The 72089-nt window shown below is 36.5% G+C and overlaps 3 protein-coding genes across 8 annotated transcripts; 2 read left to right on the forward strand and 1 right to left on the reverse strand.

Moving 5' to 3' along the window:
- Positions 1-14088: 14088 nt before the first annotated feature.
- LOC132315630 (sodium/calcium exchanger NCL1-like) lies at positions 14089-18221 on the reverse strand. Of its 2 annotated transcripts, XM_059813981.1 has the most exons (10): positions 18089-18221; positions 17538-17976; positions 17024-17242; positions 16727-16908; positions 16462-16607; positions 15973-16231; positions 15367-15518; positions 15017-15275; positions 14507-14833; positions 14089-14418 (listed from the first exon to the last, which is right to left on the reverse strand). In XM_059813981.1, the coding sequence occupies exons 2-10, from the start codon at positions 17923-17925 to the stop codon at positions 14170-14172; spliced, it is 2181 nt and encodes a 726-aa protein (XP_059669964.1). In that variant the 5' UTR covers positions 17926-17976; positions 18089-18221; the 3' UTR covers positions 14089-14169. The 2 variants fall into 2 exon arrangements, with proteins under 2 accessions (XP_059669964.1, XP_059669955.1); XM_059813972.1 differs by having other exon boundaries at positions 14519-14833; positions 17538-18149.
- An 862-nt stretch (positions 18222-19083) lies between these two features.
- Positions 19084-44766, forward strand: LOC132315647 (probable pre-mRNA-splicing factor ATP-dependent RNA helicase DEAH9). 5 transcript variants are annotated; one of them, XM_059813997.1, is made up of 23 exons: positions 19089-19440; positions 19555-19699; positions 20460-20534; positions 21771-21860; positions 22067-22146; positions 23438-23507; positions 23619-23704; positions 25223-25292; positions 25443-25538; positions 26439-26544; positions 27486-27505; positions 27607-27690; positions 27800-27853; positions 28859-28959; positions 31253-31343; positions 32109-32273; positions 33410-33499; positions 34180-34251; positions 34859-34957; positions 35141-35227; positions 38018-38071; positions 38235-38314; positions 44249-44766. In XM_059813997.1, exons 1-23 carry the CDS (start codon positions 19340-19342, stop codon positions 44394-44396), a joined length of 2064 nt encoding a protein of 687 aa, XP_059669980.1. In that variant the 5' UTR covers positions 19089-19339; the 3' UTR covers positions 44397-44766. The 5 variants fall into 5 exon arrangements, with proteins under 5 accessions (XP_059670002.1, XP_059669980.1, XP_059669973.1 ...); XM_059813990.1 differs by having other exon boundaries at positions 19090-19440; positions 27459-27505; XM_059814003.1 differs by lacking the exons at positions 19089-19440; positions 19555-19699 and having other exon boundaries at positions 20469-20534; positions 21775-21860; positions 27459-27505.
- A 4183-nt stretch (positions 44767-48949) lies between these two features.
- LOC132281229 (glutamate receptor 2.9-like) lies at positions 48950-52377 on the forward strand. The gene is made up of 4 exons (XM_059782954.1): positions 48950-49249; positions 49650-50968; positions 51147-51449; positions 51856-52377. The coding sequence occupies exons 1-4, from the start codon at positions 48955-48957 to the stop codon at positions 52363-52365; spliced, it is 2427 nt and encodes an 808-aa protein (XP_059638937.1). The 5' UTR covers positions 48950-48954; the 3' UTR covers positions 52366-52377.
- The last annotated feature ends 19712 nt before the right edge of the window (positions 52378-72089 follow it).

Genomic DNA, 72089 nt, shown 5'->3' on the forward strand with positions numbered 1-72089 from the left:
AAGCCATTTCATGCATTGCATTATTTTAAAAGGTTGATAGTGGATTGGTTGTAAATATTTGATGATGTGTGATCCCGACATGATCCCTATTCTCCTACTCTATTCATTGACATGTCTAAGCATGTGTTTCGTCTACTTAATTTTTGGAGATGCCCTTTAGATAATCTCTACTGGGCCTTGTGTTCATTTCTCTACATTTTTCAGGACACGGAAAGGAAGTGGCGGACGACAATCCACCACAAGCTTAGTCGGGTTGAAAGGGACTTAGACTTCTTTTGTGCTTGAAGTGTATATTACCCCCCCCCCCCCCTTTTTGTTGTTAATAGTATTAGGAGTCATTTTGTATTTATTACAATAAAAATGGTTTTTGAGACCTTAGCACCATCTTTTAGGGTCTCATTAGGATTTCATTCTTCTTTTGGGGTTTATAGATTTTCAAAGATATAATTTAAACTCATTTTGTTTATGTACATTGTTGCCGGACAAATATGATGAATGTACGATAAAATTAAAGTTTCTTTATGTCGCCATGTTGTAGAATTCCTTGAATTAGTTTGTCAAGTTGTTATTTTATCATTTATCTATGTTGGGGTTGAGAAGATTGAATTTACAACATAGAAATGCATTTGGGGTAGTAGATTTGAGACCTCCCAGGTTGGGAGCCAGCTCTTTTTAGTCATTTTGTCAAAAAAATTAGAGTGGAGCCTGTTTCTTTGGGGTGGATCGTGCTCCTTTGGAATGGAGCATGCTCTTTTGGTGTGAATGGAGCTGGCTCCTTTTGCAGAAGGAGGCGGCTCCATCAAAATGGGAGCCGGCTCCCTTCTTTTTTTTTTTTTTTTTTTTAATTCAGACTTTGGAAGGCTATAACTTTCTCGTTTTAAATCCAAATGGGTACATTCTTAAGTCAAATTTCAAGTATTTTCAGTCAGTTTTCCAATGAAATTAATCTCACTTAAAAATTCAAATTGTAGAGAGAGTTATGACCTTTTTTAGTGTGGACTGCTCTGGAATTCCTTGAAAACGAAATGCGCAATTGTGTGAAATCCTCATTCTTATGTCCGAGACTTTGTGTTATGGGTTCAAATGACCTTTATGACTTATGTTGACCTATTTAGACTCATTTAGAGTTATATAATTAATTTACACACCCTAGTTGATTGGTTTGCCCTTGGTTGTTTTCGGGTTCGGGTAAGAACCCGACTAGCTATTCGGACTCACGGGTTCGGGTCGTTACATGACAGGTAATGACAATGAAGAATTGGAGAGACTGAAAAGAGACTTACAGCTGACTTTGAGATCAAGGATTTAGGTGCATTAAAGTACTTTCTTAGAATGGAGTTTGCTAGATCCAAAGAAGGTATATTTGTGAATCAGCATAAATATGTTCTTGATTTACTTAGTGTGTAACGACCCTAAAATGATACTAATTATAAAAAAAAAAAATTCGACATGATCTTTGCTAAAAAGGGGCCTACAACAACCTGCTTAGATACATAAAAAAATATGTAATAGCCTCGCTCTGGCCTTCTAGACTTATCCAACCTGTCCCAACACACAATGCAAAATATTATATTCCAGCATCCCTTTCCTCCATTCATTATACCTTAACTTAGTTCATCCCATGGTGGAACAACCACATACCATTTCATCCAAATATCATAATTACAGTCCCAAAATACAAGGTTAAGATCAAATATCCATACTTTATAACATTTAGACAACTTATATAAAAGTTACAGCCCATAGATATAATTACAGTAATAAGAGTCCATAAGTCTTCGTACAAAACACATTATGTTAAGTTTTACAAAAAAATAGTGAGACTTAGATACAAAAATCACAAAACGATCATCTAATCCATGCTAGGCCTGTGGTGGAACGTCATCTGCCACTTCTTTTCTGTGTTCTGAAAAATATTAAATAATAGGGTGAGCAATTTGCTCAGTAGGCAGTGCCTAAGTCACACCTCTTGTAGCCCCGTGAATCCAAATATTGAATAGGGATAAAGAATAGGAATTATTCTAAACCGGGGAAAACACGACATAAATTTCTCAAGTTCAAAACTAACAAATTTCCATGCCATGAATGCAATGTTATGCATGTCACTCCTCATTTTCAAATTCACTTCAAAAACTTCACTTTTCAAACCATCAATGTAACCCGTCTCTTGGTACCCCTTTGGCAACACGAGAAAACGATTGGCCACTGTCCCTAACCCTTGGTAACCCCGCGGCGTCATTTGAGGCCCAGTTGGCTCAACCACGCTAGGGCGATCTCCCTAATTCTCTTGAGATTACATTAATGTCACGAACCCTCGATACTCCCTTGGCGTTCGGGTTTTTCACCAAAATCCTTTTCTCAAATAGGTTCGTAAAACCCCTTTTAATTATTCAATTCAAAACATTTTCCTTCCTTCATTGCCCAATGACATACATGTATGTCTCATGCTTACAACGTTATGGAATAAATATTTTCATATAATACAATAAAACATTCTTTATCATAATTTCAAGGATGATCATACATATTTGCATACATCACTTCTAGCAATTTAACAACACAATAAATGTAGGAATCAATACTTAGACATGTTTTTCATACAAATCAACATTCACACATAATCATGAACTTTATATACCACCATAAAATCATTCTAGGGTAATTAACATCAATTAATCATTCTAATAACATCAATTATGTAATGTTCCTGAATTTTGTCATTTTCTAATTTCTGAAATTTTCTGATTTTCGGGGGTATATTTGTTTTTTTCTCGTTTTGCGTGCCGGACATCGTGGGGTGTGTCGACTGTGTCCGAGAGTTGGGTGGGACATTTCCTTGAATTCAAAACTCTTGGAAATGCACCGGTTGTCATTTCAACTTTTCTCCGTTTGTCGAGCCGGATAGTCCTGGGTGGAATATGCTACCGAAATCGTTGTGTACGAGGATTTTATTTTGGGTTCATTGCATACCATACATGATTATTTTGTGCATATTTAATGTAATTGTGTGCCATTTTGTATAGTTGTATGCATATATGTGTGTGTGGTGGGAAATAAGGGAAAAAGAAAAGTCAAAAAGAAAATTGTGTGGTAAGACCCACCACTATTGATCTATGTGACTAAGAGGCCACATTTTGACCTCCACTTTCTCTCTCCACATAAAACTATCTTCCCCTCATTCTCTTTTTCTTTTTCTTTTCCCATTTTGCTTCAAGGTACAAACCTTGATTTCTCTCTCATCCCTTGAAAATTTTGGGTGCCGTTTGCGGCAAATCGAAGAGTTCGGCTTTGATTTGGAGTTTTGGGGATTTTCATCTCCACTGAGGTAAGGGTGTTCTAATGCACTATTTCTTGTACTTTTGTGAGTTTATAACTTGAATTGATGTCTAGTATGTTCAATTAGTATAAATTCTTGTAAAAATTGCTTAAATGATAGGTATGCAATATATGTGACTAATTGTTAGTTGTTTTATTGTATTTAAATATGCTTACATGAAGTTGAATCCATGTCTTATATGCTTGTTATGCAAAGTTGATCTTAAATGAGAATTTTAGTTATGTAGTTTAGAAATTTGCTTTATATAGCATGTGTGAGAGTTTTATGGTGAAATTGATGAGTTTAAGTATGAAACATTCCATGCATTCATTAAGATAGAAAAAGGGGAAAAATATCTTTAAAACAAGTGAAAATTGTTATGGGAAAGGTTTTCTAAAAGTGTTTGCGAAAAACCCGGATGCCTAGGAGGCGCCTAGTGGTCCGTGGTGTTAGTGTAGTCTAGAGGGGAGTTTAGTTGAGCTAACTAGGGCAGATGCGACGCCTTGGAGGTGCCTTGTGGTCATGGATGGTTAGCCAATCCTCCTTTCGTGACGCCTTGGAGGTGCCTTGGGTCAAATTACACTAACAGTTTAAAAGTTGAAACGGAAATGTTTCGGATATGGGGAGTGACATTTGTATGGCATTACACTTCATTAGAATATTTGGTATGTATGTGTTTGGGTAACAATTGTTATATACTTGTCGCTGTAGCTGTTGCCATATACCTCTATGCTATGATCCCGTTTTCTTTTACCTATTTTTTACGTGGATTCATTAGGTCACAAGAAGTGTGTCTTAGACACTTCCAACTGAGCGTTTAGCTCACCCCATATTTTTTAACATTTTTAGGTTCGGGAAAAGAAGTGGCGGGCGACAATCCACCACAGTCTTAGTTTGGATTAGAAAAATGTATCTTTTTGCTACCTTTTGTATTAGGCCTCATTTTGTAAAGTGTTGACCCAAAGTGTATCATTTTGCAGCATGTGAAGTATTTAGTTTCATTTTGTACATGGCCATTGGGGGAAATGTAATTATGCTTATTTACACTAAATCATTTAGTGTATTTTATGTAACGTGTTGTAAATTATGTTAACATTGTTGTTGTTAATGTATTAGATGTTAAAATGTATTTAAATGTGTACGTGAACGTAGTGGCGTGGGTGATTGGTTATTAATGTTGGTGTATCTCGGATAGTGAAAAATTTCGAGTTTGGATAACCCAGAACCGGTCGACGTAAAATTCCCACACGTCAACCGGATGACCTGAACCAGTCGACGTGAAATTCCCACACATCGACCGGTATCTTGGCTGTAGCTTTTTCACTGTACATGTCTTTAACCAGTCGACGTATAACCTCCCACACGTTGACGGCAGTGAGTTTTCCACTGTGCACGTCCCAAACCAATTGACATGTGACTCCCTATACATCAAGTGGTTCCTGTGTAGTAAACATTTGTGACTTATTTTCCCATTTTGCCCTTGACCACTCACCCAAGTGTATTCTTACACATTATAAGGTCCAGTAAAATACAATAATTATATTTTAGCCATGGGAATGACTGTATTGCCCCGGACTTTATCTCATTTATTATGTGATTCAAGTAAATGACTATTTTGCCCTTTGAATCTCAGACCATTAGAATTGTGATAAATAACCATCTTGTCCTTATTTGACTTTAATATACAAATTTAACGTGAAAGGACCATATTACCCTTGGATAATTTTGGGTCAGGTAAAGACCCGTTTAATGATCCAGACCCAGTGGATTTGGGTCGTTACAAATTAATCATACTAATAACAATTAACAGAAATTGACTCACAAAAGAATAAAAAAATGCGAATTAGAGACCCCTACCTCAATCTAAGCCAAAAGCCCTAATTTTCACCTTAAACCCTAGGATTTAGAGATCCTTCAAATGATGGCCAAATGGAGATTGGCCCTAATCAACTCGTAGATCTCGTCGCGGGCTTCAATTTGCTGCAAACGGCACTTAAAAATACTAAGTAGTGAAGGAGAGATCTAACTTTGAAGATTTGGAGTAAAAAGAAAAAGAAAAAAAATGAGAAACTGAGAGGGAGAGAGAACTTGTAGGAGTGAAGAGAGAATAGAGACTAAACATGGTCTCTAAGCCTCAAAACCAATGATGGTGGGTCCCACCAAAAATATTTTATTTTCCCTTTTTCTTTTTCCTTTCATTTTACACCACATATGCATATACACATAAAATAATGCACAACCTTATACAACACATTAAATAAAATAAATATGATGCAAATGGACCTAACTAAAATCCCCAGATGCAACAATTCCGATAGCGGGTCCCACACGGGACTGTCCGGCCTAAAAAAAAATGAAAAATGCCGAAAATTGGAAACATCACATAGTGTGACAGGTTTGCTAGGATGTAAACCAGCCGAGATACCCATTGAGCCTAACCTTAAGTTGCAGCTTTTTAAAGATGAAGAAGTTCTTAATAGAGAGCAGCATCAAAGACTTGTTGGAAGACTAATTTACTTGTCACATACACGTCTAAATATAACTTTTGTAGTCAGCATGGTTAGCTAGTTCATGCATTCACCTGGACGAGAACACTTTGATGCAATCTATAGAATTTTTAGATACCTAAAGGGGACCCCTGGAAGAGGTCTACTGTTAAAAAACCATAGGCATTTGCAAATTGAAGCCTATATGAATGCAGATTGGGTTAGGAGTGCTATTGATAAACAGTCAACTTCTGACTACTGCACCTTTGTTGGAAGTAACCTTGTCACCTGGTGGAGTAAAAAATAGAATGTGGTAGCAGGAAACAACGCAGAGGCCGAGTTTAGATCAGTTGCTCATGGAATTTGTGAGGTGTTATGGATTAAAAGACTATTAGAAGAATAAAAGGCCTTTAATTCGTTGCCTATGAAATTATACTGTGACAATAAAGTTATTATTTCGATCGCTCACAATCCAGTGCTTCATAAAAAAACAAAGCACGTGAAGGTAGATAAACACTTCATCAAGGAAAAAGCTCGAAAACAGATTGATCTGTGTGCCGTACATTTCTACTACCAAGCAAGTTGCAGATGTGCTTACAAAGGGACTTCCTATAAGACAATTCGACAGACTAATTAACAAGCTAACTATGGAGGATATCTTCAAACCAGCTTAAGGGGGAGTGTTGAAAATGAAAGATTTGGTAGTAATACTACCAAATATTATTAGCTGAAAATATAATATTCGGAGGAAATAGAATATTGGTCAAATGTTATAAACTAAGAAATTATTAATTAGGCCAGCTAGTTATTGTAATCAGTTTTCTGATTTTGTGCGTGTATTTTCTCTTATAAAGAGAACCCATGTAACCTTGTAAATTATGAACTAATATAGAGAAAATGTTTAGTTCATATTTCTTTTCTTTCAAGTTCATAAAACATATATAGGTTGAATCCCCTCCAGTTTCATGCATTAAATAATTTAAAAATCGACAGTCCCATTTTGGAAGTCATTTAGTACTACAGCATTTGTAACGCCCCAAAATGATACCAAAATAATAATAATAAATATATAAAATTTTGACATGACCTACGCAGAAAAAGTCCTTCTACAACCTGTTGAAATACAAAAAATAATGCAATGGCCTCACTGGGCCTTAAAACTAACCTATCATGTCCCAACGCACAATACAATAATATACATCCCCAAAATCAACATATACATATAAAATGTCCCATTCCTCCATCTCATCCAAACAAGGAATCACTTTAATTAAGTTACAATCCATGAAATATTTTTATTTACACAATTTCTACCATTACAATACTATATGAGTTACACTTAATTTTTATAAAAGGTACATGATCATTGTTTCTATACAAAAGACAACAAAATAAGAGTTCTAGTCCAGTCTTAATTTACGGTGGGTCGTCGCCCGCCCTTTCTTTTCCCAAATCTGAAAAATGTTAAAATAATAGGGTGAGCATAAAGCTCAGTAGAAAGTGTCTAAGACACACCTCTTTCTGTGAAAAAAAAAAAAAAAAAAAAAAAAAAAAAAAAAAAAAAAAGACAGTGAGTTGAGAGAGAAACAAAGGAGTCGAGAGTCTGCAGAGGTGGTCTTGGAGCTTGAAGCTTTAATGATCAGTGGGGAATAATTCTTTTTCAGTGTAAGGTCTCTATACCTTGAATGGCATGGGGTGGTTTTGATTAAATGTTTTTATTAAATGTTTTGATTAAATTCATATTTATTTTGTTTATATACTCACATGAATATGCATGTTTTGTGAAGCTGTTTTGTTAAACTTCTATGAAATTCTTGTTATGGTTTTTCCTACTAGGACTTTTTGTCTCACCACCCTCCAGTTTCAGGTATCGAAGATGAACGGGGATGACTAGAGACGGGCTTAGGATGAAGTCGGCGTGGAGGATTTATTTTTTTATTTGGAGAATTTTTTTTTGTATATTTGAGGAAATTGACTTTGTATAAAATGAGGTATATTTTGATGTATTTAGACTTGTATAAATCGAGAATTTTATTGGAATTGTCGGGGCGTGACACTTATGACCCCGTGAATCCACGCAAAACATAGGGTAAAAGTAAACGGGATCATATTAATAAAAAAAAAAAAATTCAACAATGACAGCAATATCATCAAATCCACAAAACAGGTCATCTAACCATATGTATACAATACATGCCAACGTCACCCCCCCCCCCCCCCCAATTTCCGAAACAATTCCGTTTCAACTTCTAAACCGTTAATGTAATCCGACCCAAGGCATCACGAAAGGAGGATTGGTTAATTATCCACGACCACAAGGCACCTCCAAGACGTCACGAAAGGAGGATTGGTTAATTATCCACGACCACAAGGCACCTCCAAGGCGTCGCATCCGCCCTAGTTAACTCAAACACACTCCCTTCTAAATAACACTAACATCGCAGACCACTAGGCGCCCAGTTTTCGCAAACATTTTTAGAAAAAAAATTTTCCAAAACAATTTCACTTGTTTTAAAACGTTTTTTTCCCCCCTTTTCCTTTCCTAATGAATACATGAATGCCTCGTGCTTTATAATTATTACGCCAACAATGAAATTACACATAATTTACCAAGTAAGAACCACATACTTATACATCATGCTTTCAAATAAACAATTCATCATATAGAATATTCCATGGCATAAATTTAATATACTTTTCATCATATCATCACAAGAAACATGTAATTGAACCAATATTCATATAATCCACATAATCACATAGAATCTTAAATACATGAATTAAATAAGCAGATTAAAAATGCTTAGGGGCAAATCAAGAGGGAAATTTCACTAAAGCCAAATAAAATATGAATTAGAATACCCTACCTCAAATTTGTAGAAAAACCCTCAAAATGGGTCTCAAATTCGAAATCCCCAGGATGCACAAATGCTGAAATTGCTTACACCCACTTGTAGATCTCGCCGCGCTCTCCGTTTTGTCACAAACGGCACCCAAAAATTATCAAAATTGGGGAAGAATTCAAGGATCGAATATGAGAAGAAAAGAAAAAAAGAAAAATGAGAAAGAGAAGAAGAAAGGGAGAGCTCACGGGAAAGAGCAAAAAAAAATGAGACCAAATGTGGTCTTTTAGCCACCAAATGTAGTGGTGGGTCCCACCACTTCTAATAATTTCACCTTTTTCCTTTTATTTGCACCACAAATATATACACAATTTATAAACATTACAGCATTGTTCTAGTTAATTAGTAACACGCTCATGTCATAAGGTGACATCAACTTTGTTTGTCATCATGAATTTATTAACAATCTGTGCATCTGAGAATGGTACGAGAAGTTAATACATTAGGCAATCACATTATCAACAACAATTAATGCATAATTGATGGTCATTCACTTGCGGTAGGTATTATACGTGAAGATGATATGTACGTGCACATGCACAAGCAAACTACTTTTAATTGAGGTTGGGTGTCTACCATAGGATGTGAAACTGAATAAATTAAATTGAATGACGAACAAGTAATTTAGGGTGGATTGCACAAAATTTAATTAAGAAACGGGTACTTAATTCAGGGAAAAAAAATATATATGAGTACTTGGTCAATGAGTCAGTAATCTAGCGGTATCAAGTTTTTAAAAGGAAGTTAGGGATTTAAAGACCTCAATGAAAGCATTTGTGTGTCAATACTAAAAAAAAAAAAAAATAGAAAAAAAAATAGAAAAAAAAATGTACCTAGCCAAGATATAGTTACTTGGAAACATGGTGCTGCTAACTTCAAGGCCTTTTGGCAGACATACAAACAAACTCATGGCACGCAAGAACAAATGATTCAAGGTGGTTCGGAATATAAGGGAAGACCAGCTGCCGATTTCACTTCAATATGGTGGTACCTACACCGACTAATCTTCACATAAAAGAGGCTTGTGTGTAACCTCTGTCTGCCTTAACTGTAGCTTGTAGGGTTATATATAGACATAAAACCCTAAGTAGTTAGTACAACTGTACAAGGTAGAATGGGCATGGTTCCACGAGTACTATATATGATCTAACAACCACCTTCAAGCTAAAGCTAGAAGGTATCAACAGCTGCCGTGGCTGGGCGTATCTAGGGGGTGGGCTTAAGCCCATCCCAAATTTTTTTTTACAATAGTCAAATTTAGCTCAGTCAAAAAAAAAAAAAATTTATTACTAGTATTAGCCCATTAAAAAAATATTGGTCCACTCCATTGACAATTCTTTGATCCGCCCGTAATACCCAACTTCTGTACGTACTAAACCACCGAAAAATCACAGTTTGCTTCTTGCCGAGAGACAAGTTAATACCAAGAAAGAAACAAAATCCTATAGCAGAACGAAGATTAGTCCGCATCAGTATAAGAGCACGAAGTACAAGCGGTGAGTTGGAAGAGATATGAAGTTCCATAAAACATGGTACCCTTGAGATAGCGGAGGTTGCGAAAAACAAACAATAACAAATGAGTTGACTAACTACATGGACAGCCTGAAAGATGTTTGGACGAGTGATAATGAGGTATACCAGACTACCAGCCAATTGTTAACCGTGTGGAATTTCGTAGACCAACGTCCCAAATTGGATTCTGGGTTCCCATTCCCAGGTATTTTTTAGGCAAGTTTGATCCAATTCGGCGTCTCTCTTCTCTGCCTACAAAGCAAACACTTTCAGTACCCATCTTCAAATAATTTGTCTGCACCTTTTCTTTTTTTATAATTGATGTTAAATGTGAGTCATCAAACTTTATGCCATTTGCAGATGAATGTTTCTTCGTCCTCCACTATATCATCCTTCTCCCCACCATCCTCTGAACTGAACAATCATGATTAGATTCTTTCAAATCAAAGGGGCTTCATACTCAGCTCACTATGCATTGAGTGGGTGGATAAAATTGAAACTGGCAATGCAAATTGAATATCAGCTCAATGGGAAAGAAAGAATCGATAGCTCTTCAAAAGTCTTATATTTTCACTAAACCAAACAGAGCCCAACTCGTTATGATATGTATGCAGATATCTATTGCTTTGTAATTTTAACCAACACCATTTTAAAATTTTCTTGTGGACAGTTGTGGAGAAATGGGGGTGAGGAAACCACAAGATAGCATTAGAAACTGTTGGGAGACATGCAAGTTTTTAAAACTTTTGAGGGATTTGCAATCATAGATCTTGATTCATCACACAGAGACAAGTTTTATGCAAAGATAAATAAAAGATGATGCATAATTCAATAAACAGATTGAATACTTACATTAAAGGTCTGAGTAAACCTTTTGAACTTTCCTCTAAAGTGAATGTTCTCACTTATTATAGATCCCTTTGGCAAGATCCTTTCTCCTTCCGTTTGATTATTATCTTCCCTTTAGGAATCACCAATATGCCTTGATGAATGATCTTGGAATCTAGACTGGTGGTAGCCTCATTTAGAAGAGAAAACAAAACCCTAAAATCTGGAGAGATAAAGTGTATTCCTTTTTCTTGTTCTCCAAGTCACACCTAAAATATACATGAACTCATGTATATATAGGCAAAATAAAAATAAGAATAAGGAAACAATAAATCATTCCCCATCTCTAATTCAACTTTTTCAATCCTAACATGATTCCAATATCAACTTGGGCTATTGGTGAGAATCCTTTTGGGCTTACTATTTTCTTGACTCCTATAAATTAATAATTGGTCCGGTCCATTAAACCATGGACCCAATTCAATTAATTCATAAATTAATTTCTACTCCACTAAAAGAAATTAATTGCACTCCAATTAAATAGTAAATAACCTCTAAGTCAATGTTGCACTTTGACCCCCTCTATGCTTAATTATTTATCGGATAATTAAAGCCATCAATCCGACAACATAATTAATATAATTATTTTGTTACCTTTGATTATTTCCGGCTCGATCACAATAAAATATTTATTTGACAAAAAAAAATAATAATTTATTAAATATATATATATAGAAAATATTTGTCTAAAACATACGAAAGCCTTCGAATTTAATTTGTGATCAACCATAATCAAAACAAAATAAATACAAATAGCACTGATGCAAATATTGAGAATATAGACCTCTAATTATTAATTACATAACTACCCAAAGTGTCGATCTAAGGATCCCGAGGTATCCGCCGAACAAATCAAAGTAATTATTAATTAATAAAAGAGTCTATACTTCTCTCATGCTTGAGAGTCAAAAGCCATAACTGTGATAAAGAGCAATTGCATACGACAGCTCTCGTAATATATCTCAATCTATCGTGGACTCGGTTTAAGTCTTAACTAATTAAATGTCCATCCATAATTACCGACTTTAAACCATTTATGATTACTAATTTATATCATAGTATTAATTGCCATTACATACAAATATATTTTGTAATCAAGCAGACACCATCAATTCCATAAAGAATCGAAAAATAATACATTCCATTCACCAATTGTATAATGCTTTAATAATAATATCCAAATAAGAAACCATGACTTTTACAATCCAAAATTAGAATTTGCTATGTTAGGGCACATATATCAAGTTTTTAAAAGGAAGTTAGGGGTTCAAAGACCTCAATGAAAGCATTTGTGTGTCAATACTAAAAAAAAAAAAAAAAAAAAAAATTAGAAAAAAAAATGTACCTAGCCAAGATATAGTTACTTGGAAACATGGTGCTGCTAACTTCAAGGCCTTTTGGCAGACATACAAACAAACTCATGGCGCGCAAGAACATATGATTCAAGGTGGTTCGGAATATAAGGGAAGACCAGCTGCCGATTTCACTTCAATATGGTGGTACCTACACCGACTAATCTTCACATAAAAGAGGCTTGTGTGTAACCTCTGTCTGCCTTAACTGTAGCTTGTAGGGTTATATATAGACATAAAACCCTAAGTAGTTAGTACAACTGTACAAGGTAGAATAGGCATGGTTCCACGAGTACTATATATGATCTAACAACCACCTTCAAGCTAAAGCTAGAAGGTATCAACAGGTGCCGTGGCTGGGCGTATCTAGGGGGTGGGCTTGAGCCCATCCCAAATTTTTTTTTACAATAGTCAAATTTAGCTCAGTCAAAAAAAAAAAAAAAATTATTACTAGTATTAGCCCATTAAAAAAATATTGGTCCACTCCATTGACAATTCTTTGATCCGCCCGTAATACCCAACTTCTGTACGTACTAAACCACCGAACAATCACAGTTTGCTTCTTGCCGAGAGACAAGTTAATACCAAGAAAGAAACAAAATCCGATAGCAGAACGAAGATTAGTCCGCATCAGTATAAGAGCACGAAGTACAAGCGGTGAGTTGGAAGAGATATGAAGTTCCATAAAACATGGTACCCTTGAGATAGCGGAGGTTGCGAAAAACAAACAATAACAAATGAGTGGACTAACTACATGGACAGCCTGAAAGATGTTTGGACGAGTGATAATGAGGTATACCAGACTACCAGCCAATTGTTAACCGTGTGGAATTTCGTAGACCAACGTCCCAAATTGGATTCTGGGTTCCCATTCCCAGGTATTTTTTAGGCAAGTTTGATCCAATTCGGCGTCTCTCTTCTCTGCCTACAAAGCAAACACTTTCAGTGCCCATCTTCAAATAATTCGTCTGCACCTTTTCTTTTTTTATAATTGATGTTAAATTTGAGTCATCAAACTTTATGCCATTTGCAGATGAATGTTTCTTCGTCCTCCACTATATCATCCTTCTCCCCACCATCCTCTGAACACCCACTATGCATTGAGTGGGTGGATAAAATTGAAACTGGCAATGCAAATTGAATATCAGCTCAATGGGAAAGAAAGAATTGATAGCTCTTCAAAAGTCTTATATTTTCACTAAACCAAACAGAGCCCAGCTCGTTGTGATATGTATGCAGATATCTATTGCTTTGTAATTTTAACCAACACCATTTTAAAATTTTCTGAAGTCTGTGGACAGTTGTGGAGAAATGGGGGTGAGGATACCACAAGATAGCATTAGAAACACCACAGTAGTATAGAAGAAAACTGCATAAAAGACCTTGGTTACGCAGTCGAGTGAAAAGGGTGCTTCATGAAATACTTGGACGACTCACAGCTTGATGGTCATTTGTAAGAACCAACTCATTTGTGAGGGTTTAATTTATGAAATTCAATAGCAAAGTGAAATAGAAAACTAGATCAAACTTCCAAGCTGTGCTTGTTTTATTCATTTTCTCAGTAAGCAGTCTGACAAAAGCAGAAAAAGAGACGAGCTGTAGCTAGGCTTAGCCCTCAATCCCTAACATAATGAAGAACAAAAGCCCACACCAGAGAGAAGTTTATACAAAGAAAACAATGCATGCTAAGATACAAGTCCGACCCATAGAATTCAGTTCCAATCACATACATACCGAAGAACATAAACCAACACCAGCGAGAATGGATACAAGAAAAATGCTAAGATACAAGTCCAGAGAGGATAGGTGGAGCGCAAGAACGCAAGCAGACCTATAATGGCACAAACCACCAAAACAACCAGCACTTCACTTGAATAGTCCCATGTCAAGCCTTTCATATATATAACTGCTAGAAATGTTGACAAGGTCATTATGTTGTTCATACCAACTCCACCATAGATCTGCCAACCACCAAATTGAACACTTCAAGTTCTCCCAAATTGAAAATCACTAAAATAACTAAAAATCACTGTAAAAGAAGAAACTAACTGAGAGAGAAACCTCTGAAAATGTCAAGGAAGCGATTTTCAAATTCTTTTGACTTGCAGGAAAGATGGCTGATGCCGCCACTCTAGCATTCAAGGCCAAAGGAATTACCACAAAAGAGATGAAGAAAGTAGGTATGCGTACAGAAACCGATAATTCATAGACAGCATCTACCAGAGGCCCTGCAAGAAAAGTCACAATTGCAATGCCCAAGATGACTAGCAATACCGCCTTCATGCAATCCCACGATAAAAACGTATTAATGATGCCTTCTTTCTTTTCCACCTCATACACCAATGAATCGACTTCTTTCCACTGTTTCCAAGTAATCTGCAGATTCAAAAGCAAGATTTTGTGATGCAATAATTGATTTGCACAAAGCATGGAGTGAAGATTAACTACCATTCAGAAAATATTTTTTTAATGGCATGCTCATATTAACTTAGGAACTACAAAATTGTGTCAGGTCAAGCATGACTAAATCAGTAACAAATGAGTCATCGTGACGACTACCTGATCAAATTCATCAATAAACCTTTCTGAGTCCTTGCAATTGGACACACGGACAGCCTCATTAATCCATTTCTTGATTCCATCGACAAATTCTCTCTCATCTATCATAAGGTTACCATCTTCATCAAATTCCTTCATCACTTTTGCCACCACCCCATTATGATTCAGTTCTGTTCCGAAGGTAATGTTTTGAATCAATTCTTTTAGTTCAGATTGCTCTATAAGTCCATCATTACTTTTGTCCAACTGCTTAAAGAGACTGGCAAAATAATTTTTGTAAGAAGAAGTAATATCAAGAAAAAAGTCACCATAAGCAAGGTAAAAACTAGATGAAATATTAAAAAATTAACCTTTTTATGTGATCTAGATTAGGTCTTCCATCCTGAGTGAGGAGGCCTCTGGCTTCAAGTACTTCATAATGAGCGTGCTTCAAAATTCTTGCCATAATACACTCAATTTTGGTAAGTTCAAGTCGTCTCTTATCAATCCATGGCTGAACAACCTGCATAGATGCTTCTCAAAGTAGGTTTTTTTCATAAGAAAAATGTAGTTAACGTAACTATTGATTAAGTCGTATAGAGGTGCACCATGTCCCACTATTCCAAGGAGGCCTCAATATTAATTTTCTAAATTTTGATTTTGGTCTTGTAAGATGCTAAATTTTCATTTCTTTTCCTTTTCGTCTTTTCAATGACTTGGCCAAGGATGAGTATGATCACTGTAAATAAGACGTGGTTTTGAAACAATAGTCTAATGCAATCGAAATGAAATGATACAAAACATTGATTTTCGTATTGGAATTGTATGTGTGTGTTTGTGCACGCGTGAGCACATTAGTAAATAATATTCCACTTCTGTAAGGATCGATAGTAATGCTCAATGGATGTAAGAGGTTGCCACTTCTGTTATCTAAACAGAAGTTGCTACGTCCATTAGGTGACAATGAGGTTGCTTGCCTGTTGAAAAGATTTTCTTGCTTTAGGACCCCCACATTCAACTAACTCTTTGGCTCTATTTATCCCATCTTCGCATCCCTTGATGAACTCTTCTTCACTAATCATTTCATCCTTGTTCAAGTCAAATGCCCTAAATGCATCAAGAATTGAAAATTCATTGTCTAACTGCACATTTCCAGTTTGAATCTGCAGCATCAGATCTGCCATATCCGAAGGTTTTACGTATCTGTCTGCATCTCTATCAATTTGATTGAATAATCTGCATGATAAATTTGAAAATTAGCAACTTCAGAAGTGGGACTAGAAAGCTGATACTATTTTATTACTTCCATAGCTTCACATGTGCAGCTGTCAAACGGGGAAGTAACTAATTTAAAAAACACCAATGCTAAGTTAATATTACACTTAATATATACCAAGGTGACTGTCAGGGATTCCATGGCTTTACACAGACTCAAACAGACATTATATATGTCATCAAAAGACAACCTTCTGATCTCAGGAATGTTTGGTTCCCCTTCCTCAGTAACCAGCTTTCCTTTTGCATGCCTTTGCACATGCTGCATAAATCCGAGAAGCAGATGTTCATACTTCATGTATTCTAAACTTCTTTCTTGAATCCATGGATCATAAACCTGCAAATACACCATGATGTACACTCTAAGAGATGCTCCAAGCTACTGCCACTTTGTGCATTGAAGATTAGGAATGCGGATCAATGGAACAAATTAACATCATATTTTAATTGAAGTACCTGATATGCGAAGCTTGAGAGTAGCAACAGCACTGATACTATCAGTGCAATCAAAATCACCACGCGACTCCCAGATGATGTTTCAAAAATATTGGATAGTTGCAGTATTGTAAATGGGATCAAGGACAGAAGCATAAATCCAGCTGTATAGCTGGTCTTGTTATCAGTTGTAATACCAGAACCTGTGAATACATATAGGAAGAGAAAGTGGCTCAGTTCTGGTTTGCATATAGCCATATACATTCCAAGTTGAACTAATTTAACATAGATAAATTCACTGGTATAAAATAAACAGACCAGTTAAGTGTGATAGTTTTTCTTCAACCAGCAAACATTTTGAAGTTGAAGGTTGTGAATCTTGGGAAGTTGATGATTTTGATTGGATCTCTTTTCTGCCGAAAATTACACATGCCCCCCACTGCAATGTAAGACGAAAAACACTCCTTCCAGCTAGCATGCCAACTCCCATGACCATCGAAGATTGAGCACTCTCTTTGTTTTTAGAAAGTCCAGATACTGCATGCACACATTGAATTATGAAGAGCAGAGTTCACTGACTCATGGTTAGCTTCATTTAGAAGATCATGTTTTGTAGTACACTAAGAACTCATCCAATTAGGCTGGATATGTATATGTTTTATAAATTGAATCCCCTCCAATTTCATGCACAAAATAGTTAAAAATGGACAATCTTATTTTGGAAGTCACGTAGATTGATTACACCTAATATACCTAAATAAAAAATTAGATCAAGTCCACATTAACAAGGATCAGAAAGTTGGCAAATGAACAAGGAAGAGATGGAACTTACTGAGAACTACCACAACTCCTGGTAGTACCATAAGGATGCGAAAAATAATAGCACCAAATATGCCAGTGCCAAATACGTTGAAGAGCCTCTTGCTACCCTTTGTTAGAAACTTTTCCCCAACAACCAACAAGTATTGATAGATCAGTATTTGAAATATGTAGCCTGCAACGTTGTCTGCACATGGAAAAAAGCCATAGTAGTGGTGGCAGGTTTCTGAAGAAGACGAGGACAAGCCATCAGAACCAAGAATTATTGTAGATGGATTGTCAAGATGATCAACTCCATCTGAGACCAGTACTTCTGATATGGATTCAAGTCTTGAAAATCGGCCTTGCACCTTGCCAACCTCAAGGAGGAGAAAGGCCATACATAATACTAGGCTTGTCATAGTTAAGAAACAACTTGGAACAGCTTTGATCCGTTGATTGAGATTAGGTGGCTAATATAAGATATGAAATTGAATAAAATTAAATTACAAAAAAACAAGTAATTTAGGATGGATTGCACAAAATTTAATTAAGAAAAAGGGTACTTGGCCAAGATATGGTTACTTGGAAACATGGTGCTGCTAACTTCAAGTCCTTTTGGCAGGCATGAAAACAAACTCTATCACAAGAAAATATGCTATAAATTGGTTTAGAATAAGGGAAGACCTGTTGTTTGATTCTGCAGAATAAGGTACCTTCACTGACTAATCTTCAAAGCAGAGGCTTGTGTGTAAACTCTGTCTGCCATAATTGCATGAATAGTATTAACACAGTTGAGCATTTATTCTTTTCCTGTATATATCATCAAATTCCTTTGGAAATAGCTGGTGATGCTACTTCAAGGGAATAGATTTCTATTCCAGAATTTATTAGAACTCTACTTTGTAACACATATGGTGGAATTGAAATCAACACCTCATGATGAAGCTAGTAAAAGTTGTAGTCAGACATGACTAAAGAAACAAGCTCCTCAAAAGTGTAAAGGTTATTTGCAATAAAACTTGGCATTTTGATCCAATAACTAGAGAAACAAGCTCACTTGAAAATATTCTGATTACAGTCTTTTCTATTAGTACATTAATTATCTGATGGACTTGTATTCTAACATCCAAAATTTTACAAGAGCATTAAATTATTAAAGAAAAAACAATTTTTAGAAAGGAGAAAGAAATATCCAAAAGTAATTGAACATTGAAAAGACAAGTTAGCCTGAGAGGGGTTTTTCATGCAAAGGTGCTTCTTTTTATTTTATTCTTTTGTTTTATTAAAATATGACAGAAATACTCAGGACAGAGCCAAGAATTAGGTTAGGGGGCATTTCAAACATGGCATATATATATATATATATATATATATTGTTTTTTAACTAAAGTGCGGTAGATAACAAGTCGAAAAATAGTAGGGTAGTAACACTGCATTACATTTACTGTACTTTCACCCCTTGTTTAAATTTTTCACTAATTTGTCAACGAAAACACAAAACAGAAGTTTTTATCAGAAAAAGAAGAATTTGTTGTGCTCTTATAATCAATATATCATTGATTCATTGTGTATTTGGAGGGGGCAGCTGGCCCCTGGCACTTGGACAAATAACCCTAATTTGCTTTGCCGGATAATTACCACCGGTTCTCCACCACCCCATCCCAAAAAAGAAGCCCTAATTTATATACTCATAAAAAATTAGAAGGAGAGAGATTTCGGGTAGCTCGGGTCAACCCGAAGACAAGTGCTTATGATACTTCGAAGCGAAACAGACTACTTACACACAGTGACACAGACATACACTCACACTCACACTCACACTCGCACTCACACATGCCTCAATTCTGGAAACCAGGGTCCGAGAGGCCTCGCCTCCTCGACGACGAAGAAGGCGGTGTTCTTTTCTATACCACCTCTTCCTCCTCATCATCTGGGTACTTTTCTTCTTCAATCGTTGTGTTTCTTTGTGTGTGTATATATGTTCGAATGTGTATAACTGTATATTAGTATCATATATTCATATATGCAAATGTTCCTTCGGTTCACAGATTTGGCTATGCAAGCATAGAGAAGCAGAGGCAGAGACTCCCTGTATACAACTACCGAACAGCTATTCTATATCTAGTGGAGACTCACGCAACAACTATTGTTGTCGGCGAGACCGGTAGTGGCAAAACCACTCAGATTCCTCAGGTTCACTTTCCCTTTGTATACCTTTTGTATCATGTTGTGCTCTTATAATCAATATATCATGTTCCAATTTCATTACTGAGACTTCACTTATAGAGGGTCATATATCATGTTCCAATTTCATTACTGAGACTTCACTTGTAAAGGGTCTTCCTGTGGAAATCTAACATGAGATTGACCCACAATTTGAACAAGTCCATCAACGTTTTTTTTCATAGCATTTTGATCAGTGTTAGGGTTTCTCAAAATTACAAAAAAATATAGGGCCTGCTTGGTTCAGTTTTTAATTTTTTGAAAATTAAAAATTATAAACTGTACAAAAACCTGCTTGATTTACAGTTTCTGACAATTGTTTTATGAAAACTCAGTTTAAAAAAAAGGTCTGTTTTAGAGAATGGTCTTTTATTGTTCTCTGAAAATATTTTTCTATTTTCTTAGTTCTTGAGAACTGTTTTCTCAGTAAAAAACCAAGTAGACCCATAACTTTTGTAATTATTTTTGGTGTTAGCTTCATTTTATTTAGTGGGTCCTTTCCATAGCACATTAAACCTGTGTATAACTGTGAAAAAGAAAGCGTGAGTGAATGAGCTGATTACTACTATATCAGACACACACAAACTAACGCGTACACATATAAAAATAAAATTGTTGTGTATGTATTTTTTATGTTTAAAAATGATTGTGTATTTTGAAGATATTTGAATGAATGCATTGTGTGATAAATTCAAATCTTCTACTTTTTTTGTTTTGTCTGAAATTGCAGTACCTCAAAGAAGCAGGTTGGGCTGATGGTGGACGCGTCATTGCTTGCACTCAACCAAGACGATTGGCTGTCCAGGTATTATTTTCTTAGTTTGTGCTATGTCGGATATGTTATATTTTATGTTTTCATTGCAAGTACTTATGAGGTTGTTTCAGTTGCTATGATACTATTTTGGTGAGGATGTTCTACATGGAGGAAAATGTAGTCAGTATAGGAGTAAAAGATGTGTGGCATGTAGTTTCGAAGAGTTTTTTCATTAAAAGTGACTTTTCATAAATTCAAGGACTCTGTAATTGTACTCTTAGGACTAAGATTTGTTCTTGTATCCTTATTTGGATGAACTTGTATCTTAATGAGAATGTTTTAATCACACTATCTTTAATTGAGGGAGAACATGAAATTCAGCCCAGTAGACCATATACTAGAGGCTTTAGCTAAGTTGATATTGATTTGTGAAGGTTACAACTACTTCTTGTTCAAGTGCTATCAATATATCATGATCTTAATCCCTGACACTGAATTTGTTAATTGATGGATTAAATAGACCGGCGATGCTTGCCATATTCTTTTAACCAGAAAGGCGGTAGCCGGTAGGAAAAGATTTTTCTGCATTCGTGGATGTAATGGATCATGTTACACTAACTATAAGAGATATAGTGCTTTACTAGTTTCACCATGTTTGATGATCCTTTTCTTTAGCTAACACTTGAAATAAGGAACCTGATGGAGGGGAAGCTATGAAAGTAAAGGATGGAACAACTTCGAATCCACAAAATTCAGAGAGACAAATTCTGATGCGTTAAAAAAAAAAAAATGCTGCAACTATAACCACTATTTATAAAGGTAAAAGAATCCTAAAAATTGAAGGAATCATTTTTAAATTGGTTCAATTTGGCAGTGTCTGAAAAAATAGAGATAAGTTCCTAATTACTTAACTAAACCAAAAAAAAAAAAAAAAAAAAAAAAAAAAAGATCAAATTTCAGATTCAATCCAAATTCATTTAGACCTCGCAAAAGAATTCCGAAATATTCGATAGTCTTCCTATAGAACTGAAAAACGCGATTTTGGGGATGGATTTTGGCCAAAAATGACATGGACCACAAGCAAAGCTCGTGGGCATTGATTGTTAAGAATTATGCCTCGAAAATTTGCTGCTAATTGTTTTTTAGATCTTACCTACCTCTTGAGTTTCTTTTTCTTTTTTCTGTATGCTGTTTACTGCTCTTTTTCTGATGGTTCACTTTACTTTGATATCTATAAAGAATTATTTTATTCACCTCTTAGAAGTTTAAGGTTTTTCTGATGCATAGGCAGTTGCTTCAAGGGTGGCTGAAGAGATGGGTGTCAAATTAGGAGAGGAAGTTGGTTATACGATTCGATTTGAAGATATTACAAATACAGTGAGAATTCTTGTCTCTTATTTGCTGTTTTTAAGATTACATAAAACGAGTGCATCTTTCCCAATATGTTGCATCCCACATGGTGTGTAATGTGTATTGATAATCTAAATGGTTATTTACAGTAGGATCAAATTGTTTTATATCAGTCATGTGGTTGTATTTGCGTACTATGGAGTGCTGGGAGTTTTCTTGTTTTGACAGTGCAGGGTGTAACTAGGATCAAATTTCTTACAGATGGGGTGTTACTCAGGGAAATGATGGATGATCCTCTCTTGAGCAAGTATAGGTACCCATTTATAATTCAGAAGCAAACCATAAAAATTTTGTCCTTTTTTACTCTTTTCTTTATCATGTAAACAGATGCACTTTTAAACTTCTTGTAATATCTATCTATAATTAACAAGACTAATATATAAAATGGAAATCAGTAGACCTCCTATACAATTTGGGACAATAAAATAGTGAAAATTTACCACCAAAGGCTGAAGCCTAGTGGTATCTCCTCTACCTCCTAATATTGGAGGTGAGGGTTTGATTCCCCGTAGGGACAAATGGGTGTGTGAATTTCTTGCCCATGAAAAAAAAATATAGTGAAAAATTGATGGCCATAAAAACTTATAAGCAACTTGTTTGGTATCTTACTCTGGTCCCCCTCCACAAGGAGGGACAAAAGAATGGTGGACATTGAAAAAAATAGTTATAGTACGCTGAATGAACATAAATTGCTTTTATAATGTTGTCCAATCTTTAGATTTCATCTATGTGATTAGAGGATAAAGACTTTTTTAATATCTTAAATAACAATGAATCCAGATAAATGAATGATAAATTAAATAAGATATTATCTAGAAGATTATTATGGCAAGATGTATTTGAAGATTATAAAAAAAAAGAGTGTGCCAAGTGATATTCCTATCTCCAAAAGAACTTCATTTTTGTATGTGTCAAGTAGGGCACCAAAATACCATTGTGCTAATAATGCCAAAGAAGAGCCTATGTAAATTGGAAGTACGTACTTCCTAGGTACTCAGCCAGTCAAAATAATCTGAGATTTAGATTTATCAACTGGCTATTAGCCCAATGGTATAACCTTCCTTCCCTAAAAGGGGGAGGGAAGTGGGGCAATGTGTGTGAGTACTTACCTAATAAAAATAAATAAAAAATAAAAATAAGATTTATTACCTAACATTTATCTTTGTTGTTTTAGAAAGTCACTGTGAGTTTGCACCTGAGAACAATGTAGGAATATCTACCTTATAGAATCGAATTGCATTGGTATTTACTTACATTTTGGATCATCACTTCTAGGTTGATCATAGCTTTATTTGCTGCCAACTCTTTGGTGCATCTGAAAGGATTAAGTTCCATGGTGGGTCATAGGAATTACTTTTGGATGGACTATGTCCGCTTCCACTAATCCTTATTATTATTGTATTCATTTTGCAATTTCATGTGTGTGAATATTCTGGAGGGGTGGCTCGGCTAACTTAATCTAACTTTAGGATTTGGTAATTTTGTTTGATTTATCTTATTTGTCTATACATTTGGCATTAACTATTTTAACATGACAATTCCAGTGTTATAATGGTGGATGAAGCTCATGAAAGGTCTCTTTCAACAGACATCTTATTGGGTCTTCTGAAAAAGGTACTTTTTCAAAAATTAGGATTAACCTGTGATTGAAGTTAGTGATTGTATTGAAGTTAGTGATTGTTTTTTTCAATCCTATACTTCTTGACCTAATTGCTAAATATGTAGATCCAACGGCGTCGACCTGAGCTGCGTCTCATTATCTCATCCGCTACAATTGAAGCAAAATCGATGGCTGCTTTTTTCCAAACCAGGTTTTCTTCGTAATACCTTTATAATATTGGGTTCTAAATTTGTTTAATTGGTTGATGTTGCCATTCTATTTTGTGCAGCACACATCTGTGTGGAAATGTTTCATAAAGGCATTGCAATTTCAATAGTCTAGTAATTTTTTGTTGGTACATCTTGAGTGTCTTTCCATGTATCTACACGTGTATCTCTGTAGACTGGCCTCTCCTCTATCTAGGTCGACTCCTTGTCGAAACCCAAAATCTTTACAAATTTCTTGGTTTCTTGTGCATGAGTGATTCATGGAGACTAACTCCAGTTGCTTCCAGTTTTTAGTTGGAGGCATTTGTTTTAAAAATACAATCTCTTTTGGAAAACCTGCACCTTCCATCTAAAATGGCATTATCCTCCTAATTGTTTCATATAGCTGGTTTTGCGTAATCCTGCTTTGCTCAAAGTTATATATGTTCCATTAATGTCCAATAAGATGGATAATTTTCAAGATCATTTCATTGATATACTTATTTAAGCTTCAATCTTTTAGTCCTGAATCGTTGGAAGGATTAACAAGTTGAATTTTAATCTGGAAAAGTTGTCATAATTCTAATTTTGACTTAATTTTTGAATGTTCATTTGGTCAAGTATCTTTGGATCTACCTCTAGGTTTCTAATACTTGTGGATGTATTTTGTTGTATTATTTGTATCAGAACTTAACACATACAAGCTGGTAGGCTTTGTAGAGTTGGAATGCCTGAAGTTAATCCATTTAACGTGCATTACTCTTGATTCACACTGATTGAACCCAACACCAATTGGCAGCTCGGCCTAAATCTCATGTACTTCTCTTTCCATAGCCCAAACAAGATAGTGAATGGAGCAAGGGTTTATATGAACTTAATAAAGCCTAATAAATGTGCTAGAACATCAAATTAATTATAGTTTGCCGAAGGATGCCTGAAAACTCAAGAGACTCTAAGCAAACTTGCAATGGAGTTCATGATGTCAATTTTATAACTGAGCTATTCACCCATGTTTTTTTTTTTTTATAATTATTTTCAACATCGTCCATGACTCTAATTTTCCAATAACTAAAAATTATCTTTTTTGTGAGAAGGGAAAAAAAATTACTTGTCTCGCATAATTTTCTCAGTTTCCCTCTTTCTTTTGTCCTTTCTCTATTTCTGTCCCTTTCTTTTATTTCTATGTTACCATGAATAGTTTTCAACCTGATTTGGTGGCCCTGACCATGGCAAAGCTTTAGGAATTTTTTTTTGAACACTTCTAACACTTTCATCAATTTCTACTGCTTGTGGTTTTATGGTCCTAGGTGTCAGTTAATTTTTATTTTTATTTTTATTTTGTAAGTTTATTGATTTCACGTAGTCAAGATTGATTACTTGAAAAGTCATCAAGTGCTCTCTCTCTCTCTCTCTCTCTCTCTTTTTTCTTCTCTATCTGTGTGTGTGTGCGCGCGCGCACGCGCACGCAAGTGTCCTATGTCCGTCCATTACAACACAAACTTCTTATGTTTATTGAAAACTAGCAAAAGGCGTTTAGGACTGGAAGCTGAGGAGCATGGACCGAGGACAGAGCCTGCCATTCTGTCGGTTGAGGTATGCTATACTGGATTCTAACTCTTTATATACTATTTATTGGAAGACAACTTTGATGTTTCTGAAATGGATTTAGCTTTCATTTGAGATTATGACTTATCATAGAGGTATAATAAATTAAGGTATCAAAATTATTTACTTTACTTTCAGGGAAGAGGATTTAATGTACAACTTTTTTATGTTGAGGAATCTGTTCCAGACTATCTCCAAGCTGCTGTTTCAACAGTACTGTCAATTCATGATCAGGTGCGTAGAAGCTTGTGATAGGATGACTTAATTATGTGAACTTTCTTGCCAACCAATATATGAACTCTAATTGTAGGGCGGTTCTTTTCGGTGTCCAATAATACATGTATATAGTTCTGGTTTCTGCTTAGATACTTCCCTTTCAACTATGCCAGCAATATTTCATATTATTAGGAACACAGCCACAAACACAGAAAAATGGAGACACGTATAAAGTTTTATTTGCATACTTGATACTTCACTTCTGGCAATATCAGCTATACATAAAGATAACAAGAAAAGGTCATTAAATCGACTCTTTTCCATATACTTTGGCTTAGAATATTTCTGTCTCTTCAGACTTTGGAGTATTGCCACCCTCTTAACTTTCTCTCTTATCATGTTAGTACTTAGTTATTGCTTACTGAATTCTGACAAATTACCCCCTTCCCATCCTCTAATTAGTTTTCCAAGCCATTTTTGTTTCTTACATCCTGTAAATCTCTCTTAATTCAACAAAGCCTTAAGCTCCAACCACTATGAGTCTGTTGCATAAATCTTTTTTGAACATTCAGCTTTATTTTGGGCCGTGTTTGTTGTTCAATTATGGATAATCATATATTTTCTTCTCCCCCAACCACCCTTGTTAGAATTTTCTCAATCCACACTTTTTGGGCCACCCTTTTGTTCTTTAACATCACCAACTTAATTATTTAACTCCGTACTTTTGTGGAGGCCTACATAACTTCTTTTCTTCTACTTGTTTATCGATTACAATCAGAATGTGATGGATACCTCCTATTTGAAAATGTATACATTTATTTTTGTTTTGTTCTAGTTTTTGTCTTTTTTTTTTTGTTTGTGTTTTTTAAGTGTGGAAGGATCAATAATACTGGTCATACATTTACATTTGTTTTCTAGGAGCCAATGGGTGATATCCTAGTATTCTTAACTGGTCAAGATGATATTGATGCTGCAGTCCAATTGATCACAGACGAAGCTCAAAGTAATGGAAAGTCTGCTTCAGGTATCCTTGATTTAGGATTCATCATTTACAGCAAGGCAATCTTTTCTGGGTAGTTGTCTCTCTGAAGTCATTTTTTCTTGGCATATTGGTGGTTAATATTTTCAACTTAAATTAATACATGTTGAATTCATATTTAAGTTTCAATCTACTTTTTAGCTTAGGGCTTTCTTGGATTCCTATGCAATATATCGGAATGTCTCTTTTTTATTGATAAGTAGCAATATGTCTGAATGTCTCTTTACAGTTGTGTTCTCATTATCACATAAAATTAAAATTTTCTTTTTATTCTTGACTAAGATTCGGTTTTCAGAAGACTATTTTAGTCCCCTGACGGTTTCGTATTTGTTCAAACCTATAAATAATTGAACATTAGAAATAAATTATTACAAATTACAGCGTTACACTTACCATGACCATTTGATGAGATTTCAAATCCTTCATTAGATAAGAAATACCTTTTTAACATATTTGCAAATAACCAACTCATCATTCTTTGTCCTGCCTTTAGGTGCATGCCATGAAAAAGCAAGTTGCATCAGGATTAATCTTGCTCTATCCAGGCCTCTGGAGAAGCATCATGCATATATCATATTTTGACAGGGCTTAACACCTACATTTTTAATGTTATCCTGACCACATTATATACAGTGTATATATATATATATATATATATATATATATATATATATTTTATATCATTATCCAGCTTCATGTATTGGACTACAGTGCAACATGGAGGTTGGCAGTTTCTATTTGCAAATCGAAACTAGCCATGTTAAAAACTTAATAGCCGTATAACACAGTGCTATCAGTTTGATTTTTGTAAGAAGACCGTATGACATGCTTATCTTACAGCGTGATCTTAATTATTTTGTCTAGCTTACACAATATATCTGACCAAATTTCACTAACAGGATTGATTGTTTTGCCACTCTATTCAGGACTTTCACGTGCAGATCAGGTTAGTGTCTTATCATATGGCATCAGGGCATAATAAGTAAACGTTGTAATGATTCTTTTCAGATTTTTACTTAAGAAGTTCACTTTTATGCTTTCTTTTAGGACCTTATTTTTTCTCCTACTCCCAGAGGTAAGAGGAAGGTGGTGATATCAACAAATATTGCAGAGACCTCTCTGACTTTAGAGGTAACATCTTCACATTTTGAAGTAAAATTTGTTAGATATAAATGGAAAAGTTTCAAGCAGGCAGTGGATAGTTATCTCTTATTCCCTTCCAAAATTTTTACTTGTACAGGGTATCGTCTATGTTGTTGACGGTGGGTTCTCAAAACAGCGGTTCTACAACCCGGTATTTATAACATTGTTTCTTGTATTTTGTGTGTGTATATGTGTGTGCGCTATCAACAGGATTGGTGACAATTCTGGCATATGTTCATTAATTATTGGGTACTTATACCAATCTCCTCGAGGCTTGGTGCTACAATACGCAAATAGAACTTTTCAGTTTACAGGGTCAACCTCTACTTTAGTTGAGTTGGTCTTTTGGATTTCCCTTGCTGTTAAGACTATTAAAGCAATTTTTTTTTTTTTTTAAATGTTAGAAATGTGATTCCTTCTGTGAAAAGACTGAAAATGCCTTGTTTATGCATGTATAGACTGCTTTTCCCATTTACTAAGATTCTCAAGAGGATAGAAATACTCATAATGGAAATTGCAATTTTCTTATATTATAAACATGTATATATTACAGATTTTATTGATATATATTTGTCATATATATATATATATATGTATAAAAAATGCACTATATATTTTATTAATTATATAACAATTAATATGTAATTGAAAAGTCTTCAAATTTGAAGGCTGAATCAGCAGTTCCTTTTTTCTCCATGCTTTGATTGCCCTACATTCTCCATGCCCTTAAGTTTTTCTCTTTGTTTTTCTTTTCTTCGCCGTTCACTATTGACTACACTAGCTAGTCACCCTTTCATATCTTTTGACACGCCAACAATCAAAACCTAAAACCTAATGCCAATAGAGAAATTAACCGAATTGGGTATGCAAATTCAAGCTCTGAATGTCCAATTTGGGATTGAGAGAACAAAGAATTTGCTATGTGTTCTGGCATGGATTATAATTTTAATATTGGTGGGCACACTATCAGGGATGGCAGGATTTGTGGAATTATAAGATTGTTACCCAAAGCTTTATGTGTCTGAGTATGAGTAGTGAGTTGAAATTTAGACCTAAAGGGGCTGTAAATCAGTCTTATGGATATTAATTTTGAATTTCAGTTATTTTTAGTTAGTTATGTTGATTGTGATTTGATTCTTTATATACTCTGTTACAGATTTCAGATATTGAAAATTTGGTAGTAGCACCGATATCCAAGGCATCTGCTAGACAAAGGGCTGGTCGAGCTGGCAGAGTACGACCGGGAAAATGTTATAGGTGCCTAACTTACTACACGCATTTATATTTATAAGAAAATAACTTATTACAAGCATTTATTTACATGATGATGTCTGAGTTGATATTTTTTTGTTTTTATTAATATATCATCATTCGTTCCTTGGTCCTAGAGGTTGAACCTGATGATAAGTATTTTAAATATATCTAATTCAAGGAAGCTAATCAGTTGGCTGAACAATTCCCACATGTGGCTAAATTTTTTATTTTACCCCTTTAAAATTAAAGATGTCGGCATGCATAAATCTTATTCTCACATTCACATCTGTGATTGCTCTCATTTTTCTATTGTACTTTGTTCATATCATGCCATTAAGCATCCTAATCTCTTAATAGGACTTGCACTACTCAGGCTAAGTGTGTCCCTCGAACTGTTGCCACACACTTCTTTTTTCTTGCTTGCTTCTGCCCCCTTTCATCTGTAATAAGTATTCTGTTGCAAGAAATAGAGATTAACGAGGGGACTGCACATTATCATGTGGCTTTTTAGTGGTTCCATAGTAATTTATCTGGGTTTCCACTTTTCCTTTCTTTTATTCTGCATTCCATTCTGGATGAGACTTGGGAAGGCTAACAGTTCAAGCAAGGGGAAGGGAGATCTATAAGAGAGTTAATTGCTGGCTGATGGGTGCCACCTGCTATGGTGTTACAATTTGGAGATGATTTTCCTTTAGTTGATACTCTCAGCTGAAAATAATGCTGTTCTATACTTGAGGCATACAGTTTCTGTGGTTTGAAGATGATTGTTGATTAGATGGGTTCAATTGGTGTTTGAGAGATCCCTGATTGTTCATAATTAGTCTTGAATTTGGGATATGGACAAGTATTTTTCATTTTTAGGTCTTACCGTAGAAGCAATCTATAATGTAACATAAATTTGGGAGCTGTCAAAGTTTTTCAAACCCATCAGAATGGGGTTCTTTGGTTTCAACTGAAAGGAGGGTGATATGAACTTATACTTAGTATTGCATTTGGCTGTTGGCTAACTTGCCCATCTACTTCCCATCTTTCTTCTTTACTACAGCTTTCATGGCTTTGAACTTGGGAACTACAGCATGATCTTTTTTATAGGTAAGGAAGGCAGTTCGAGCACCATTTGCTGGTATGAGGATGGATTGAAGGTTTGATCTATAACAGCTGGAATTATGCTCAATTAGTTTAGTGGTTTTTGAGAATTGGGTGAAAATTAAATGATTTCAAGGCATTAGCAGGGGCTGACCACAGTCTTAACACTAATGGTTGGGACCCTATGGAAATTGGAGTCCTCTGTTGTGGTTTATGTAAAAATTACTTTTACGACTGCAGTTTGAAGTGGCAGATGAGAATTCTTGGGTGAATAACCTGTCATGGTTACAAAATGGCAAGTGTTGTCTCTGTCTCTCTTAGAAATCTCAATCGACGGAGATTGAATCATTGGATAGAATGTTAATTCTATAGTGCCCTGTCTAGATGTCTATGGTGACACTGGAGGTAATTATTTGGAAAGTTTGCGTTTTTCTGTCTTTTTTTCCTCAGTGAAATCTTTCCTTCTCTCTGTGGTGAATGATGGGGTTGATTATTTCATTATAAGTTGATTTTAATCTTTGTAGTTTTTGGAGCTTCATAGATGTCTGAATATATATAATTCTCTCATCAGAAGTCTAATTCTGAATTGTTGGGTGCTTTCCAAGATGTTGAGATAGGGAAATATTAATTTCTTAATTGCATTCCCTTTTTCTGTTCAATTTGGTTGTTCCATTCAGAGAATGGTATTACACATGAGCTTGCTTTTTTTGGATCTTAGTTGATTGTAGGATATGCTGACTTTTAGATAGTAAGGGCCTTTATTTTGGAAGATGATAACAGCGGAAAACAGGATCCTTTAGGATTTGTGAACCTTCCCTATATAATTAATAATTTGAGTTGGGAGCTTTAATGTCAGCAATATTATTTTCTGATGCCTTTTAGGTGTCTCTGGTTCTGGTTTTTGACCTTAAAGAAAAGGAGAAGAGGCTGAAGAGCACACGCGTGGGTGGGGGGAACCATCAAAAGCACAGACATTAAAGCAGAATAAAGAAAAAGGAAAAAGAAAAAAAGAAGACTTCTTCTATATCTTTGAACCATTGGATGATTTTAAAGGCACTATGTGTTCTCCTTGCCTCTGTATTTTGCGTTTTCTAGTAATTGCCGCCGGTGGCCTATTCTTGATACCTTTTTTTTTTTTTTTTTTGGTATCTTATTACTTTTCTGTATATTAAATTTATGTACTGTCATTCTTTATTGATGCCATTACCAGGTTATATACAGAAGAGTATTTTGTCAATGAAATGTCTACTGAAGGGATTCCAGAGATGCAGAGATCAAGCCTTATTTCCTCTGTGATTCAGGTATGCAGTCTGTTAAGTAATTTATAGAGGCACCATCATCTTTGTTATGTAATCAATATTATTATATTTCAAAAGGCTCTAGGTTTGTGCCTCGCTCAACTGCTCATTCTACTCTGAGGGTCCCTGACTTCCTATGGTTAACAAATCTGCCTGCTTTGTATTTCTTTAGGTAACATCTGCTTACTGTGTATCATTGAAACACATGCTTAGCATTTCTATATGTAATATCTGGAACCGATGCAGTTTTCTCAAATTATTAAAATGATATTTCAGTATTTCTTCTGTCCCTCCAGTTTGTTGGAGGTCAATGTGGACAGTTTTGAAAGGATTAATAATCTTTTTACTAATTTTTGCATTGTTCTGATTATTATTTGAGGAGAAATCTTTCATAAGAGATTGTAATTATAATATGGTTGTAACGAAGGGGGTTCCATGGAGATCAGTTCTCTGTGTTTACTGAACTTGAGGTTTACTGGAGTTTTCACCGAGCTTCTTCTAAGTAATAGGTTTTACATGTTTTGAATGATTCTTTAGCAAATCCGAAATTAAAAAATTTCTTATCTCTCTGTTTTAAATATACCACACTATTAAGATGTAAGATCTGTGGTTAGATATTCCCTAATGCATTATATGTTTTTAGTCGCAGAAGCAACAATTAGCACTCTTGTCAGTCCTTGCATCTGCAATCTTTTAGATTGGTTATACATGCTTTTGTTCACATTTTGTTGTAGTGTAGAGGCTGAATATTGGGTTTTGATCTTACAGTTAAAGGCCTTAGGCATAGATAATATCTTAGGCTTTGATTGGCTTTCATCCCCTTCACCCGAAGCTATGGTTAGAGCACTTGAAGTACTTTATTCGCTTGGAGTCCTTGATGATGATGCAAAACTTACTTCACCTGCTGGCTTCCAAGTTGCAGAGATTCCATTAGTATGTTGCCACTTGCCACTATTCTATGTCCTCGTTTCTTATACATGTGTTTGCAGTGTTGACTTTTGATTAAAATACATGGCATTCTTCTGTTTTTCTTACATTTTTTTTTTTTGCTGTGGGAAATGGATTCAGAATATGTTTGAAATGTTGGAATTCCTGAGCTTATAAATCAATGTCTCTTGCACTGGGTCTGGTAATTGTTACTGTTCAACTCCCTCCAACTAAAATGTTCACCTAAGAAGCATGGATATTGATACAGGATATGACACGATTTGATATTGTCAAGATTTAATAGAATTTTATATAAAACTTCAATTTGATTTTTCCTTGCAATTATTTTTTTAATCTTGGAAGAAAGCTTAACCTGATGTGTGTGGTTCAAACTAGTCACTTATTTGTAACTGCCCGAGATATGTCAGCCATCTGTTCAAAATTAAGAATTTTAATTCTGTACGAACTTCAAAAATCTGTCGGAATATCTATGGGAGTGTCCCAAGAGGTGACACTGTCCAACATGGATAAGGCTCCTCGTTATCATGGTCCATGCTTGACACCCACATTGTGGTAGGTAGGTCACTCCAGTGACTCCAGTCGCATATGAACATCTTTTAAAACATGCCTCCAGTTTTTTAATCGGAATCATTTGATTTTCCTCGACATATGATGTTGTGCTCTTTTATTTACTTTGTATAACTTGGACTCATCAAAAAAAAAAAAAAATTTTTACTTTGTATAACTTGGATATCTCTGTAGTGGTTTTGCAAGGAAATGTTGTCCTTTCAAAACTTTCATGGTTTCTGCTGCTGTGAACAAGCCTTTTTATGACATACCTCTCTTGAAAATATTTGTATTTGTAAGAATATAATACACGCACACACTTGTATGTGTATGTACCGATTGGGAGGAGGGATTGATGGAGAGATCTGTTGCTTACTAGTTATATCATGTAATTCTATACTTTGATGACCAGCACAATACTGGTCATTCGGGCCTCTGCATTGTGTATAATAGTGCAAAGATTAGGCATACACATTTTCGTGTATATGGTTTCATAGATGCCAAGTAAAAGACAAAAAGGAAGAAGAAAATATTTTGATTGTATTATTTTCTGTTGGGAACTACAACCTTTGTAGGATCCGATGATCTCAAAAATGATCTTAGCTTCAAACCAGCTTGGATGTTCTGAAGAAATCATCACCATTTCTGCTGTTCTCTCTGTACAGGTAAATGTTTTTCTACTGTACCATATCACACTTCTTAGATTTTATTGGAAGGGAAATAATGTTCAATCTCCACTTGCTATAAAAGGAAATGACATTATTGCCCTTCAAAAACATTTTCACTTCACAATTATTCTAAAAGGTACTCTTACACCCCACTTTCATTTCATTTATTATAAAATTCAAGTGGAGAAAAATGGATTGCAAATATCATATCCTTGTTGAGTTTATATTGAACCTTATGAAAAATTATGGATTTTGATGATTTCGTATCCAGTAAGTAGAGACAGTAAACCTGGCTTTAGCTTTGGTGGCATCTCCTCTATTATCTAAAGAGTAAGCCGAGTGTTTAAACCCAATTGGGACGAAAGTGGGTCTGTGAGTGAGTCTTCCTGTCGTCCAAAATTTTAGATGACTAGATAAGCCATGTTGGGAAGTATATGACACTATTATTTTTCTCTATACAATTATACTAGGTTTTAATGGGTAAAAATAATACTGAAAGAAAATGTTCCAGCCGATTTGTTCGCTTCTGAAATGTTATTGCCCAGGCCATGATGGAAAGTATTTAGCACTAGGATTTTTCTCTACGCAATTATACTAGAATTTTAGTGGGGGAAAAATAATATTAATACTGAGAAATATTCCAGCCGAAATATCACATCTGAAATTTCTTTGTACAGTCCATCTGGATTTCTGTTAGGGGAGCACAAAAGGAGCTGGATGAAGCCAAGATGAGATTTGCTGCTGCAGAGGTTCCACATCCCATATTCTAATTGATTTGTACAAGCTTGACTCAACTCAACTCTACATACCTTAATCCTAATTAGTTCAATTTGAAGCTAATACCTCTTTTATATTTGTGTCTTAAAAATTTCTATTTTCTGCATTTTCTTGTGCGAATTAGAATTTTATTTTATTCTTTATTTATTTTTTGTGTCGGTATCTCATGTTTTAGCTTAGGCTAGATTTGCCAGAAACATTTGAAGGTTAACTGCATGATATATTGCTAGAAATCATGAACACTTATTTAGAGGGTTCCATGGCCGTGTCAGGCATGTGTGTGACACATACACACTTGGGCCACAACATAACAAATATTTGATGTTTGATTTCAACTTCATAGTAACATCTCAAATCTGAATTTAGTATTTTGCGTTACAGATTTTTACAGTCCCATCTTTAGGGGCTTTGGCATTCGACATGCCTAAATGCACGCAAAGGAATTGTTTGGCAATTGCACCCATACTTTTGTAAATTACCCACCATTCGTATGAAAAAGATCACGTGTTACACCAATTTTTTTCTTCCCATTGCTCAGTATATGTAGGCTATATATTAAAATTTTACAATATTCTGCAGGGTGATCATGTGACCTTCCTAAACGTATACAAAGGATTTCTTCAGTCTGATAAATCATCCAAGTGGTGTCATAATAACTTCATAAACTACCATGCCATGGTGGGTATTCGTTTTGACATCAGCCGCTTTGAGTAACGTTTTTAAGTTGTTGAATGTTTATCTTAATATTCTTGGCTTTGGTGCTTAGCATCTGTTATGTAGAGTTTCACTTGCTTCTAGATACTCTTATTGGAACATTCCATAGGCATATCATTTATATTTATACTAGTTGTTTTTGTGCAGAAAAAAGTTATTGAAATTAGAGAACAACTCAGAAGAATAACACAGAGACTGCGCATAGTCTTAAAATCTTGCGAAAATGATATGCAGGTAACTTGGTGCAATACTTTTAATAATTCATCATCATCACCATCATCATCCTTGCCTTAATAATGTCAAACCACACGAATGCTCCTTGTCCATTATTTTCTACTACACACCATCTCACCCCTAATATTTAAATTTTAAAATTCATTTAACAGTTCATCCCACACCCTTTTTGTCTCTTATCTTCAATGCAAACTTTTCTACCTCTTCTTACCGGTGCTTTCATAGGTCTTTCCTAATTTTTCTCCTCACTCTCATTAGTAACCCTAACTCTTCTAGTCACTCTGTTGATCCATCTTAACATTCTCATTTATGCTATATTCTAATTTTAATAATTTCTTGGAGTTGAAAACATATATTTTTGCTGTGCCTGTAGAGGACGGCCTTGAATATTTTGTACTCCTCATTTTATATGGTAAATTACATCTTTTACTCATGCACATTGAGAAAATGTATGTTGCTTCGTTAGAAGTGGCCTAGACATTATTTATTTATTTTTATGCAAGACTGCTTTTCTTTCTTCTCTTCTTTTGCTAGGTCAGCTGCTACTGAGAACCAGAAATCTTACATTGTTTTAATTGCTCATTTAACAAAATAAAGGTTATGATATGAACTTTTGTAGGTAATACAACAATCTGAAACTGAAACTAATCTCTCTGTCTCTGTGTCTCTCTCTCTCTCTCTCTCTCTCGTATATATGTATGTGCCGCGCTCATGTGCATCTCATGTGTCTTATCTACTTAGTAATGCAGATTCATATGATAAGTCAAAGAGAAACAAGGAAGTGGAGAGAATAGGAAGTAAAATAAAATAAAAAAGAAAAGTTATCTCACACTAAATCAAGCTAATATTGAAACTGTGGGTCCACCTTGATTTTCAGTGTTACAAATGGTTATTGACATGAAACGTTTGAATCAAAGAAAAGCATAAATGACTTTCACTGGATGGACAATCACAACAATCTTTATATTTAAGTTAGTTCTTTTATTTTGCTGGACCACCAATTCATTTACTATTTGCTTTCTTGGTGTACCTGTTTGTTTATGTTGAATAATAATCAAAAACCACCTTTAATTTCAAACCGCCTTAAATTACACACTTAAAAAATTGGACAAGGATCCTTTAAGTTAAAAACTCACTACATTATCATAAAAGTTGAATTGTGGAGACACCGACACTTGGCATTATATATATATATATATATATATATATATATACCATGGATATATATATATATATATATATCCATGGTTTCTATTACACCACATCAGCCAACTTAATAAAACTTACAAAACTTTGTCGTTTTAGGGACAAGGAAGAGAGTCTTCCTTTAATGCTGATACTCTCTTTCTCTCTCAATGAGTCCAGGGAAAAAATCAAGAAGAATATAGTAACTGTTACAAAATCATATAAAACATTCCTATTCCAAAGATTTCTCTTGTTTATTCAAACCCTTGGCAATCATCAAACCCTTGGCAAACATTGGGATCGAAATTGTTATCTGTGCCCAACACAAATGTTTCATACATCCTTTGTAACATCTGAGCAAGATCATATTACTCACGCCAGTAACAAGGTCACAACCTCCGGCGACCGGAATTTGATGACTCAAGCCGATCAATTTCATAACAGATAAAATGAGGACTCTCTTAGGTTAGACGTCGTCTACTAACGGCGTCTCTTCCTGTGGCCCTAAAACAACACCACTTCTAGAATTTTATTTGTTAGCTTACATGGTGCAATATAAGCCTTGGATTTGAGTAATATGCCACGAGTCAAGATTTCCATAATGCAACAATGTAGAGAGTTTTCAACTTAGAGGATCCTTGTACTAAAAAATTAGGCCTGCTAAAAAGTACTTTGGACTTTTGCCGTAAGTACTACAAGGTTAACTGAGTTTGCTGTACCCTTGGTTTTATACTTTTATAGACAAACCTCTTTCTCCCTCTCTCTCTCTCTCACACACACACACACACCCACACACATACAATTCCAATCAAAAAATTATTGGGATATTTTCATAAGTACTGATCTGACTGAAGAATCCACAATTATCTATCCATTTGGGCTAAAGGTCCCTCCTTCGTCTTCAAACTTCTATTTGTGTTTTTCAGAGAAATCCAAAGCAATAGTAGATATTCCTTTATCATTAAATTGTTGTGAATTATAGAACAATTATAGCTATTACAAAATAAAAGGTTCTATAGTTTAGGCTTAGAGGGCTGTTTTTCTGGCCCTTTGTTTGTTCTCCTGGGATGCGTTCCCCTTTTGAACGCTTGCAATGCATTTCTTACTTATCAAAAAAAAATATCCTTGATACATCTTACATCTAGAGTAAGCATATGATGATAAATATGATTTGGTGGGTTTTAGAATCATCTTTGTTTATGCATGTGCAATTTTTGTCAACATGCTACCGTGGACAGGAGATCAGCTACCTTTCAAGTCGTTAGGTAGGATTCAGATAGTTTTGTCCCCTACACTCTTTTGTTGTAGAGATTGAGAGAGAGATACAGAGGCTGCAATTGTATATTTCTCATTATTGGATACCCTAAACAAAATAGGGATTATATACAAGTGTAAGAAAGACCTAATTACACAATGACCATAAACTATAAGTAATTACAATTTAACCCAACATAAATATATATATGTGTGTGTGTGTGTGTGTGTAAATGTTCTAACAGTTGCTTTATGTGATTCATAGCTCAACCTTCTAGAATATTGATTTCTTCTGCCAGATGCTTCTTCATGTTGCAATGATTAACGTTACAGCAATTTTCCCCGTTGCAGGTAGTAAGAAAGGCAATTACTGCTGGATTTTTCTCTAATGCTTGTCATTTAGAAGTGAGTATGAAATTTCGATTCTTAAATGATCATCCTTGTTTCTGTTTATGGAGAAATTCATTAAATTAAACCTTTATTTTTCTCAAAAAATTCTTAATCTTATATGATTGCCTGATAAAATTATGTTTTTTTTTATTTATTTTTTTTTTTATCTTGTCACAAGGCTTTTAGTCACAATGGGTTGTACAAAACTGTTAGAAGTTCTCAAGAAGTTTATATTCACCCATCATCTGTGTTATTCAGGTTAGTAGAAGTATCTAAATTGATTATTCATTTTTGCAAGTATCCACCTTTTGCCAAATTTTGTTGGTTATTCGATGATATGATTTCCGTATTTAAAACTTGCAATACCAATCTAGGGAAAGGGTAATGGAACAAATATTAGGAATCAACTGCAGCCAATGAAGAAACACTCCACTATTGAAGCCATTTACTCAAGGCAATTAATGGAAGTTTGCAGAAGTAAATATAAAAAGAAATATTTACATATAATTATAATAAATTTAGAAAAAAACTGTTAGAAGTTCTCAAGAAGTTTATATTCATCCATCATTTGTGTTATTCAGGTTATTAGAAGTATCTAAATTGATTGCTCATTTTTGCAAGTATCCACCTTTTGCCAAATTTTGTTGGATATTCCATGATATGATTTCCATATTTAAAACTTGCAATACCAAATTGAATGCCACTTTTATTGTTCTCATTCCGAAAAAGGGTGGGGCGTTGGATGTTGGGGAGTTTCGCCCTATTTGCTTGGTGGGGTGTATTTACAAGTTGATTGCTAAAGTCCTGGCCTCTAGGTTGAGGAAGGTCTTAGATGGTGTCATTTCTGATTCTCAGAATGCCTTTGTGGGAGGTCGCCAGATTTTGAATTCAGTTCTTATTGCTAGTGAATGTGTTGACTCCAGATTGAGTAGTGGGAATCCAGGTCTTTTGTGCAAGCTGGATATCGAGAAGGCGTATGATCATGTGAGTTGGAGTTTCCTCCTCTACTTGATGGAGAGGATGGAATTTAGGGAGCGGTGGAGGAGATGGATTCTGTTTTACATTTCTTGTGCTCGTTTTTCAGTTCTTGTTAATGGAGCTCCGACCGGTTTTTTTTCTAGTTCGAGGGGATTGAGACAAGGGGATCCTATTTCTCCGTTCTTGTTCCTTTTTGTGATGGAGGCCCTTTGTAAACTGATTCAGAGGGCGGTGGAGTTGGGATTCTTGAGTGGTTTTAAGGTGGGCAGGGATGCTGCTAGCAATTGGAAATTTCCCACTTGATGTTTGCTGATGATACTTTAGTACTCTGTGATGCTGATGCAGATCAGTTGAGATATCTGAGATGTGTTTTGGTTTGGTTCCAAGTTGTTTCTGGGTTAAAGGTGAATGTTGGTAAGAGTGTTCTTGTGCCAGTTGGGGAGGTCCTTGAGATTGAGAGGTTGGCATAGATTCTTGGTTGTCACACTGGCTTATTTCTTATTTCCTACTTAGGGTTGCCCCTAAGCGCCCCTTCGAGATGTGTGGGGAGTTGGGATCCAGTTGTGGATAGATTTGAGAAAAGATTGGCGGGTTGGAAGAAGCAGTATCTCTCTAAGAGGGGTCGGGTCACTTTGATTAAGGGTACCCTTTCTTGTCTCCCCACTTATTTCATCTTTCTCTTTCAGATTCCTTCCTCTATGGCAGAGAGGATTGAAAAGAGGAGGAGGGTTATTGCGTATAAATTTGGGGAGAGCAGTGGAGGGTGGTGTTATCTCGTGGACGTGGTCCTAGGGGAGTGGGGGTTTGGACTGGCATTTGGAAGGGGTGGGATGATTTCTGCAAGCATGTTCGTTTTCGAATCACGGATGGTAGGAGGATCAGATTTTGGGAGGATCTTTGGTGTGGGGATTTTCCTCTTACGCTCGCTTTACCACGACTTTATAGGATTGCTTCTCATAAGCAGGCCTTGGTGGTTGATTGTTATCATCTTGATAACGGGAGACTGACCTGGGATGTTCAGTTTAGGAGGCACTTCTAGGATTGGGAGATTGAGGAGGTTATCCAGTTTTTGGATTTTCTGTACCGTCAGACGATCGCAGCTGGGGATTCTGATTGTTGGCTTTGGATCCCTAACCCTCAGGGTCGCTTCGAGGTGAGGTCCTTTTTCAAGTGTCTTACGGTTGGCGCCGGAGGCTTTTTCCCTTAGAAGTCTATTTGGCGATCCAAGGCCCCCCTCAAGGTGGCCTTCTTTGCGTGGACTTCTGTCTTGGGTAGCATTTTAACCTAGGATAATTTGAGGAGGATGAACCAGGTGGTGATTAATAGATGCTATTTGTGTTTGCGTGATGATGAGACTGTTGATCACCTTCTGCTTCATTGTAGCATGGCTAGGGGCTGTTGGGATTTGATGATTGGGTTGTTTGGGATCCCGTGGGTGATTCCTAGCTCCACTAGAGGGTTGATTGAGGCTTGGAGAGGATTTTTAGTAGGGGCTCTCATTTGGGACGCTTGGAGGGCTACACCTCTTTATGTTTGGTGGTGTATTTGGCTTGAGAGAAATCGGAGATATTTCGATGGAAAGGGAAAGCCTATCTCTATGCTTAAGTTCTCTATTCTTTTCACTCTTTTTTGTTGGGTTCAGGGAGGAATTTCGATCTGTAGAGGAGTTGGTTGTTTCTTGGCCTCTTTGAAGGCTTGAGGCGTCTTGGCCTTGTTTTTGTACTTGGGTCTCGCTCCACTTTTTAGGGGTTCTTTAATAAAATTTACTTATCAAAAATAAATAAATTTAGAGAATGCATATAAAAAAGTAAAATATGCTAGACATCCCTTGGTTAAGGGAAAAAAAGCCTTGGTGCAATGGTAATGTTGCTTGTCATGACTCGCCCCGCTGTATAGATATTGTCTGCTTTGCACTCTATGTATTTACGATTTTCAAAACATGTCTACACTGTTAGGAGGCATCCGCATATACAAGTGGCAACAACCTTTTCCCCCTAGCGATGTAGGACATCACATTGTTCCATTGTGACCTGTAGGTCATGGGTTCTGTAACGACCCAGCTCCTCATGGATCCGGATCATTAAACGGGTCCTAACCCAACCCAAAAACATCCGAGGGTAATACGGTCATTTCACGTTACATTTAAATATCAAAGTCCGAAGAGGGCAAAATGGTAATTTACCACAATTCAATAAATTGAGACTCAAGGGTACAACGGTCATTAACTTGTATCACATAGTAAATGAAATAAGGTTCGGGGCAATATAATCCTTTCGAGGGTTAAAAATATAATTATGGCATTTTATTGGGTCATAAAATAATTACGTGAGACCTCACTTGTGTGCCAAAGTGCAATTTGGGAAACTAAACACATATTACTTAAGAGACAGAAACCGGTCGACGTATCCACACCATACGTCGACTGGTTTGGGTATGAACAGTGGGAAAACCCACTGCCAAGATACCGGTTGATGGTTTGGGACATGATACCTACGTCGACTGGTTTGGAACGTATGCAACATTAACCCACACTGTGAAGATACCGGTCGACGTATGGGAAGCTATAAGTCGACCGGTACCGGGAAATCTTCACTTCCACTTCCCACTGTCCAGTGATAACCTAGATGCACCAACATTGGTAATTCAAACACCCACGCCACTACACTTACGTGTAATTTTAATACATTTCAACAATAATTTTAATAACAACAACCACGTTATTAACATAATTTACCACACGTCACTAAAAAACTAGAGAATTTAGTGTAATTAAAAGTTAATTACATTTTCTTAATGGCCATGAATACAAAATTATTTACATTCCCAAAATTACAATTACCCATGAAATGGCCAAATACAAAATAGCAAAAAAACATCTTCCAACAACTTTCAAGCTTGCGGAGGAATCTCATCTACCATTTCTTTGCCATGACCTGAAAAAAAATATAAGTATGGTGGGGTGAGCAATTTGCTTAGTAGGTGGCGCCTAAGACGCACCTCATGAGACTCCGTGAATCCAAAACAAAGAATAGGCCAATAGGAGTTGGGGTCATTCAACATAGGAAAAGAAAAAAAATACAACATAGTTATCATTCTCAACACAAATAATAAGATGCAATGGAGATGCAATGCATGCCGATGCCGCTCCCCATTTTCACAATCAGGATCATTGCCTTCAAACTGTTAATGTAACCCCCTTTGGTGACTCCGCAGCGCCGAGAGAAGGATTGGCTACTGTCCCTGACCTTTGGTGACTCTGCAGCGTCATTATGGGGCCCAGATAGCTCAACCACGTTAGGGCAATCTCCTTAGTTCCCTCTAGGTTACATTAACCTACCAGCCCGTTGGTGACTCCGCAGCGACTGGGTTTTCCAAAACACTTTCATTAAAATATTCTTTCCCAAAACTCCCCATTTTCATTTTAAAAAAAACCATTTCTTCCCTTCATGCAACCCAATGGCGTACATGCATGTCTCATGATCTCCATACTATGAAAATGAGGAATTTGACACAACACAATTAAGCATGTTCTCATACTTTTAATATTTAAACAATAATGGATTATCACAAAATACAATAGGGCATGCTTTTATACACCATTCATAGCATGTGAACAATACAATAGGCATAAAATTCATTATATAAGCATGCTTCTCATATAGCACAATCAAGACAAGTCTTCACATAATCACATATATACAATCAAGACATTTTAGGCTACAATTAACACCAATAAGCATGCTTTAACACAATTCAAGTAGAATAACTCACAAAGGTGCATGAATAATGTGAATTAGGAAGCCCCTACCTCAAATTGAGCAAAACCCTTAAAATGATCAAGAATTTCGAAATCCAAGGGAAGCACCTACACTATCGCGTAGATCTCGTCGTGCTCTTCGTTTCACCTCAAACGTCACTCAAAAACTCCAAGAATTGAAGAAGTTATCAAGTCTCAAAGATTTGAAGCAAAGAAGAAGAAAAAATGGAGTGAAGGTAGAGAGAGGGAAGAGGTAGCGGGGAGAGAGAGTGTGAGAGACCAAAAATGGTCTCTAACCAATTTGTTTTAATGGTGGGTCCCACCACTAATTCTTTTCTTTTTCCTTTTTCTTTTTAATTTCAATTTACACCACATACATAAAAATGCACCACTTAATCCACATAAATTAAAATGTATGAAATGCAAATGGACCCAACCACAATCCCGTACACATAACGTGAAAAGACGAAAATGCCCCTGTGACAATGAAAATTCCGGAAAAATAAAAAAACGCTGAAAAATTGGAAACGTCACAAGTTCAAAAGAAGGAAATCACCTCTCCGCATGCGGATGTAAGCCTGTGTACATCTGACCCACTTGGGTTTGCCCTTTGCCTAAGACATGCCTTGGTTCCTATCATTTGCTAGTAAGGAAATTCTAGCAACAAAGTAAATACATGGAAAAATATGTTAAATTGAAATGTTCAGAATCATGAGAATTACAATTGAATGTATAAAATGTAAATCCAATAAAATATAGGAAATGCCAGTATAATGATGATAGTTGTAGGGTGTTTTTCTCTTTCAAATACTATGAAATGAACAAAAATTTAACTTATTTTACAGCTCTTAGAAAGAGACAAGGACCATCAGGTTTAAGAATGTTGCAACATGCATGTGACCTTGTTGCTAAATACACTAGGAATGATAACAAATGTGGTCATATCAGGTTTAGGTATGATGCATACTGATTGTTCCTTGTGCAGAATGCAATGTAGTGCAAGTAGGTGCCACTCAATTTTTGGTTGGATTGTGCTCGCACAAGAAGTCAAAATCTACCTAACATAGGGTTGTTTCTTTTCTCATCTTTCCTCTCTTCCTTTCTTCCATTTTCTTTTTCATTTCATTTTCCTTTACCCCTCCACACCCCCCTAACCCATTAAAAAAAAAAAAAAAAATCTATATATTTATACATATTGACCATACAGAATCTTAGTAACCCAACCCTTTTAAATCCCAAATTGGGAGGGTTTGGGATTATTCTTTTAAATTATTTTTCTATTGTAAAAACAATGCATCTCTAGACAGTTTATTCCTAGAAAGGAAGCTCTCATTGTAAAGCCAATGCTCATACTCGATTCATAAATTTTTTTTATCCAACGCATGATAAAAGAAACTAATTCACTTTACTGCAAACTTGACAATGATGATTTTTATTCCTTGAACCTTGTTTTGCAGAGTTAATCCAAAGTGGGTTATATACCATTCTATCATGTCAACTGATCGACAATACATGCGCAATGTCATCTCCATAGATCCTTCTTGGCTGAGAGAGGCTGCTCCACATTTTTACAGGCAAAAACAGCCCAATCCTATTGCTCTCTGATTCCTCTTTTGCTAGTATAGCTGCTCAAAACATTTTTACCTTGTGAGCACCACCACCACCCGATGCTTTTCAAAATGAAACAGAAGCCAATCAGCATTGTCCGTTATAATAGCCGCAGGAGATCTTGTACATGTACTAGTTGTAAACCTTCAAAACTGCACGTTACTTGATTATACCTGTACTAATTTTACCGTCTCTCTTTTCAAGTGTGCTATTCTTTATTATTAGTATTTTTTATTAGGTAAATACTCTCACATTCTGACAAATGTCTACTATAAGGCTCTCAAAGAGGAGAGATTATCGCACCTAGGCCAATGGCCCAGTGGAATATACTTTATTAATATTGAGAATTATAGCTCTGCTTTAGTAATTTTGGTGCTAGATTGACTGATGTTACCTTCTGTGAAGTTGTCCAGCAAGGCTTGTATCAACCAAATATCTATGCAATATCAGTAGTGCCTAGTATCCTGATGTGTACGGATATGATTATTTTTATTTTTATTTTCCTTCAGAATTTGGAGAAGATATCTAGAAAATGAAGTTACAACTCCATTGGCTCATCTTGAGCAGAGTCCAGTCTTTGGAGGGTTTTGTTACGTTTTCCTTACCCCAGGATAGGGGTTAAATTTTTTCCAAATGACCTGAATTTTCAATTCTACTTGATTTAGTTAAGTTTGACTCTAGTATTATTACCATCAACATCATAATAACTAAATATCGTAAATAGCAAGTGTTTGATTATTTAGAGTTTTGGAGTTAGACTTTTGAAATCTCAATATTTATACTTAGTAGTTCCTCCGTTCTTTTTCTTTTAGGTTCTATAATTTATTCATCAATAGAATTAGTGTACTACAATGATTAGAAAGAAACTCTGGGTTTATTACAGCTGTGCTTGAATAATCACTACTGCTTGTTACAATTATTTAGATGCTTATATCTATATTAATTTCTTTCAACTCTATTGAACAGCAAAATATGTCTGTTGGGTACCCTAACTAAATTAAACATATTGCTTCTTGATTTTGTACAATACAATGGCAAACTTAATGCACAAGGTTCCATTTGAAGAATTGTTTCCTTATTTCGATTTCATATAGTCATGATATAATAATTGAAAGAAGGTTAGCCCTTGTCGTCTTGATTTTGTATCTAGGTTTAATTTTGCGCCCTATTGAATCATAGAGACTATTTCACTATGATGCCCCTAATTAGGTTAATTCTCTACCTTCTGCAATCAACTTGAAACGTCTCTCTACTTTGTTAGTGATCATTTTTTTTCAAATGACCTCAATTTTCAATTCTACTTGATTTGGTCAAGTTTGACTCTAGTATTATTACCATCAACATCATAATAACTAAATATCGTAAATAGCAAGTGTTTGATTATTTAGAGTTTTGGATTTAGACTTTTGAAATCTCAATATTTGTACTTAGTAGTTCCTCCGTTCTTTTTCTTCTAGGTTCTATAATTTATTCATCAATAGAATTAGTGTACTACAATGATTTGAAAGAAACTTTGGGTTTATTACAGCTGTGCTTGAATAATCACTACTGCTTGTTACAATTATTTAGATGCTTATATCTATATTTCAATTTCTTTCAACTCTATTGAACAGCAAAATATGTCTGTTGGGTACCCTAACTAAATTAAACATATTGCTTCTTGATTTTGTACAATATAATGGCAAACTTAATGCACAAGGTTCCATTTGAAGAATTGTAGTATAGGGGTTAAATTTTTTCCAAATGACCTCAATTTTCAATTCTACTTGATTTGGTCAAGTTTGACTCTAGTATTATTACCATCAACATCATAATAACTAAATATAGTAAATAGCAAGTGTTTGATTATTTAGAGTTTTGGATTTAGACCGTTGAAATCTCAATATTTGTACTTAGTAGTTCCTCCGTTCTTTTCCTTTTAGGTTCTATAATTTATTCATCAATAGTAATGGTGTAGACTATAGAGTACTAGAAGGATTTGAAAGAAACTTCGGGTTTATTACAGCTGTGCTTGAATAACCACTACTGCTTGTTACAATTATTTAGATGCTTATATCTATATTTCAAATTCATTCGACTCTATTGAGCAGCAAAATATGGCTGTTGGGTACCCTTAACTAAATTAAACATATTGTACTTTGATTTTGTACAATATAAGGGCAAATTTAATGCATAGGGTTCTATTTGAGGAGAGTTAGATGTATGTTGTTTTATTTTTTTATAATTGTTTCCTTGTTTCAATTTCATATAGTCACAATATAATATAGTTGTTTCCATAATTTGAATTCATATGGTCACAATATAACAATTGCACGAAGGTTAGCCTTCGTTGTCGTGATTTTGTATCAAGGTTAATTTTGCACCCTATTGAATCATACCGACTATTTTAGTATCATGCCCCTAATTAGCTTAGTTCTCTACCTTATACAATCAACTTGAAACATCACTGTACTTTTGTTAGTGATCAAATTTTTTATTTTTATTTTTAATTAAAATAAAAAGCCTTAACTTTCAAGGTTTTGGTCAACTAATTTCCTCAACTATTTGGAAGTGTGTAACCTATCCCCAACTATTAAAGTGTAGCTAACATACATTCAATTACTATTTTACTCCTCAATAATGAAAATTAAAAAGAAAATTGGTTGTAAAAGATCCCTTAGTAACAAAATAAAAAAATAAAAATAAATCCAAGGTTCTAGTATCTCCTCTACCTCCTAAAGTGGATGGTAAGGATTCGAGTTTCCAAAAAAGTAAAAAGTGGGTGCGTGAGTGGTGTGCCGTATGTTTCTAACCAATAAAAAAAATAAAAATGATCCTTAGGTCATTTTGATGAGAATGATGTTATAGAAATTTCAGGTCCAAAAATGTCAATTGTCGCTATTGCAATAGTTTGTAACCGGCATAGGAATATCTGTACATTTTTTGGAATAGTATAAGGGGGGATTTTGTGAAAAATGAAAGTTGAAGTGAGTTTTCTAGAAATGGTACAAGTTAGAAGGATTTTTTATTTATTTTTTCTTCTTTTACCCAAAGAAAAACTATGATGAGTGAGCAGTGCATATGCAGTTCCAAGTGATGCATGGAGAAATCCATTGCATTTTTGGATGTGGACTTGGATGTCTTAACGGTTTGATGAGCTCTTGGAGTAGTTGTTAGGAAAGACTTGAAATTCACAAAGTCGTTGCATGGAATGAAATGCTCAAAGCACACAGCACTTGTGTTATAAAATGGAGATGAAATATAGAACGTGCGAGTTGAGAGGGAGAGAGAACAAACTAATTAAACAAGTACAGAATTAGAGAGAAACTGACCGCCTCTATGTTTCGGCGCCTACAATCCCATGCACACTCAACTGCATTCACAACCCCATTTATAAGTTTTTTATTTTTTATTTTATTGGGAAGAAATTCACACACCTATCCGTCTATTATACTATACTAAGAACATGCATGTCTAGTTATCAACAGAGCGAGTGGCCTAGCAATACCAGCCCCTACTTTCCAAAGAGACGTCGAGGTTATGAACGTATTAAGCACTGTTCTTGCATTAATTCAGTAAGAATGTCGTTTTTTGTACAAAAAAACCTATTCACAAACTCACATTGTCTTTAAAAAGGCTTGAACCCTGAACCTTCCTATTTTGAAAGGTGTAAAAGTATAGCTATACTAAAATCCCTTACAATTCCAAGTGATGCAATGAATTCCAATAAATGGGGTGCACCCCACTTATACGGAGTATTATATAAGGCGGATGCATGAAACTATTAGGTTTTACACACTCTATCACATTGATGGTACTTGGCGCCAATTGACCACTTCTCTGGAATTCAACATCAAAGTTTTGTTGATTTTTCATCCGACTATAATTCCTTGGCTAAGACATGAAGTCAGTCACTGAGAGCCACTCTCTCTCGTCATCGGCTTGTGTTCAAACCCGTGTCCAATTATATACAAGAATCTGAATCTATAGTCCAATTAACCCTGAGTTCCAAGGATGCATGAGAAACGCATTCTAGAAGACATTTTATTTATTTATTTATTTATTTAAAAGGCAAGATGATTGATAAATAATAAGCAAGTATTTTCCGATTTGTTATACTTTCTTTTTCTTCCTTTTTTTCTTTTCATGAATTATGGTTTTAAATATGATGAATGTTAAATCATATATATATATACTTTGGAAAGAATTAAGAAAAAAAAAACCACATATATATTTTTGCAGTCACAAATGACGAACATGTACATCAGTTCCTCTTATAAAAATACTCTAATGAAATTCTTGTTTTGATTGATTAGACAGGGAATTGATTGACACTACTATATAAGGCGTATGATTTACTTTCCAAACTCAAATGAAGTTTGAACAGATCTTTATTTGGCTTTTCTGCATGTTGAGCGACTTTTGAACCTATACATGAAGAATTAGTCCTATGCTTGGACCGTCACGGTCATGTATATACATAAATATATTATTTAAAATAACTGCGTCCATCGAAAGTATATATAATAACCTTATTTAGAACCATATGAATATGACTGTATTTTAAAGCCATAACATGACTTTCCAACTTCTCATCTCCAACTTTAATATTGCTAATTTTAAACCCATTTTTTTGTTATTCCATGTATTCATCTCCTTCCTTCTCATTCTCTCTCATGGGTCCATTGCTGAAGCTGACAAAGTAACTCTACATATCGGTGCCATCATTGATGTTGATTCTCGTATCGGCAAAGAACAAAAAATAGCCATGAATATAGCTCTGCAGAACTTCAACAAGAAGTCCAAGTTTCACAAGTTATCTCTTCATCTCCGAAATTCTGGCAGTGACCCCATCCGATCAGCCTATGCTGGTTAGTTAGTTATCTTCTTCGCCTTTTTTGAAATTCTCTCTTGTAATCAAGTCATACATATATATGTGTGGAAATGTTTGTAACAGTATATTTACGTATGAATGCATGTGTGATGTGATCATGAGACATGATTGAATATATGCATGCTTTTTTCCTGTTCATATTGATCGATAGTTATAATCTAAGACAACTATAACAAAATTATACTAAATATATTCAAGTCAAATAAGTAGCTAGGTATACCGTTAACAACACGAAAGGGAAATAACCACATGAATATGTGGATTGACATGAACTTATCTACTTATTATTTGTTGTACTTGGATTTATTTTTTGGTTTCAAGCTAGATACAGTTTCCTAGTAAATTAATATTTTGGGGTTTCTGAATGTTTGATGCAGCTGAAGAGCTGATCAAGGAGAAGAAAGTCCAAGTGATTATCGGCATGGAGACATGGGAGGAAGCGGCTTTAGTGGCAGACATTGGAACCCGAACTCAAGTCCCAGTTCTTTCATTTGCAGCTGCTGCTATTACATCCGAATTGGTGCGGCTTCGATGGCCTTTCTTGGTGCAAATGGTTACCAATGGCTCCGAACAAATAAATTGCATTGCAGATATTGTTCAATCTTTCAAATGGCAGAGTGTTGTAGCTGTCTATGAAGAAGACATCCATGGTGGTGATTCCGGGAAGTTAACCATGTTATCCAAGGCCCTTAAAAAGGTTGGGTCTACGGATATAGACTATCATCTTGTCCTTCCACCATTTTCTAATCTATCTGAACCTGATCAGGAATATTTTGTTAATAAAGAGCTGTCTAAGTTAGAAAGCAGCACAAAATCTAGGGTGTTTATTTTTCTTCAGTCATCACTACCGCTGACAAATATTTTGTTCAAAATAGCGAAGAAGAAGGGATTTATGCGAAAAGACTCGGTGTGGATAATTGCAGACACCACTGCAAGCCGTCTGAATTATGTCAGCCCTCCTGTTGAAGGTGCTCTCGTAATCAAGCCGTACTGCTGTGAAGATACTACTTCTTTCCGAGACTTTCATTACCAGTTTTGGCAAAGTTTCCGAGTAGATTATCCTGGGGAAGATAACACTGAGCCGGGAATTCATGCACTACGAGCTTATGATAGCATTATGACTATTGCAAAGGCGATGGTGAAAGCAGCTGGTAAAATGAATTCCTCAAAAATGTTGGATAGTATTTTATCAAGCAGCTTCTCTGGCTTAACTGGTGATCAAGTGCGTTTTGAAGAGGGAATACTATCAAGTTCCCCAAAATTCAGTATATTGAACATTGCCGATCATGAATACAAAAACCTTGGCTTTTGGTCATCAGAGTTTGGTTTCTCGGATAGCCCTAGTACCAAAAATATTGGAGGAAGTACTGAAACAATTGATAATGGAGGTGGTAATAATATGAAAGAGTTGGCTGGTTTCAAGGAGGTGATATGGCCTGGGAATCCAGAGAGAATCCCAGGAGGATGGGCACCCATGAAAATTGCAGTTCCTGGTAGAGTCTCTTTTAAGAAGTTCCTCAATGCAGAACGGAATGAGAACACGGATGAGAAGTACTTTACTGGTTTTAGTATCAGTCTTTATAAGGAGGTGCAAACAATTTTGAAGCAACGTTATAACATTCATCTGCCATCTCCCAATGAATTTCAAGAGTACGATGGCAGCTACAATGATTTGGTTGAATCTGTTCGTAACAAGGTAATTCACACATCACCTAATCTCTTGATCATTTTCATACATTTGTCAATTTAGTTATAGCCATTTAATTTCAAGTTAAGTATACAAGTTAAATGCACATCTATCTATCCCCCACCTGCAACTACATGTTACTGATAAACATGTCTGTTTTTTACTTGTGGTTCAAAATTGATTGAAGACTTTTGATGCTGCTGTTGGTGACATAACGATAATAGCAAAGCGTTGGAGCCTAGTGGAATTTACTGAACCATTTATGGAGTCAGGTTTGTCGATGGTAGTTCCAGTGAAGCCTGAAGCTTCGAAAGCATGGTTGTTTCTGAAGCCCTTCACCATGGAAATGTGGGTGGCTACGGGGATCATCTTCATCTACACAATGCTCGTAGTTTGGTTCTTGGAGCAACGTTCCAACCCAGAATTTAGTGGCCCATGGAAGGAACAGCTTGGCAATGTGCTTTGGTTCACCTTCTCTACTCTATTCTTTGTTCACAGTAAGTTATATTATTTACAAGTTATATACCCCCTAATTAGGCTAATGGTAGCATGAAGTCTATTTTCTTTGAATTCTCTCCAAATCATGGTAGGCAGTGGATATTTATATATGTTCTTAAATAAACAGCATTTAGTACAAATTATCGGTCCTCATAACCTTGCCCCCAAAACTAAGTATAAATAAAATGGTACTGCTTGTTAATTCTCTCTGATTGCTGTTTAACTTTATATATGCTAGTTATTGCATAGGGGCAAAGAAATAAAATCCCACTAATTTTCTACTTTGATATATACCTGAGAGTAAATATTTGAATAGTGAGGAGGCCACAGGGCCTATTATAAAATATGAGATATAATTAGCAATTGCACGTATTGGAATTAAAGCCTTGTTCATCTAGAAAAGTATTTATACACAGATACACCTTCTTCTTTTTTTTCATTTTGAAGGGGAGAAGATTCAAAGCAACTACACTCGATCCGTGATTGTGGTGTGGCTTTTTGTGGTGTTGGTCTTAACACATAGCTACACTGCCAGCCTCACTTCAATGCTCACCTTTTCAAGACTCCGGCCAACTGTGACAGATATCGAGTGGCTACAGAGGACAAATGTAAGAGTGGGGTGTGCATGCTATGGTCGTACATTTGTTCGAAATTACTTGGAGCATGTGTATAAATTTAAACCAGAGAACATCATCCACATCAGAAACCAAAGCGAGTACCTGAGGGCATTCGAGAATGGCAATATTTCAGCAGCATTTCTTGAAGTCCCGTATGCCAAAGTTTTTGTCAACCAATACTGCAATCGGTACGAGTACGGATCATTCACCAGCAGATTTGGAGGATTCGGCTTCGTGAGTAGTGGATGGAACTCTTTGCACTCTTTTCATTCTCTATTATCACATAGTTAACTGCGACACTAAACATACTGCAGGCATTGAATGTCTTCGACTCATTTTATTGATCTTTGCATAATCTCGAATAAAAAATTAAATATAGAATGACAACTCTGTTTATGAGCTTACGGTAACTAATTGTGATTAAATTATTCTCATGCAGGTCTTCCAAAAAGGTTCTCGATTAGCTGCTCTTGTTTCTGAAGCCATTCTTGACATATCAGAAAATGGGAGGCTAAAAGAATTAGAAGAGAGAGAGTTGTTTGATCGCTCCTCAGAGTGTTCAAAATTCCGAGCTACTAAAAACAGTGATAGCTTGAGCATTCAGGGCTTCTTGGGTCTATATATAATCTCTGCAGCTACTTCCACCATTTGTCTTCTACTCTACCTAATTATGAAGAGGAGAATCCCGCGATATTTGAGTAATGCAGAAACTAGAATTCCAGAGAGAGCTCCATCTTCTGGAGATCACGTTGAACTCAACATTCGGTGAAGCTTAGAATGATTAAAGGACAGGAATGAAAATGGTGTAATTTCAGGATCTCCTGCACTTTTGGTCAAACAAGTTTCTGTTTTGAATCTATACTGTATATTAATTCTAGTAGAAGAGCAACAAAATTTTTTATATGACCAAAATAAAGAGGAAGAAGAAGAGTACAAATGTTTGCAACAAATATAATATCCCAGACCTCTTCCATCCTAACAGAGAACCAAACCTTATATTAGTTAAATTTTATACAAGACATTCGGTGGTTCATATTGTTTACTAGTAACATAGTTCTTTTAGATTTATAAGGAAATTCTAGCCAAAAATATATATATATATATGAAAATATATATGATGTTGTATTTAGGAGTATCGAATCTTTTCTCTAATTCCAAATTCAAGGTGTCGGCTCCCAAATATAAATTGAAAGGTTTAGAATTAGAAGAGCTAAATTTAATATATGGAATGTAAATACAATAAAATATTAAAAATGAAAGTATAATGGCGATAATTCAAGACAAAGGATTATTTAAAATAACAAGATTCCGTTTTCTGAATCCCTAATATATATATATATATATATATATATATATAATAAATGTATTCCATTTGGATTGACTTGTCAAGTTTATTTGTGGTGAAGTGCAATCAATATATATATATATATATATATAAAAGAAATAAATGTAATAAGTAGGATGGAATCACGTTAGACAAATTTGAGATAAAATGAGGATATCCTAAAAAATGATTGCACTTTACCATAAATAAACTTGACAAGTCAATCCAAACCGATTGCACTGAAACTTTTCAAGTCGTACTTAAATTCTCAATGGGCTGTTAGAATTGGCATTGGGCCTTGTAACATCTTTTTGGTTTGGGCTCACCGAGCCTGTCCCATTTAAAGCTGTCTGGTAGTAGGTTGGTTTTGTTTATTTTTCATTATTATTAGAGCGGTGCTACACGACCCGACCACTATTTACCCGAAAAAAACCGACTGCGTAGGTGGCTGTCCACCGTGGCAATTTTCCTACTTGTGTTTTTTTTGTTGAACCGGATGTCCCTTCTCTCTCCCTTCTCTCTCTCTCTAACAATCGGCGACCAACCCATATTTCCGGCTAAAATTCCATGACCACCGGTAAACCCATTCTCTCTCTCTGCAAACTACAAAATCTGTAAGAATCAAACTCACACCTTTCATTCTCCCTCGTCTGTTGTTCACTAACTCCAGCCGCCATCCATAGCCGATTAAGCTTGCCCATCTCCAGCTGCTCCTCGCCGATGCAATGAACCGTCCGAACCATCCAGCTGGGCACTGCCGTCGCAAGCATACCGCTCTGCAAGTCCAAGACCAGGATCTGTTTCGCCGACTCTCCATGACCGGATCGGACCCAGCCATTTCCCTCTTCGCCGACGCCGCCATCAACATCCTCACAGTAAACTTTTACCGTTGTCCAAAGCCCACACTCACTGCCATCACGCCGCCGCAAGTCACAATCGGTGCAGCACCACAGCCCATCTCTTGCTCGCCGCCGCCGCCTCCATCACGACAAGATCGACATCTCCGGATCTTCATCGCCTACCCAACTATTCTGTGATCATCTCACTTCATCGCCGACGGGATAATCTCACTTCATCACGGCATCGCCATCATCTCACTTCGTCGCCGGAATTGTGTTGGTCTCCTCCGGTTTGGATAGCAAAGGCGGAACTGGGTCTACCGTGGTGGAGGTGAGTTTGGTCCTCGGCCATGACGGTTTGATGGTTTTGATACAATCAAGGTTGGCGAGTTTAAGTATGGAGAAGAAAGCAGATCAGCGACGGAGACGCCGACGATGGAGAAGACAAGCACCGGCCGGAGGCTTATGGTTGCCGACAGTGAAATCCCGGCGATGATGAACTTGGAAGAAATGGGTCTTCACAAGAAAGCAAAAAAAAAACTTGTGATTAACCGAGAGAGAAAGGAGGGAGAAGGGAACGTCCGAGAGAGATGAAGGATTCTCCACCGGAGAGAGAAGGGAGAAAGAGGATCGAAAGAGAGATGAGAGAAAGTAAAGTTGCGTCAAGAAAGGGAAAAATCGTCTGCCAAGTTATACCAATCTGCATTTGACAAGTGTGTGTCGGCTAATGTCGGGTGAACACTAATCGGGTCTTTTAGCATTTCTCTTATTATTATTATTTTATTTTATGGTTATAAAAAATCAACCGATTCCTTCGAATTTTAAGATGGCTTACAAACTTCGAATATGTGCACCCGGCAAACCACAAATAGCAGCGCCCTGGTATTTACAATTTGTTCCAAAAAAAAACCCCTTTTTCACTTGCCCATCCATGTGGGCTTGTCTAGTTCTTTTGTTTTCCCTGTTGGGTTATATATATATATTTATATATAGCCGTAGTCGTTACACAAGCACAGCTGTAATTAATAAATCCGAAGTTTGTTTCTATCCTTATAGTGTTATATATATATATATATATATATATATATTTTAATACAAGGATTAGAAATATATATATATATATATATATATATATATATATAGCCTTAGTCGTTACACAAGCACAGCTGTAATTAATAAATCCGAAGTTTGTTTCTATCCTTATAGTGTTATATATATATATATATATTTTTTTTTAATACAAGGATTAGAAATAATAACTTCTTGTTACAGTTATATTATTGGTTGTTAGATTATGGTTTGTTGGTATCCTATATAAAACATTGTTGGGTGGATGAGCTCAAAATCTCTAAAACACAAACCATAATTTGCAGTTGATATCTGCCTCTTGTAATTTATACATCAATAATGCGCTAACTAAATTAACTGTATTGCGTATTGAATTTGTATTTGGGCTACTTTGCACAAGATGAAATTATATCGGATTTAAATATTAAAGTTACATTTTTTTAATAATTAAAATTTTTAAAAGTGAAACATGTATTGCAAAAAAGAAGGATATTATAGAGCTAAATTTCACTCATAAATTTCAATTTTCTATCACTATTTTGATAAAGGAGTTTTTTTTTCCCAAAATAAGTGCTTGCTTGGTTTAATTTTTTGAATTTTTTTTAAAAAGAAAATTTCAGTTAAAAAATCTTTTTCGATTTTCGAAATTCTTAAAAACTATATATATTTTTTTTAACATAAAAACTGTTTTCTAAGTGATAAACTAAACAGGTTTCTATGAAATTATGAAAGTTGAGATAACTCTTTTATAGTTTCTCTATTTATTTATTTATTATAATTTTTTTGGTAAGGTATTCAGAAAAAAAATCCATTGTCAATTTGTCATGGTTTTAATTACCAAAAACAAAAAATTCATGGCTGAGACATGTGGAACGGTTTGATGACCGATTGGGCAGGGACCGACTTATGTAATTGGAACTGGAGGGACCGACTGAATTTTTTAATAATTTTGTTTATACCTATAAATTTTTGTGTAGTATACAAATGTCTCCATAACTTTTATCCTTTTGCTTCTCCTTTTTATTTTTTCCTCTTTAGAAAGAAAAAAAGAAAAAAAAAGGGTAAAGAATATCTAATAGTATATTTTCATGAGCAATACCACTTAGCATTATGATTGTATTGTTGTAACAACTCGAACCTGAGGGTCTGAATCGCTAACTGGGTTCTTATCCGAACCCGAAGTCAACTAAGGATACTACCGTCATTTCCTATGTCAATACATAATAATAATAATAAAAATGGGATCATAGTTACAAAATATGTCAAAATAGTCCACTAACTTGTCAAAAATTGTGGAGGAGCGTTGTCCGTCACTTTCCTTTCGTATCCTGAAAAATGTTAATAATAGAATAGGATGAACTAACCGCTTAGTAGGAAGTGTCTAAGACACACCTCTTACGACGCCGTGAATCTATACAAGGAATAGAATACAAGTAAATGGGATCATGCTTCAGGAAAAGCAAATAAAGCAACGGTGATATCAACAAATACATACGCAAGTCGTTTAACCACTAAATATATAATGTATACCAACGCAATGCCATGCCATGTAATGTCGCTCCCCATTTCAGAAACAATACCGTTTCAACTTCCAAACCGTTAGTGCAATCTGACCCAAGATACCTCCAAGGCGTCACGAATGGAGGGTTGACTAACTATCCACGACCATAAGGCACTTCCAAGGCATCGCATTCGGCCTAGTTAGCTCAACCATACTCCCTTCTAGACTACACTAACAACACGGACCACTAGGTGCCTCCTAGGCGTCTGGTTTTTGCAAACACCTTTGAAAATATTTTCCCAAAAAATAATTTTATTTATTTTTAAAATAAACTTTTCCCTTTACTTTCCCAATGGTAATGCATGAATTATGCAATTCCTTCAATACTATGACAATATAAAAATTTGTACATATCGTCCACATCAATTAGATATGTTTAAAATATGAATTTCCACACAATATCACATTCTCACATTTCTAATGTGATGACCCGGATTTTTAAGTTTTCAATTTAATTATTTTATGATTTTCAGACTATCTAAATTAATTATTTATTTATTAAAGTTAGTGGGTGTTATTATTTTATAATTAGCTATATATATATATATATATATATATATATATATATATATATATTGTGTTGGTGTGTTGTTTGATGGAAGGAGATAAGGATTGAAAATGGAAAGAAGTGGAAGGAGCCGTGATAAGAAGATTGGAATTGTAATGTTGAATTACGGGTCCCACTTCAATGGTTTAAGGAGTTGAATTAGTTTCATTGCATTTATATGTATATTATATATATGTTTTATGCAATCTGATGGGTTAAGAGGTGGAGCAGCGAGAATTGGGAAATCAAAGAATGAAAAAGGTGATGATGGTGGTGTGTATTTGTGGGACCCAATGAAAGACTCTTTGGCCAAAATCTTTTGGCTTGCCCACGACTCTTTTGACTTGGTTTATTTCTTCACATGGCTTTGCCTTTTAGGTGGCTGATAACTGGTACTGAAATAATGGAAAAGGGACACCTGGCCGAGATGGGAAGAAAGAGAAGGAAAAAGGATTTGGGTTAGCAGGTTATTCATGTGGGTGGTCTGTTTGGGTTTATTTAATGGAGGTGTGATGGGTGAGCAGTTGTTTTAAAGTCGGTGGCATATTGCCTATTTAAATGTGTGTTTGTGCACTGATGGGTATGGAAGCAAAGAAGAGAAAAAGAGAGTGAGTCGAGACTGAGAGTTTTGAGAGACATTGAGAGGTTTGAGAGTTGCAGAGAAGGCCGGAGCTTGGAGCATTGATGATTCAGTAAGGATATTATTTTTTCAGTGTAGGGTTCTCTATACCTTGAATGGTATGGGGAGGTTTTGATTAAATGTTTTATTAAATGTTTTGATTAAATGTATATTTATTTTGTTTATACTCACATGTATATGTTTATTTTGTGAAGCTGTTTTTATTAAACCTCCATAAAATTCTTGTTATGGTTTTTCCTACTGGGACTTTTTGTCTCACCACCCTCTAGTTTCAGGTACCGAAGATGAACGAGGATGGCTAGAGATGGGCTTAGGATGAAGAATCGGCGTGGAGGACTTATTTTTTTATTTGGAGATTTTTTTGTGTATTTGAGGAAATTGATTTTGTATAAAAGAGGGCAATTTGTGTGTATTTTGATGTATCTGATTTTGTATAAATTGAGGATTTTATAGGAATTGTCGCGGCGTGACAAAATGGAATCAGAGCTGTACCCAGCCGGAAGTGTGAGTGTAGTGATGATGTAGACGGGTGTGAGTGGGCGAGTGTGCAGCACTGGTGAGCTACAACTCGTAACCGGGTGTGTGTGGGTGGATGGCGTTCACCGACAGCTACTGGGATGGTTAATTGGTGTGGTTGGGCAGGTAGCCCAGATTTGTTATTGTTTTTTTTAGTGGGTGGGCGGGTGAGATACCCCTCGGATCCGAGACACGGGTTGATCAGGCCCAGGCCCAAACCCGAGGGAATATCAAATAATTAATATTTTATAATGAACACGGAATACAAAATAAATTAAGAAATGAAATTAAAGCTGGAAGGAACTAAAAATAGAATCCGCAAAATATTATAATTATTAAAATCCATCAAACCCAAACTCCAAAACTCCATCAGTTTACAACTTGGGAACCATCTCTAGTGGACCCCTATTAAACATCCAAACGGAAGATAGAACAACTGTAATAAACGTCCAGAAATAAAACTATAGAGAGAGCCCTACATCGTCGGAAGAGTGAATAGAGACCTCTGCTCAGCACGAACACGTCTGAGCCTGGAACTGTCATGTACCTGAAAAATAGAAGTGGGTCAGGCCCACGCGCAAGTTCTATACTACTACAATCCAAACAGAGGCCCGATACGCATGTACATCCTAAACAATTCAACAATAGCTAATAGTCCGTAAATATATATATAGTCACACTAAAGGACTCTCACTGGACTACAGGCCGGTCTCAACCTGAATAGAGGTAACATGCTAAAACGCACATGAAGTGGGCATATGTACCTATACCTAAACAGGGTACACCTCCAACCATCGTAGCCAGCTACACATCCCGATGCATATACGCTCTCTAGTCATCGGTCCTGAGGCTCAAGCTCATACCGAGGCACCATAACAGTACATATATAAAATCCATCCAAAATCCCTGGTATTGCCGCTCAACAAGTAGTTGCCATGACAATATAAATCCACGGGACTTAACTTTTAGTTAATCCCATCCTTATTCCAAGTAGGTGGGTAATGGTATTGTTTTAAAAACCAAACCCATCCTTAGTATGCCACCGTCCTATACCGGTGCCTACTTTCCAATCCTCCAGTAGTCAATAATACCAATAAATCAAGTATATATCAACTAAATTCCAACATCCAACATTCAATGTTAGCAGTGATAAAATAAGCATTGATAAACAGGGTCACAACAACAACATATACATGCCCAATTTAAGTTGTTCCCCTTAGTCTGATATAAAGACAGAATTAATTAAAACTTCCATGTAACACCTTACAAATGACATACAGATATGTAGGGTATGTATCACAAAATCCTAACCTCCACAGTTGATACTAACTGTGATAATGTAAGCATCAAAACAATATTCACAGTATGTATGTAGACATGCTCAAATTATAGTGTTCCACAAGACCGATCTAGTGTTAAACTCAAATCCTTCTAGTATTTAAGTTCCAACAGTTGTTATTACAGAAGTTAAGATAACTATCATCTAAACCCATCCTTCCAATAATTTATACTAGCAGTGGTAAGGAAAAACGTGAACCACAGACCCACAATGCATCCACAAACATGCTTAGTCTAGGTTGAACAAGCATACAACACTACTGTAACTACCAGTTTCATAGCAAAATAGATATCATTTTAGTTTGGTTTAATCTTCATTAATCCTAGAATCATTTAAGAGTGCAAAGAGTATGAAGCCTAAGGGAAAGAGTAAGGATAGAATCTTGCCTCAAAAACTTTTGTTCAAAGTTTCAACGTCGTCTTCTTAAAAAAATCCCGGCGAGTTCCAAAACCCGGTTACTGTTCACGGGTACGAAACACTATTCCCGAACTTAAAATCTGATCTTCACCGTTCAGATTGTGCGACACTAAGTCATGAACCTATCCTCCAAATTTAAGCTCGATCGGACCACGGGCGAAGCGGGATCGGATGTTTGATGAAATCTGGGCAGAATGAAAAAAAACCTGTGCGACCCAGTTACTGTTCACGAGTACGAATCACTATTCCCGAGGTCAAACTCTGATCTCCACAGTTCAGATTGTGCGTCACTGAGTTGTGAACCTCTCCTCCAAAACTCAGCTCGATCGGACCACGGACGAAGCGGGATCGGATGTTTGATGAAATCTGGGCAGAATGGAAAAAAAACCTGTGCGACCCAGTTACTGTTCACGAGTACGAATCACTGTTCCCGAGGTCAAACTCTGATCTCCACCGTTCAGATTGTGCGTCACTGAGTCGCGAACCTCTCCTCCAAAATTCAGCTCGATCGGACCACGGACGAAGCGGGATCGGAGCTTTGATCAAACCTTGGCAGAATGTGAAAAACTGCATTTTTCCTTCTCCACTTCCACAAAACGTGTGCTTTGTTTAAAAAAAACCCTACACAGACGTCTACCTTATACTTATAGAGTTTTCCTAAACCCTAGGTTCATTTAAGTCCAACTCACAATCCTAACCGGCCCATCCAATTAACGTAGAAACCTACGACGGCTATAATATAAAACCCTAATTTATACTGTAATTAAAATCCTAGTTAGATGTATTTACCTAATTACCCTATTCACCATTAAATACTTAACAAATAATCTAATTGAACAAAATAATAATTAGTAAACCCAATTAAACCAAATAAGACACACATAAAATAAGACACACATAGAATAATTAAACCAATTACACTTAAACCATTAATGCCAATTAAATAATTAAAACACTAACAAGTAATTCCAATCAAATAACTAAACCAATTACACTTAAACCATTAATGCCAATTAAATAATTAAAATACTAACAAGTAATTCCAATCAAATAACTAAACCAATTACACTTAAAGCATTAATGCCAATTAAATAATTAAAACACTAACAAGTAATTCCAATCAAATAACTAAAAATAAATATCATTTAAATAAATTAAATCACCACAAAAGAAATAAATTAAATCACCACAAAAGAAAACAATTAAGCACCTAATAAAAAAATAATGACACATAATTAAATAAAATGCACTTAAATAATAAATTAAATACCATTAAATACCAGGAATATCCTTTTTAAAATTAGGGTATTACATTCTTCCCCCCTAACAAAAGAAATTCCGTCCTCGGAATTCACTCTTACCTTCTTCCAATATTTCAGGAAACTGTGAGCGAATGACATCCTCTCGTTCCCAAGTGGACTCAGACTCATTGTGATGACTCCATTGAACACGAACCAAAGGAATAACCTTATTACGAAGAATCTGATCTCGTCGGTCGACAATACGACACGGTGGCTCTAAATAAGTTGCATCTGGCTGCAACGCAATCTCCTCAACATCGATATGCTGATACCGATCCTCATCTCGAAGAAATTTCCACAACATGGAAACATGAAACACGTTGTGGACGCGATCCAAAGTATCCGGAAGTGCCAACCGATAAGCAACAGCTCCAATGCGATCCGTAATCATGAATGGACCAACAAATCGCGGTGACAACTCCCTTTCTTCCCAAAGCGCATAACACCCTTCATAGGAGACACTTTGAGTAGAACCTGATCCCCAACCTGAAACTCCAAAGCCCGAGTACGACGATCAGCATAGCTCTTCTGCCTACTTTGGGCAGTACGCATGCGATCTAGAATAAGAGCAATCTTTTCAGAGGTATCCTTGATGAACTCAGGACCTAAGAATCGATTCTCTCCAACCTCCATCCAACAAATAGGTGACCGACACGGTCGACCGTACAATGCCTCAAATAGTGCCATACCAATAGTCTTCTGGAAACTATTATTATAAGCAAACTCCACAAGTGGCAAATATTCCTCCCAGTGGCCCTTGAAATCCAGAACACACGACCGAAGCATATCTTCCATAATCTGATTCACCCTCTCAGTCTGTCCGTCAGTCTGAGGATGATAAGCAGTACTAAGGTGTAACTCCGTACCTAAAGCCTGCTGAAAACTCTTCCAAAATCCAGATACAAAGCTCGAATCCCTGTTTGATATAATAGACAATGGAATGCCATGTAGCTTCACAATCTCTGAAATGTAAAGCCTCGCCAACTGCTCCGAAGTGTAGTCAGTGCAAATAGGCAAGAAATGAGCTGACTTGGTCAACCTATCCACAATGACCCATATGGAATTATGCCCCTTGAAAGAATTTGGCAACCCTTCCACAAAATCCATAGATATGCTCTCCCATTTCCACTCCGAAATTGGTAGTGGCTGTAGAGCTCCTGGCGGCCTCTGATGATCAATCTTAACCATCTGACAAGTACTACATTGAGAAACAAAAAGAGCAATGTCCCTCTTCATACCTGCCCACCAAAACTGCCGCTTCATATCTTGATACATCTTATCGCCTCCTGGATGAACAGAGAACTCAGAGTGATGAGTCTCAGTCATCACATCCTTCCTCAAATTATCAGCAGAAGGTACCACTAACCGTCCCTTGTACCTTAAACCTCCATCAGCCCCAACATAGTAGAATGGAACCTCTCCGGAAGCTATCTCTGCGACCTTGTCGACACACTGCTGATCGGTGAGTTGTGTTTGTAAAACCTTGCGAATGATGGAAGGTGTAACCACCATGCAAGCCATAAAAGCATCCGATAACTCATCCACCCTCTTTAAAGCATTCCACTCAGTAGTGAATAGAGCAGAAAGACTACCAACAGGTCAGCGACTGAGTGCATCCGCCACTACATTCGCTTTCCCTGGATGGTACTGTATAGAAAAATGATAGTCTTTTACAAACTCCAACCACCTGCGCTGTCTCATATTTAGCTCCCGCTGAGTGAACAAGTACTGCAGACTCTTGTGATCACTGAATAATCTGAAGGACTCACCCAACAGATAATGCCTCCAAATACGCAAGGCAAAGACCACTGCTGCCAACTCCAAATCATGTGTTGGATAATTAAGCTCATGAGGCTTAAGTTTCCGAGATCCATAAGAAATCGGTCGCTCCTCCTGCATTAATACACATCCAAGACCCTGCAACGAAGCATCCGTGTAAACAAGATACTCTATCCCGCTCTGCGGAGTAGCCAGAACCGGTGCAGAAGTCAGCTTCCTTTTCAGCTCATCAAAAGCTCGCTGACAGTGTTCATCCCACACGAACCGTACACCCTTCTTGGTCAGATGAGTGAGTGGTCCTGCTATCTTGGAAAACCCCTGGATGAATCTCCTGTAATATCCTGCCAGACCGAGAAAACTCCGAATCTCAGTAGGTGATGTAGGCTGTCCCCACTCAACCACCGCTGAAACCTTGGCCGGATCCACTGCTATCCCCTTTTCTAACACCACGTGACCCAGAAATTTCACCTCCCGCTGCCAAAATTCACACTTCTCGAACTTGGCATATAACTGGTGCTCACGAAGCGTCTGCAAGATTATGCGAAGATGTCTAGCATAATCGTCCTCCGACCAAGAATAGATCAAGATGTCATCAATAAAGACAATAACAAACTGATCCAAATAAGCCCGGAAGACTCTATTCATTAAGTCCATGAATACTGCAGGTGCATTAGTCGTCCCAAACGGTATAACTCGAAACTCATAAGAACCATATCGCGTGAGAAATGCTGTCTTAGGAACGTCCTGCTCCCTGACCCTCAGCTGATGATACCCAGAACGCAGATCAATCTTGGAGAAATATGTGGCTCCCCTTAACTGATCAAACAAGTCATCAATCCTGGGCAAAGGATACTTGTTACGAATCGTAACCTTGTTCAACTCCCTGTAATCTATACACAGACGAAGCGAACCATCCTTCTTCTTCACAAACAGAACCGGTGCTCCCCAAGGTGATGTACTCCTACAAATAAAACTCTGGTTGAGTAACTGCTGAATCTGATCCCTCAGCTCTCTCATCTCTACCGGTGCCATCCTATAGGGTGCCCTAGCAATAGGCGCAGTGCCTGGAGCTAAGTCTATCACAAAATCGATCTAGCGACTAGGTGGCAACCCTGGAATCTCCTGAAATACATCCGGGAAATCCTGTACAATCGGTATGTTATCGAATGACACAGTAATCCCCTCCTCATTTTCCTCTTCCACATGGAACAAATAGGTGCTACCGCCCCCTTTAGAACGTGGCATAGCTACTACATACATATCCTGACCAGGTATGGTAAAAATAATAGATCTATCAAAACAAACAACTTGGGCATGGTAGTGAGACAACCAATCCATCCCAAGTATCACATCATAAGTGTGCATGTCCAGGACCAATAGATTGGCTAGAAATCTGAGTCTGCCAATATCTAGTGTCATAGGCCCATCACTCTCATGTATAATAGCTATATCACCCAATGGTGTAGAAATACCCTGAGGTCTAGTGCATACCCTCGTCCTCATCCCAGACAAAGTAACAAAATTCCTAGCTACAAATGAGTGTGTAGCACCCGTATCAAATAAAATACGTCCATGCAAACCATGAATAAGAAACTTACCCTCAATAGTCTGAGGTGCCTGAACATCCTGTGGCATGGGGTTATACACCCTGCCATAGTGCAACTGCTGTGGTGTCTGTCCCTGAGTCGTCGGCGGTGCCGGTAAAGCCAGATGTGTCTGTCCCTGAATCCGTGGAACCTGTGGAGCTGGTAGAGGCACTGGCGCCCTCTGTCCCTGCTGCACATACTGTCTCTGTCCCTGTCCTTGTCCTGCTTTAGGACACTGCTTGGTAGTATGACCATACTCTCCACAAGTGTAACAACTACCCTGGAAAGTACCAAATGGCCTCCTCTGTCGGTTAGCCTGTGGCTGACCCTGTCCTGCTTGTGGTCCCCCATTCTGTTGCCTCTGAATAGGTGGCCCATTCCGGTGAGCATCTGAACCACCTTTGTGCTTCTTCCAAGGCTGTTGTCCTTAGAACTTGCCTTTGTCATTCTGCTGGTGACCATTGCCATTCCCCTTTTCAGCTGACTGATTAGTAGAGTCTTTATCTCCCCGCTTCTCACCACGAGCCTGTCTGATGTCCACAGTCAACTGATATTGTTGTAGAACGGCGTCTACCACCTGAGCATAGGTAGTATAGGCTGGACTACCTGTAATAGCTCTCTTGATAGACCACATCAGTCCCTTGACAAAACTGTTGCGCTTCTTCTCCTCTGTATCCACCTCCTCTGGTGCAAAGAGAGACAAGCGTGTGAACTGCTGCTCATACTCCGCCACTGTCATGTTTCCCTGCTGCAGACTTAGAAACTCGGTCTTCATAGCTGCCCTGACTGTATAGGGAAAATATTTCTCATCAAAGCGAGCACTGAACTCATCATAAGACAATGTCATCCTCTCCTCTGAGGTGGTAACTGACTCCCACCACTGTAGTGCATCCCCAACTAGCTTGAAAGTAGCAAGCATCTGCTTCTGAACCTCCGTGCACTGAACCAAACGAAGATGACGCTCAATGTCCTGTTTCCACTGGTGAGCTGCTCTCGCATCGGTTGAGCCTCAGAACACAGGTGGACTCCCCTTTGTGAAAGAGCTCTTAGCCTTTCCCCAAGAATCCGTCTGAACCACTGGTGCTGGTATAGGTACCGGCTGTACCTGAGGCTGATTCCGAAGTGCAGCTGTTACCCCAGCCTCTATAGCCCGAGCAACGAGGTCATTGAGGTGAGGAGGAATCTCTGGATCTCTGACCTGGTCCAGAGTCTGTTGAACATTCTCCTGTTCCTCCTGAAACTGATCCATGTCATCTTGAAACCCAAGCCTTTGCTGCTCTTCCTCCATTTGCTGACGCCGTAGGAGATATTGTTGCCTACGTGCCGTTCTCCTTTTCTTCCTAGTTCCTTGCATGTTCTGTCCATTTCTAGCGTTAACCATCTGTTAACACGAAAAGACAGACGTCAGTACCCTCTCTATACTAACCATAAGGAATACAATGAATCCTAATTTAAGCTCTATTCAAGATAAAACACTACGCGGAAGACTTAATACGAAAACATCCTAGAGACACTTGAACCTGGAGTGCTCTGATACCAACTGAGATACCCCTCGGATCCGAGACACGGGTTGATTAGGCCCAGGCCCAAACCCGAGGGAATATCAAACAATTAATATTTTATAATGAACACGGAATACAAAATAAATTAAGAAATGAAATTAAAGCTGGAAGGAACTAAAAATAGAATCCGCAAAATATTATAATTATTAAAATCCATCAAACCCAAACTCCAAAACTCCATCAGTTTACAACTTGGGAATCCATCTCTAGTGGACCCCTATTAAACATCCAAACGGAAGATAGAACAACTGTAATAAACGTCCAGATTTAAAACTATAGAGAGAGCCCTACATCTTCGAAAGAGTGAATAGAGACCTCTGCTCAGAACGAATACGTCTAAGCCTGGAACTGTTGTGTACCTGAAAAATAGAAGTGGGTCAGGCCCACACGCAAGTTCTATACTATTACAATCCAAACAGAGGCCCGATACACATGTACATCCTAAACAATTCAACAATAGCTAATAGTCCGTAAATATATATATAGTCACACTAAAGGATTCTCACTGGACTACAAGCCGGTCTCAACCTGAATAGAGGTAACATGCTAAAACGCACATGAAGTGGGCATATGTACCTATACCTAAACAGGGTACACCTCCAACCATCGTAGCCAGCTACACATCCCGATGCATATACGCTCCCTAGTCATCGGTCCTGAGGCTCAAGCTCATACCGAGGCACCATAACAGTACATATATAAAATCCATCCAAAATCCCTGGTATTACCGCTCAACAAGTAGTTGCAATGACAATACAAATCCACGGGACTTAACTTTTAGTTAATCCCATCCTTATTCCAAGTAGGTGGGTAATGGTATTGTTTTAAAAACCAAACCCATCCTTAGTATGCCACCGTCCCATACAGGTGCCTATTTTCCAATCTTCCAGTAGTCAATAATACCAATAAATCAAGTATATATCAACTAAATTCCAACATCCAACATTCAATGTTAGCAGTGATAAAATAAGCATTGATAAACAGGGTCACAACAACAACATATACATGCCCAATTTAAGTTGTTCCCTTTAGTCTGATATAAAGACAGAATTAATTAAAACTTCCATTTAACACCTTACAAATGACATACAGATATGTAGGGTATGTATCATAAAATCCTAACCTCCACAGTTGATACTAACTGTGATAATGTAAGCATCAAAACAATATTCACAGTATGTATGTAGACATGCTCAAATTATAGTGTTCCACAAAACCGATCTAGTGTTAAACTCAAATCCTCCTAGTATTTAAGTTCCAACAGTTGCTATTACAGAAGTTAAGATAGCTATCATCTAGACCCATCCTTCCAATAATTTATACTAGCAGTGGTAAGGAAAAACGTGAACAACAGAACCACAATGCATCCACAAACATGCTTAGTCTAGGTTGAACAAGCATACAACACTACTGCAACTACCAGTTTCATAGCAAAACAGATATCATTTTAGTTTGGTTTAATCTTCATTAATCCTGGAATCAATTAAGAGTGCAAAGATTATGAAGCCTAAGGGAAAGAGTAAGGATAGAATCTTGCCTCAGAAACTTTTGTTCAAAGTTTCAACGTCGTCTTCTTAAAAAAATCCCGGCGAGTTCCAAAACCCGGTTACTGTTCATGGGTACGAAACACTATTCCCGAACTCAAAATCTGATCTCCACCGTTTAGATTGTGCGACACTGAGTCATTAACCTATCCTCAAATTTCAGCTCGATCGGACCACGGACGAAGCGGGATCGGATGTTTGATGAAATCTGGGCAGAATGGAAAAAAACCTGTGCGACCCAGTTACTGTTCACGAGTACGTATCACTGTTCCCGAGGTCAAACTCTGATCTTCACCATTCAGATTGTGCGTCACTGAGTCATGAACCTCTCCTCCAAAATTTAGCTCGATCGGACCATGGACGAAGCGGGATCGGATGTTTGATGAAATTTGGGTAGAATGGAAAAAAACCTGTGCGACCCAGTTACTGTTCAGGAGTACGAATCACTGTTCCCGAGGTCAAACTCTGATCTCCACCGTTCAGATTGTGCGTCACTGAGTCGCGAACCTCTCCTCCAAAATTCAGCTCGATCGGACCACGGACGAAGCGGTATCGGAGGTTTGATCAAACCTTGGCAGAATGTGAAAAACTGCATTTTTTCTTCTCCACTTCCACAAAACGTGTGCTTTGTTTAAAAAAAACCCTACACAGACGTCTACCTTATACTTATAGAGTTTTCCTAAACCCTAAGTTCATTTAAGGCCAACTCACAATCCTAACCGGCCCATCCAATTAACGTAGAAACCTACGACGGCTATAATATAAAACCCTAATTTATACTGTAATTAAAATCCTAGTTAGATGTATTTACCTAATTACCCTATTCACCATTAAATACTTAACAAATAATCTAATTGAACAAAATAATAATTAGTAAACCCAATTAAACCAAATAAGACACACATAAAATAAGACACACATAGAATAATTAAACCAATTACACTTAAACCATTAATGCCAATTAAATAATTAAAACACTAACAAGTAATTCCAATCAAATAACTAAACCAATTACACTTAAACCATTAATGCCAATTAAATAATTAAAATACTAACAAGTTATTCCAATCAAATAACTAAACCAATTACACTTAAAGCATTAATGCCAATTAAATAATTAAAACACTAACAAGTAATTCCAATCAAATAACTAAAAATAAATATCATTTAAATAAATTAAATCATCACAAAAGAAATAAATTAAATCACCACAAAAAAAACAATTAAGCACCTAATAAAAAAAATAATGACACATAATCAAATAAAATGCACTTAAACAATAAATTAAATACCATTAAATACTAGGAATATCCTTTTTAAAATTAGGGGTATTACAGCGGGTGACGAATCGACTAGCTACTACAACAGTTACGGAGTGTGTGAGCAGGTGACTAGCATTGTCAGCTACCACAATGTCCTACATATCACTATATCTCACATCGCCTGGGGTAAGGATTTGGATTTTGGTTTTGTGGTTGTCCATGTTTTCGAGTCTACTTGGATCTGAATTTCGAGGACGAAATTCTTTTTGAGTGATGGAGATTGTGATGACCCGAATTTTTAAGTTTTCAATTTAATTATTTTATGGTTTTCAGACTATCTAAATTAATTATTTATTTATTAAAGTTAGTGGGTGTTATTATTTTATAATTAGCTATATATATATATATATATATATATATATATATATATATATATATAATAGCTAACAAACCAAATCTAATTCCCACATACATAATATATATATATATATATATATATATATATATATATATATATATAGATATTGTGTTGGTGTGTTGTTTGATGGAAGGAGATAAGGATTAAAAATGGAAAGAAGTGGAAGGAGCCGTGATAAGAAGATTGGAATTGTAATGTTGAATTGCGGGTCCCACTTCAATGGTTTAAGGAGTTGAATTAGTTTCATTGCATTTATATGTATATTATATATATGTTTTATGCAATCTGATGGGTTAAGAGGTGGAGCAGCGAGAATTGGGAAATCAAAGAATGAAAAAGGTGATGATGGTGGTGTGTATTTGTGGGACCCAATGAAAGACTCTTTGGCCAAAATCTTTTGGCTTGCCCACAACTATTTTGACTTGGTTTATTTCTTCACGTGGCTTTGCCTTTTAGGTGGCTGATAGTTGGTACTGAAATTATGGAAAGGGGACACCTGGCCAAGATGGGAGGAAAGAGAAGGAAAAAGGATTTAGGTTGGCAGGTTGTTCACGTGGGTGGTCTGTTTGGGTTTATCTGATGGAGGTGTGATGGGTGAGCAGTTGTTTTGAAGTCGGTGGCATGTTGCCTATTTAAATGTGTGTTTGTGCACTGATGGGTATGGAAGCAAAGAGGAGAAAATAAGAGTGAGCCGAGACTGAGAGTTTTGAGAGACAGTGAAAGGTTTGAGAGTTACAAAGAAGGTTGAAGCTTGGAGCTTTGATGATTTTTAGTATAGGGTTCTCTATACCTTGAATGGCATGGGAAGGTTTTGATTAAATGTTTTATTAAATTTTTTGATTAAATGCATATTTATTTTGTTTATATTCATATGTATAAGTTTATTTTGTGAAGCTGTTTTTATTAAACCTGCATGAAATTCTTGTTATAGTTTTTCCTACTGGGACTTTTTGTCTCACCACCCTCCAGTTTTAGGTACCAAAGATGAACAGGGATGGCTAGAGAAGGGCTTAGGATGAAGAATCGGCGTGGAGGATTTTTTTTTTATTCGGAGATTTTTTTGTGTATTTGAGGAAATTGATTTTGTATAAAAGAGGGCAATTTGTGTGTATTTTGATGTATCTGATTTTGTATAAATTGAGGATTTTATTAGAATTTTCGGGGCGTGACATCTAATTCATGTCATTTTACTGTGACGACCCGAACCCGGAGATCCGAACCTTTAGCCGGGTTCCTACTCGAACCCGGGGTCATTTACGTCAAACTCAACATTTCTAACATCAAAACATCACCCTTAGGGTTAACACTGGGCTTCCCAAAGGTTCAAAATACACTTCCCCAAGGTTCAAGGGTAGGAGTCATGAAAAGAAGAGCAAGGGGACAAGACAGGTGCACTTCGGTCAACCGAAGTAGAGCTTCGGTAGGCCGAAGCAGACCCTCCAGAGCTGGTCGACCGAAATAACCCTTCGGTCGACCGAAAGGTGAGATCTCGAGAGTGTGAAGATGGTTCGGCCGACCGAACCCTATTTCGGTCAACCGAAACAGGAGATCCTGAGAGCACCTACTTGGTTCGGTCGACCAATGCACCATTTCGGTCGACCGAAATGGCTCCCTCGTGCCCTGAAGCTGAAACTGATCTGCTGCCTTATGGAGATGAAAGGGGGACTAAAATGGAGACTTTGCAATGGTTTGAACTCGAGTTAAATCATCAATCATGAGTTACTTTACGGTCATAGACAAGAGAACCAACACGTAAATAAATTAACACATCATTGAGATCAACTACATGGAGTTATGAACTTGAACTTTACATCATGAACAATTTACATCAAAATGAATTTAAGGTTCGAGTTACATTATCATTTACAAGCCAAATGAACTTAACACATTTCGTGACATGTGCTTAACAAAGTGAGTTCAAGTTTATAAAATATATATCCAAAGTGTCCTTCGAGTTCCATCAAATCTGTGGTGAATTATCATCCGCCAATTCTTTGCTATGACTTGAAAATGTTAAGTATATGGGGTGAGCAATTTGCTCAGTAGATGGCACTTACGACACGCCTCTTGTGTCCCCGTGAACCCATACAAAGAAAAAAACAATGGGAATGGGGATCATACCATGTCGGGATATAACAACATACTAATCAATCTCATGTATAAACAATATAATGCAATGGAATGCAATGCATGACGATGTCACTCCCTAATTTCAACATTCAAAACCATCACTTTCAAACGATTAATATAACCCGCCCTTTGGTGACCCCACAGCAACACGAGAGAAGGATTGGCTAGTGTCCCTGACCCTT

Source organism: Cornus florida, unplaced genomic scaffold (assembly GCF_030987335.1).
Source record: "Cornus florida cultivar Cherokee Brave unplaced genomic scaffold, ASM3098733v1 CherokeeBrave_3.0.0_Hap2_Chr01, whole genome shotgun sequence".
Taxonomy (NCBI): Eukaryota; Viridiplantae; Streptophyta; class Magnoliopsida; order Cornales; family Cornaceae; genus Cornus; species Cornus florida.

Coding starts and splice junctions, on each gene's coding strand:
- LOC132281229 (XM_059782954.1), top strand. CDS start 48,955: ATGACTTTCCAACTTCTCATCTCCAACTTTAATATTGCTAATTTTAAA. Junction 50,969..51,146: donor TTGAATCTGTTCGTAACAAG/GTAATTCACACA, acceptor AATTGATTGAAG/ACTTTTGATGCTGCTGTTGG. Junction 51,450..51,855: donor CCTTCTCTACTCTATTCTTT/GTTCACAGTAAG, acceptor TTGTTCATCTAG/AAAAGTATTTATACACAGAT.
- LOC132315630 (XM_059813981.1), bottom strand. CDS start 17,925: ATGACAAGCCTAGTATTATGTATGGCCTTTCTCCTCCTTGAGGTTGGC. Junction 15,519..15,972: donor CAAGAAAATCTTTTCAACAG/GCAAGCAACCTC, acceptor GCATCTATGCAG/GTTGTTCAGCCATGGATTGA. Junction 15,276..15,366: donor AATCTAGATCACATAAAAAG/GTTAATTTTTTA, acceptor TTATTTTGCCAG/TCTCTTTAAGCAGTTGGACA.
- LOC132315647 (XM_059813990.1), top strand. CDS start 19,340: ATGCCTCAATTCTGGAAACCAGGGTCCGAGAGGCCTCGCCTCCTCGAC. Junction 26,545..27,458: donor TAATGGAAAGTCTGCTTCAG/GTATCCTTGATT, acceptor TTTCACTAACAG/GATTGATTGTTTTGCCACTC. Junction 27,691..27,799: donor AGACCTCTCTGACTTTAGAG/GTAACATCTTCA, acceptor TTACTTGTACAG/GGTATCGTCTATGTTGTTGA.